The sequence below is a fragment of the Bufo bufo genome, chromosome 5 (genome assembly GCF_905171765.1).
Source record: "Bufo bufo chromosome 5, aBufBuf1.1, whole genome shotgun sequence".
Lineage (NCBI taxonomy): Eukaryota > Metazoa > Chordata > Amphibia > Anura > Bufonidae > Bufo > Bufo bufo.
The window spans coordinates 427421169-427493257 of NC_053393.1; the positions used below are offsets into that span (position 1 = coordinate 427421169).

At 44.2% G+C, this 72089-nt stretch overlaps 1 protein-coding gene across 4 annotated transcripts; it reads right to left on the minus strand.

Moving 5' to 3' along the window:
• Positions 1 to 6446: 6446 nt before the first annotated feature.
• On the minus strand, positions 6447 to 47314 carry ABHD5 (abhydrolase domain containing 5, lysophosphatidic acid acyltransferase). 4 transcript variants are annotated; one of them, XM_040433427.1, is made up of 8 exons: positions 47137 to 47314; positions 22883 to 22906; positions 21989 to 22074; positions 18375 to 18747; positions 17288 to 17442; positions 9702 to 9813; positions 9185 to 9371; positions 6447 to 8023 (listed from the first exon to the last, which is right to left on the minus strand). In XM_040433427.1, exons 1-8 carry the CDS (start codon positions 47220 to 47222, stop codon positions 7934 to 7936), a joined length of 1113 nt encoding a protein of 370 aa, XP_040289361.1. In that variant the 5' UTR covers positions 47223 to 47314; the 3' UTR covers positions 6447 to 7933. The 4 variants fall into 4 exon arrangements, with proteins under 4 accessions (XP_040289361.1, XP_040289359.1, XP_040289362.1 ...); XM_040433425.1 differs by having other exon boundaries at positions 47107 to 47314; XM_040433428.1 differs by lacking the exon at positions 22883 to 22906.
• Positions 47315 to 72089: the final 24775 nt, after the last annotated feature.

Genomic DNA, 72089 nt, shown 5'->3' on the forward strand with positions numbered 1-72089 from the left:
TTGACCATACATTTGTCTAAAGGAGAACACATGTTTTAAATCAAAAAACAGGACACAGATTTACTATAATCAGATATTCTTTATTGCAGTCCAGCAACATTTATGCTCATTATTTAAACCTGAAGGATTTCTTACTATACTTCATGAACTCAAGACAATTTAAATTTGTTGAAGAAATGTGAATTCACAGGATAGATGAGTTAGCATATACATAACTAATCGTACAACTGAAATAAAGTCATCTATACTCTGCTTTAAAATAAAACAAACCAAACATTCTTCACACGCTTCTTTGCATTTACTCGGTTTAAACCTTGGCCTTTATTTTGATCCATTGTATTGAGCATTTGTGACGAATTAAGTAGAATTTCTCAAAGAAGTATTTAAAAAAGGAGCTGTTGGCAGTTTTGAGCCTGAAACCTGCTGACAGCACCAGATGTATTTAAACAGACATTTTATGTACGTTCTTAGTATCAGCATCCCTAAAGGCAATTTTTTATCTGCCACAATGTTATGGTCGGCACACCTATAGAGCCCAACCAAGAGCCCTCTTGGGCACAAGCTGAATAAAACATCTCCTCTTTCATTCTGATACTAAGAACTTAGATGAAGGTAATTTTGCAGGGTGAAAACTGTAGACAGACTCCTAAAGGTAAGATCACTTACAGTAGATCAGTGACAGTAATATGATCTTACACATCAGATGAGCTATAAATCCCAAACTAAATTATTCTTTTTTACAGGCTGGTGAAAAAGTCTAGCAGCTATGGAGGAACCCCCCAAAAAAAAAAAAGGGAATAAAAAACAAACAAAAAAAAAGAAAAAACACCTGTATGAACTAAAAATGGTAAAGGTGAAAGGGCTGTCTGGCAGTGAATAGAAAAAGAAAAGGCACCAAAGAATGCCTTCAAATGCTGCAGATTAGACGCATTGGAAAGGGTGAAATCCGCAAAGAACTCAGCAGTATAAATGGACATGCTTGCAGATTTAAAATCCGCACCACAGGTCAGTTTCTGCTGCAAATTTTTTTATGCCACGTGCGGCCAAGAATTACCGAAAGCTCACTTTGCTGGTACCATAACAAAGCTGTAGACTTGTCACGTGAAAATCCCCAACGGCAAATCTGCAGCTAATCAGTCACGTGAATCCAACCCAACTGAGCTGCAATAAAACCTGTGGACAAGTGTCACAGTTTTTAAAAGAAAGCGTTAAGGAGTTTAATCCTGTACAATTCCTTTAACATATTTAGAATGTCCTTAACTACCTTGGGCTATGGTTACACAAGCAGGTTTTGTCAAGGAAAAAACTAGCAAAAATAAAAACTATTGCATGTTTTATGGTCATGATGCAGTTATTTCACACCACGAACCATCTGTTGTGTTTCTGCAGTTTCAGCACTCTGGAAAAAGGTGGTGATGCTCGTAGCCTGGGTATCAGGCCCATACATCCAAGTAGAAGTGGATCAGCACTCACTTTTTGATGCTAATAAAACTTCACTTTATTGCCATAAGCAGAATACAGGCAGATGTGACACGTTTCAGCTACACAGCCTTTTTCAAACAAGTATATATATATATATATATATATATATATATATATATATATATATATATATATATATATATATATATATCTATCCAATGGGTTGTATACTCCCCACCCCCCCGATTGGTTCTATATCATGCAACTCCCATAGGGGAGAGTCTTTATACTAGGACTCCATCTTGAGTAAGCCTCTTTGCTATACATACACACCATGCTGTATAATGTGTCATGCTGATCCATTTCTACCTCTAAAAGAAAATGCAGTTAAAAAGATGCAAAAACAAAAAAGAACTGCAATCATAGATGCCATTCTTATAACGGCTTCTTTACATAAACATATGGTTTGGTGCTTTTTTTCTTCCCCTTAGTCTTTGCTATGATTTTGCCAAGACTTCCTTGCACATAGCTACCAGCACACGCGAGCAGTCTTAAGCAGGTTAAACTGTGCAATTTGCAAATACTGTATTTACAAGATATGCTGAATATTTCAGTGACTCCACATTTTAATACTGCCATTTAAGTCCAATATTCTGTGAATATAGTAGTCAGAGATCTACACAAACATTGTTTGCCTGCAGCCACCACTAGAGGGAGCTCCCTGCATACTTTATAGACTGAATTAAAATGCTCTGCAAAAAAATAAAAATAAATCTGGGGTACCATGTTACTGCCTGGACTAAGTTTACTGTCTAATTATTAATCATTAGACAGCTTCAGGTAATGTGGCCCAGAGTTCTAAGAAAAGTATTCTAGAGCTGGTATTTCACAGGGAATGCAATGTCAGGACAGTTTACAGGTCCTCTTTAAACAGGGTTGTTTAGCAAAGTCAAGATTTACTCACTAACCCCCCCCCCCCCCAAACTGAAGTGAGAAGGAAGACACACTTTACACTTTTTTTTTTAGGACAACACATACAAAAAAGTCAATCACGCACAGCTGTTGTAACACTACATATATGCTCATTATTTATTGAGCTGGAGTGAAAACTCTAAATCGAAAGCAGAAAAAAAAAAAAAAATGATAATACAGATGCCCATGTACAAGCGTGGCTCATGCACAAACCACTTAATGATAACGCCGAGACTTTTAAAACAGGCACCTGAGCAACAACATAGTGGGTCAAACTGTCACCGCATAACCCTCTACAGCACTAGGTTCACACGGAATAGCTCGGGCAAGGGGGAAAATAAGAACCTGATGCGGAATCCAAATCCGTTATTTTTTTACCGTGGTTTTGGTTGCAGCTTTGGCGAAGATTTTTATTCCTAGCCATTTTTCAATAGAATTCTGGACACTGACTCCATAGTGTGGTTTTTAAAACCACACCGTTTTGGCAAGGTTTTTTGGCGTGGAATCTGCATCAAAATCCCCACCCAAAATACTGTGTGAACTTGGCTTCAGAGAACACAAGACATCTTGCCACATATGCCCGTAACCCCTTTTAATGGCTGTCAATCACAGTAGTAGTCTTATTCCCCATGGCAAACCTCCCCATGGAAGACATAGGTCTGTGATGGCTAACCTCCGCCACTCCAGCGGTGGTAAAACTACAACTCCCAAGATGCACTTGCTCAGCTGTTCTCAGAACTCCATAGAAATAAATGAAGCATGCTGGGAGTCGAAGTCTCATCCCAGCTGGAGTGCCGGAGGCAAGTCATCACTGACATAGGTAGTCCGGTATGTCCTCTGCATTTGCTGTCCAGGTGAATGGCCGTCCATGTGATGGCTCAAGGTCAGAGTGAGACCTCCCGCTAGTTAAGGTGCGCTCCACTCTGGCTCATAGAGAGGGGTCTTAAGCCAGGATCTCCTGCCTATCAAGTCCATATGCTTTAACATGGCAGAGTCATGAACCACCGCCAACTGATTACAGGTTGGAGGTCCAAAGACCATCTTTGACTGCGCCAAAACATAGCCATTATGATCTGAGAATGTGACATGCTCCAAGTTATTTACGAGCACACACGGTACACTTGTGTGCTGCTGAAGCCTAGTCCATACAGACTGATGGGAACATCTCCAATCTGAATGGAAGGCTTAGAATTGGGCAGAATTCAATGTTTATGGCATTTGGGAGTACAGACTAGATTTTTCCAGCCATGGCACTTTTGACGATAATTTAGTGCGTGCAATGAGCCCCACTAACACATTCAGCTTTAAATGGATCTCCGATAAACATGTAGGTGTTAAGGGAGCCTCACTCTAGTCAACTGTCCAAGTTAACAGCTACACAGACTTGAAAGAGGAGACTAGCATGTATGCTATAATGTCCTGTACATCCTGGATCAAGATGTCTGGATCATCAAAAGCAAAATTGTTTTACTTGAAAAAGGGTAGAGAACCTCCAAGAAGCGCCATAAAATGCTGAAATGTGGCACAGTCACCTAGTTTAGATTTGAATCAGAAGAACATAGAAAACCCTCAATCTTCTGCTATTGTTAAGATTCATTTGAGGCTCTCTGTCCTATTAAAGGGGTATTCCATATCATACAATTTCTAATAGACATGCATTTAAATGTCTGTTCACATACCTTTCTAGATCAGTGCAGCTGAACCCTGCCCAGTAGAAGGTCATGATTAGAGATGAGCGGATTTCAGGTTATGAAATTTGTTCACGTTTCGTTTACTGGTAAAAGCAGAATTGCGTTATGGATTCCGTTACCACGAACCATAAAGGAATGCCTTTAGAGGCATTCCATCATAATAGAGGTCTACAGGCTGCAAAACAGATCCATCCCTTAGGACTCTCCTGCATAACGGAAAAGGACCGGATCAGTCTTGCAGCCCATTGACTTCTATGACAGAATGAATAATGGAATGCCTCTAAAGGGATTCAGTTACGCATTCAGTCATAGACTAGCGTTATGGTCCGTGTTAACAGAATCAGTAATGCAATTCACCTTTTACCAGTAAACGAAGCGTCAACGAATTTAAAAATATGAAATTTGCTAATCTCTAGTTATGACCTAAGGACCAGTCAATCCTTTGTTATGCACAGTGGCATCTTGACCACCACACAAACGAAGTTGCATGGGGCCCTGACAGGAGAGTCGGACAGCATCAAATCTTGCCCAGGCAGTGCTGTTGGCTCTTATAGGCCTCAGCCCCTATGAGGAAGTACAACGTGCAAGCTGCCTCGATTAATGCAACCTCCTACACCGACTTAGGCAGCGTGATGAGACACAGGCAACACTTCATAGATGGTGAAATGAAGCAAAGTGAGGAGAGTACTCCAATCACAGTACAGCAGGGAGGGCATAATAAAGGGGGCACTGCCGTGGGACATAATTGTGGTGGAGAAAGATACGGGGGCACTACAGCAGGATAATACTGTTGAGTCACCAGGAAAAGGGGAGAGGGAGAATGATGGAAAAGTGAGGAAACTAAGATGTCTGTGTGACAAACTGCATAGACGAGACTGAAATTAGTCATGGCGGTCTGGTCCGAATGAAGTTAAAGGGGTTACCCGATTCAGTGTGAGGGGCCTGGCATATGCAGGAGCATGCATTAGTCTCAGGATAACCCCTTTAAGGAAAGAGGATATCTACATCGCTGGATGTAAGAGGTATGTAATGTCCACTTTAAGTGTCACTAGCAGTAGGGCTGGGGAGATGGGTTGGATCGAGAATTTGGCACAGGGGTTAGGGCGCCATGTCAGTTTACACCTCAGGCTGCAGAAAAGGTAGAATTAGCCCAGGCCACAGCTTTCAACTGCATCGCCATCCTGATGGCTCCGAACAGTTGTGGACACACAGGGAACCACTGTCAGGAATAGCAATTCCTAGCTGGCTGTCCTGATAAAGGGCCCCCAGACACAACTTTGGTTGGTTGGGGGGGCAGAAATGCCAAGCCCACCTCTGGTTATGCATCTATGGGTTACACCATTCTATTGTGCAGACGTCTATATTTTCACTCTATAAAGAAATACAAAAAAAATATTGGGACTAGCCCTTCAAAGGCTTTTTATTGTACATACACACTACTAAATTCTACTGAAGGACTACACACTGTGCTCTTATTGCAGTGATTGTAGCACCAACAGGTCGTCTCCTATTTGAAGGTAGTGTTTTCAAGCATTACTCAGTTTTCCAGTCTTAAAACAGACACATATTCATTGCACACGCAGGCATACATCCTATGCAGAACTTACACACATGAAAGGAGTATTAAAACATAAAAATAAATACAAATACAATACAAAGTAAATGCGACGTGCATAGACGCTCAGACAGAGCTGGGATAAATCAGTACTTGGAGTAGTTTGGCTCAGTTGGCCTCAATTCCAGTTTACAAGATATAACTGACTAATATACGGTTCTGGAAATATATATCTATTTGTATCACAAATGTCGTATAAATATAAACGCTCTGAATACTTGTTAATGCTGTACACCTTAAATCAGTTCCTAGAAAATAAAAAGAAAAAGGCACATTTCTTGTTCAAGTGTGCAAATGTCTGTAAAGGTGAAAGCGCCAATGAAATAGGAAAATGCTATGTCTTCCATTTGTTTTTGGTTTATATCCCACTACACATTAAAGGGGTTCTCTGGCAATTAAAGAAAATTACTGAAAATACTTATATTTATTATTAAACACATTACTAAATAGCCTTCATTATTTATAATGGCTTGTTTTCTGTTAGGTTATCCCATGAAAAATATTCTACAGTTTCCAAACCAGCACCTGGATCTGAATACTTTTGTAATTGCATGTAATTAAAAATTTAGCATAGCCACTGAGTTATTCAATAAAATGCATCTGTATAGCGCCACCTGCTGTTTGAGCTGTGATAGGGAGAGCATGGACACGCCCCTTAGCTGCCAGCTTAAAGGAGTTGTCTCATTATGGACAATGGGGGCATATCACTAGGATATGCCCCCATTGTCCTAAATGTGCAGGTCCCACACCTATATCGATAACAGGGCCCCACAAGTGAAGGAGGGCGCACTGCGCATGCGCAGCACCCCTCCATTCATTTTCAACGGGGCTGGCAGGGGGAAATAAAAATAAATAAAAAAAACTTGTCCACTTGCTCATGCTGCAGCAGTCCCTTAATTGAGCAGGACCTGCGATGTGACAGATGTTGTCACTGCGCAATCAATGGTTACGTCATCATGCATTGCATATCCCAGGTCCTGCACAATGAAGCGAGAAGAGACTTCTGCAGCGCGAGCAAGTGGGTGAGATGCCTGTTTTTTTGTTAAAGTGTACTCATTCTTAATGGCCGCTAGACGCTGTGCTCCTGTCTAAGCGGCCATTAAAAACGGTCCCATTAAAGTCAATGGGGCCTGCCTGGCCGTCAAAACAGGACATGTCCCATTTTTGGAACGGATGCTATTCACTGGCCATTAAGACTTTCACTGGTGCCAAAAAAAGCCGTGTAACGTCTATTAAACAGCTGTCACACAGCCATTATTTACGCCCTCGTGTGCATGAGGCCTAACAGAGCAATGAATAAGGAGATCTCTGGATCCATGCAAGGTACAGGGCTGGTTCTAGCTTTGTTAGGCTCCATTCACAAGTCCGTAATAATGGGTCCACATCAGTCCCGCAAATTGCTTAACGGGTGCGGACCCATTCATTCTCTAAGGGGCAGGAAGGGATGCGGACAGCACACCATGTGCCGACCGTATCCGCATTTCCGGAGGGTGCCGCCGATCTCCTGGTCCGCGGCTCCGGAAAAAATAAAACAAATAAAATAAAATATAGAACATGTCCTATTCTTGTCTGCAATTGCAGACAGGCAGTTCTACGGGGTGCCGGCCGGGTGTATTGCGGATCCGCAATGCACTACGGACGTGTAAATAGAGCCCTAGAATGAGCTCGTCATGTCCTATACGATGTCCGATTTTCATCATTTGTCATAGGAAACCACTTTAAAGTGGCAATCAGGGGAAATAAAAGCCACTACTCTATTAACACAAAAAAACAACAACATCCTAATCACTCAGGACAGATTACTCTCTGCTGTTATGAAGTACAATCCTACATACCGCTGATCAGATCTTCAGCTATGTGTGCAGGAACAGAGTGACGTGAAGCACACAAGTGCTGCTTCTTACTCACAACCCCCACCTGTCCGTCTCCTCTGCACTTTCACTTTGCTCCTACACACAGCTGAAGTGAAGGATCAGAATCCATGAAGACAGCAAGAGGCGGCTGAGAAAGCTCATTAGCTCAGTGCCCGAAGTAATCTTTCCTGCTGAGTGATTGGGAAGGGTTATGTGCGTGCACCAATAGGGCAACGGCCATTTTATTTCTCGCGAAATCGAGCCATTATAAAATGAGGAAAACTATTAGGAATGTGCTTATAATATATAAGTATTTCCAGTAATTTTATTAACTCCTGGAGAACCCCTTTAAGGAGATTAAGCAGATGGAGCTGTACAGTTCAGTCCACAAAATCACAGATTTCTGTTACTTTCTGATTGAAATCTTCTGGCTGATCAGCAAAGACATAATGGCCAGCACCACGAATTGCCTACAGAACAAAAAAAATAAAAAATTAACCAGAGCAAATGTCAAGATCTCAAAATAAGAGCTCATTCACACAACCGTATCCATTTTTGCAGGCCGCAAACTGTGGATCTGGAAAACACGGATATAGGCTGTATGGTCCGCATTTTGCGAATTGGAAGATCCTTCATGAGAGAAATGCCCATTCTTGTCTGCAAATACAGACAATAAGACATGTGCTCTTCTTTGCTGGGCCATGAAACGGAAAAACAAATAGCACACAGTGCTGTCCGCATCTTTTGCAGCCCCATTGAAATGAATGGGTCCGCATCAGATCCGCAGAACGGATGTTGACAGAAAAATACAGTTGTGTGAATGGGCCCCAAGAGTGAAATACTATGTTTAGCACAAGGCATTTGTCATTAAAGTCAGATAATATGTAGATATTGATTTAGATTATCAGTAAAAAAACAAACAAAAAAAACAAAAAACACACCGAACACAACTTCTAGTCACAGTGGCTATCTGGCTAACGGGAGTGTACAATCCGGCCACGGAGTCGTCTGTTCATGTTTAACCCTCAGCATTTTAGAAGCTATTGTTTATTTTTACACCAACGATGCCTTGTGGGACAATAGGATTAATTTACAGATGCCGGCACCCTCATCCTTCCGGTGTTCTGCAGCAGCTCCATCCACTGTAGGGGACAGTTGATTACTGCAGCGCCGCTTCCATTCACTTGAATGTGAACAGAAATACAGTGGATGGAGCTGTGTAGTTCACAGGTCTGCAGTATCTCCAGCACTGGATCAGTGGGAACCCCTTCAAAAGGTTACGGACACCTGCAGTTTGATTCCATTTTACTATTAAAGTGCCCTGCTATTTTTTTTTATTTTTTTTTTGATACAAGGTCTGTTTTGCAATCTCAAAAACTGAACATTTATAATAGACTAAAAATAATTTTTAGCCCAAAATGTGTGAGATGCCAAATATTTGCCATGAAAGTGTTCATAGCCTTTAAACTTTATATCATTAATTGGCATGTATTATCAAAATCCATGTCAGTAGGTCCTTAGTACTGCAGCGGTTTGCTCAAATCCACAAAGTGAAACAAACATACGATTACTTTAAAGTAATATTTTTTTTTTCACAACGCTACATTAACTGCAGCTCCCAAAGCACTTACAATTGTTTTCACATAGGAGTTTGGCCGCAGAGACTGAATGGTGCTTCCAGAGTTGCCATCGATGCACGACCGCGCCCCATATATGACCGTGATGGGAATGCCTGGGTGCATCTTGTCTATGCGCTGCAGCATTGGCCTTCTAGCCCAGCCATATGGAACTGTCATGTTTCTGAAAGCCGTCTCGCCACTGCAACCAAGAAATCAAGGTTAATACTTTTGTAGGTAAACTTTTTTTTGTTTAGAATGCAAAAGTACACCGTTGTAAAAAATACATTTATAAGCCAAATACACTTCTGTACAAGAGCCCGTCCCCAGCAGGAGCACCAATGCATGTTCTATTCTGGTTAGACACGTTTGTTTAAATCACCAGGACTTGTCAAGTAGCCATGAATTCCTGGGAAAAGATCAGGCAGCCTAGTCCTTGCCAATTATGTCATTTGTAAAAGCAACAAAATGACAAATGAGAGACGGAGAAGACTGGTCATAGATTACATCTTACAAACAGCTAACCACTTACCTTGGAGACTGTGCATTGCAGTGATATATATATTCTGTCACAGTGTCATCCTCAAACATGGACGCATACTTTTTCTTGAAATCTGGTCTCAGCTTTTGAACAAGACTAAGGCCTGTTGGAAATAAATACACATTCTATTTAGAAGACTATTAATGTTAGATAACAGGATTCCCTACAACAGTGATGGCGAGCCTTTTAGAGACCAAGTGCCCAAACCACAACCCACTTATTTGTCGCAAAGTGCCAACATGGCAATTTACCCTGAATACCAATATACAGGGTGGGCCATTTATATGGATACACCTTAATAAAATGGGAATGGTTGGTGATATTAACTTCCTGTTTGTGGCATATTAGTATATGTGAGGGGGGAAACTTTTCAAGATGGGTGGTGACAATTTTGAAGTCGGCCATTTTGAATCCAACTTTTGTTTTTTCAATAGGAAGAGGGTCATGTGACTCAAACTTATTGGGAATTCCACACGAAAAACAATGGTGTGCTTGGTTTTAACGTAACTTTATTCTTTCATGAGTTATTTACAAGTTTTTGTTTACAGCCATTGACATGTCGCTGAGGTTAACACGTGAGGAGCGGATAGAAATTGTGTTGATGTCTGGTGAACGCAGTAACCGGGTCATTGCAGCAGATTTCAATGCAAGACACCCTACGAGACCACCCATCTCCCATGCTACAGTTAGCAAACTGCTTGCTAAGTTCCGTGAAACTGGTTCAGTGTTGGATTTGCCAAAATGTGGACGCATGAAATCTGTCTCTAATGAAGAAACATCAGTGGCTGTCCTAGCTTCATTCAGCAAGAGCCCACAGCGTAGCACTCGCCGCATGTCACTGGAGAGTGGCATTAGTCGAACATCCCTTCGGCGGATATTAGCTACTCACAAATTGCACCCTTACAAACTCCAGCATCTCAACGAGGATGACCCAGATCGGCGCACTGAATTTGCAGAATGGGCAAAACAAAAATTGGAACAGGACCCTCAGTTTACGCAGAAGATTTTGTTCAGTGATGAGGCAAACTTTTATGTGAATGGTGAAGTTAACAAACAAAACCACCGCTATTGGTCTGACACTAATCCACATTGGATAGATCCCTCCAAGACTGTTGGAACAAAAAAATTGATGTTATGGTGTGGTATATGGGGTACAAAGATAGTGGGGCCATTCTTCAGCAATGGAAACATCAAGGCCACTGGATATGCGAAATTGCTACATGATGATGCGTTTCCCTCTTTATGCACTGAAGCTGGCACGTTCCCTGAGTTTTTCCAGCAAGATGGTGCACCACCACATTATGGGTGTCAGGTCCGAGCATTCCTAGATGAACAGTTTCCTGGAAAGTGGATTGGTCGTCGTGGGCCAGTTGAATGGCCCCCAAGGTCTCCCGATCTGACCCCCCTTAAACTTTTATCTTTGAGGTCATCTGAAGGCAATCGTCTATGCTGTGAAGATACGAGATGTGCAGCACCTGAAACTACGGATACTGGAAGCCTGTGCTAGTATTTCTCCTGCGGTGTTGCTATCAGTGTGTGAAGAGTGGGAGAAGAGGGTTGCATTGACAATCCAACACAATGGGCAGCACATTGAACACATTTTATAAGTGGTCAGAAACTTGTAAATAACTCATGAAAGAATAAAGTTATGTTCAAACCTAGCACACCATTGTTTTTCTTGTGAAATTCCCAATAAGTCTGATGTGTCACATGACCCTCTTCCTATTGAAAAAACAAAAGTTGGATTCAAAATGGCCAACTTCAAAATGGCCGCCATGGTCACCACCCATCTTGAAAAGTTTCCCCCCTCACATATACTAATGTGCCACAAACAGGAAGTTAAGATCACCAACCATTCCCATTTTATTAAGGTGTATCCATATAAATGGCCCACCCTGTAGTATGTCTTCCATGTACCTTACTCCATTATAGCTAAATGATGTCTACATTCAATGTACTGCCTGTGCTGTTCTTAATGTGTCCTGCGCTGATGAATGGCAGGAAAAGTCTACGGCATATTGGTATGCCATAGACAATCCAGGGTGCCCACAGAGATGGCTCCGAGTGCCGCTTATTGCACACATTCTATAGGTTCGCATCTACTGCCCTACAATGAGGGAGCTTGCCATAATGTAAAAGCCAGGGGATATGTTAGCGGTGTTTGTTTTTTGAATTCGCATATGGTTTGGAAAAAAAAAAAAAAAAAAAAAAAAAAAACACACTTCCTCCCTTCATCTTCTCTATTCCACTGATTCTATTTGGTCTCATTTCTAGGAGCTATCGGCTGTGTTCCCCTACTCCCTGTCCTCTATAGGGCTATAATACAAGTGGCTGGAGCAGCCGCTGCCCCTTGACTTCAAGCCTGACTCAGAGACAGCGCCAACCAACATTAAAACAGCGTTTTTAACAAGTATGAAGAAACACCAAGAGGAAAGAAAAACATGATTAGCAACACACTGGGGGATACTGTAAGGTACTGTGGTCGGTTTGATATGAGTTTTGCAGGTGATGGGTTCCCTACACTTTAGATATTTGATTTCACTACAGGTATTGCTATGTTTTAGGAGGTGCTTCTAACCCTTTGATTTAAACATTTCACTTAGACAACCCCTCCTGCTGTAAACTAGCTTAAAAGGGGTTGTCCGCGATATAGATCTATCTATCTATCTATCTATCTATCTCATACACACAAATCTGATGGGCAGCAATATACAACTCAGCTAAGCAAGTTTTAGGCAAAATAAAATAAATTTTAAAAAATATTTCCTCATTTCCCTGGTTCTCTTCTGGCCCTTTGTTTACCTGCAACAACAGTCTTTGCAACCTCCCCCGGCTCTGCAAAGGGAGTGACTACAAGTGCTGCCCTGAGTGACCTGTCTGCTGCTAGGATACTCAGCAACATGTTGTATGTGTAGGACTACAAGTCCCAGCTGTACAATGACACTGCTGATACACAGGATCTTCCCCCTACCTGTTCTTGTGCAGTGCTCTGCAGCACTCCTCTAGTCTGTCAGCTCCTGTGCCCAGTGTTTGTCTCCCCACTGCCTGCAGCTACTCCGTAAAGCCTTCAGCCCCGAGTCTGTGCTGCTGAAGGGGTTAAAGTTTATCCTGAAGAATCCAGGGAAAGAGCAGACGGCAGTGCAGGGGGCATGGCCAGCACAGTGATGTCTCGTGTAAAGACACACATCTGCTCTCAGGCTTGTGCACAAAACATCAGAGCAGGGAGAGAGGCTGACATCACAGGTTATGTGACCCTCAGTGGAATCTGAGAAAGCAGCAACTAGAGATGCAGTAAGTGCATGGTAAAGCTGTTCTATTTGATTAGTTAGAAAAATACAAAGAAAAAAATAAAATAACTAACTGACAACCCTTTTAAGGTCCTTTTTATGTGGACAGAAAATTAGGCCAATTATCAGGACTGAGCTGGTTCCTGATAACGGGCCTGTGTAAAGGGCACCGGTGAATACCTTAGCAAAGGTCTTTCGACTGCCATCAAAACTCATTGTTTCTGTGCAACAGACAGTCCTCTGTACCCAGAGATTTAAGGTGCATTTAGATGCACTAATAATCTTCCAGATTATCAAACTGTTGCTCCCGATCATCTGGCCATTTAAACGTGCCGATCACCATATGAAGAGTGAAAGGCTCGTTCAGGCACCACCGATCATGGCTTCTGGGCAGCTGATTGTGTGGTCTAAAATGGTGATCAGCTGCTCAGAAGCCACAATTCTGTAAGGGGACAGGGGATTGCTATAGAGATCCTTCGTCCTCATACTGTGAAGGAGATTGGTGCATGTAAATGCACGTCTCCTTCGAGCACTTCCTTCCCAACAATCGGCCGCTCAGTCAGTCCGTCTAAATCCATCTTCACTGTCCAGAAACAATTTTTTTATATTAACTGCTGTAGCAATTGCTTGTCCCCATACAGTGGAGGTAATTGCATGTAAATGCAGCCCTCATCTCTGCTGACGATCAGGCAGTTTAGTTAGTTATTGGGAACACTTGGTTCGTTCCCAATAATTGCCAGAAACATCAGTCCCTGTGAAAAGGCTGAGACAAGATGGAAGCACTTTATTTTGGTGAAAAGAAACACACCATGTAGAAATTGCGAAATACCAGAGTGACTAAGGGTGCCAAGGGCAAGACAGCAGTGAGCTTGTTTGCTGGGAGAGAACATTAAGATGAGTAATTAGGTCAAAGTCTTTTCATAAAATAGTGATCACCTTGTGGACAAATACATCATTTGCTCAGAAGTCAGGTTACATTATTCCCAGCACTGAACCTTGTCAACACAACAATGATTTCCTTAGAAGGGTGGATTGCAGACCTGCTCCACCTAAGAATTTCTTGAAAATTCCCAGTATATTTCAGCACCGCCTGGTCATTTAACCATAAACTATGCGGCCAGGTGAATAGGATACACAGCAGGTAACTCAGGGCTCCAGATGGCCAAAATGGTCGCCAATGCGACTTAGAATTTACAAATGGCGACAAGACCTGCCGCCGCAGCTCTGCAGTTGACTACAGCGGTGGGGCACAGGAGATGATAGTTCTTCCCCGCCGCCGATGGTCTTCTCAGCAGCGCAGTGGAGAAGGAGTCTCTCCCTCCCCCCTGTGCTGCTGCCTCCGCCAATAGGAAGAGACGGGAGGGGCTGTGGCCACTGCACCACCAATGAAGATAACTGACCTGTTAATACAAATACAGGAGGCGGGTGCTGGAATCTAATAGCCGGCACCCGACCTCTGACAGAGCAGCGATCAGTGGCAGTTAACCCTTCAGGTGTGGTACCTGAGGGGTTAACTGCAGCGGATCGCAGCTCCCCGTCAAAGAGGTCGGGTGCCGGCTATTTGATTCCAGCACCTGCCTCCTGTATTTGTATTAACAGGTCAGTTATCTTCATTGGTGGCGCAGTGTCAATGAGGGTTAAAAAAAAATAAAAAATAATAATAATAATTAACTCACCTCCTCCAATTGATCGCGTAGCTGCCGGTCTCCTGTTCTTTCTTAAGGACCTGTGGTGACATCACTGAGCTCATCACATGGTCTATTACCTTGGTGATGGATCATGTGATTAGCACAGTGATGTCACCACAGTCCCTTTGACAGGTCCTGAAGAAAACAAAAAAACCAAACAGGAGACCGGCAGCTACGCGATCAATTGGAGGAGGAGAGTTCATTTATTCATTCATTTTAACCCTTAATTGACCTTCTAAGAATTCTGTATTAAAGAATGCTATTTTCCCTTATAACCATACGCACTTGCTTGCGATTTTCACGCAGCCCCATTAACTTCTAGGGGGCCTGCGTTGCGTGAAAAAACGCATAGAGCATGCTGCGATTTTCACGCAACGCACAAGTGATGCGTGAAAATCACCGCTCATGTGCACAGCCCCATAGAAGTGAACGGGTCCGGATGCAGTGCGGGTGCAATGCATTCACCTCCCGCATTGCACCCGCGCAGAAATCTCGCCCATGTGAAAGGGGCCTAAGGGTGAATAGGCCAAGGGTTCCAGCCCATAAGAGGGCTAATAGTAAGGGGGGGGGGGGGGAAACAAAGAAAAACACTAAGACTACTTTCACACATACGGCAGTATGATCCGGCACGCAGTTCAGTCGTCGGAACTGCCTGCCGAATCCACCAATCTGGATGTGATTGAAAGCATTTGAGAGACATCCGGATGCGGATCCATCTCACAAATTCATTGCAAGAACGAATCCATCTCTCCGCTTGTCATGCGGACAGACGGATCCATCTTGTATCTTTTTAACTGTATTTTGAATGCCAGATCTGGCACTAATACATATGGGGAAAAATGCCGGATCCGGCATTCAGGCAAGTCTTCAGTTTTTTTCGCCGGAGATAAAACCGTAGCATGCTACGGTTTTCTCTTTTGCCTGATCAGTCAAAACGACTGAACTGAAGACATCCTGAACGGATTACTCTCCATTCAGAATGCATGGGGATATGCCTGATCAGTTCTTTTCCGGTATAGAGCCCCTGTGACGGAACTCTATGCCGGAAATGAAAAAACGCTAGTGTGAAAGTACCCTAAAATATTAAGTTTAAATCCCCCCTTTCCCAATTTTACATATAAAATATATAAACAAAAAATAAACATATTACATAGCGCTGCGTCCGAAAACTCCAAACTATTAAATTATTTAAAAATCTCCCCTATGCGGTGAGCGCCGTAACAGAAAAATAAAACCATGCGATTCGCCATTTTTTGTCACCCCAAAAAAAAATAGGAAAGGACTGTTCCATTATGGGCCGAACGTTTCATAAAATGCAAAATGCACACGGCTTTTTTTTTGGGTGGTATTGAGTATTGCAATACTTTATGGTGACTTAAGAGAATCAAAATTTTGGTATCAAAACAACCCTACGCCGATCTTATCGGCGCAGCGTTGTCACGATACCAAAATTTTGATTCAGTTTCGATTTGGCGACAAAAATTTTTATTTGGCTCCTAAATTTTTTAGTTTAGGAGCCAATGGCTACTAGGCATTTTTTTTTTGTCTGGAGCACTGTAACTGGAATTCCCTTTATCCACAAATGGGTAACAGAAGCACAAAAACATCCAGCACGTTCTAGAGATAGCAACCATGTTCCAGTAATGAGATTGCCCGTGATAGGTTTAATTTGACAATAAATTGAAATTTTCACAGCCAAGAAGCCACCCATAGAGAAAAGCTCACTACCAATCCTACCCTTTGAGGAATGTCAATATGTAAAGCTTTCAGGGGTGGTAAGGGATTATAAGCAATTCCATCCATAGGTATGATTAAAATTTATAACATTGTCAGAGATCGCTCTCTCAGGGGGTCGTACACAGACACCAGGTTTAAGGTCCAAACGGTGCATTTATTGGCAGTCTTCACACACCAGCACAAAGCAAAAGAAACACCTGCCCGTCTAGGCACTAACCAAACAAATATGGTGTCTGACTCAACTATACATCACATTTCACTCACCGTTTCAGGTGCGGCTTTCTCAGCCTAAGGCTACATGCACACAACCGTATGTGTTTTTGCGGTCCGGAAATTGCGGATCAAAAAAACAAAAACACACAGAACGGACACAATCAACATTCCTGTGCATGTAGCCTAATAGCCCAGCTGAGACCACACTCAGCCTCTGCTCCAGGATCACACACACTTCCCCCAGACTGACATACTGGGAGGCGCTTTATGCCGGCCTGATTACAGCAGGCCTCACCTGCGATCACCTCAGGTCAAAAGGTATTACCTGTGCAGGAAGGGTGTGGATTGGCAGATCCCACTGGTAAGCCTGCCTGCCAATCCAATTAAAATCCAGCCCAGAATTAAAAAAACAAAAACTGTCTCAGCAAACTATGCTTTGCAGAGACCACTGCCACTCTGGATTTTAGTTGTCTCACCCATCTGAGGTACCCGAGTGGAACATACACGCCTTCCAGCACTGTTCACATTACCACAATAAGTCATACATCCCCTGACTGAACTACATTGTAGATGAATGAGAGTTAAACAGCTATACCCACATTTAATCCTAAAGTCAATGAGAATTCTATTAATCTACAGAGAACTTGCTCACCCAGTGGTCCAGCCAAGCGGAGTCCTGCCAATGGGTTAAACGGACTTAATAAGGCACCAACTGCTTTAATCCAGACAGGAATTGGCCTTTCTTCATCCATATTGTCAGGTCTATCTGGGAAACCCCATGGCTCTACCAAAATTAGACTTTTTACCCTAAAGTATAAAAAAAAAAAAAAAAAGTCAAAATAACATCTGACCCCAAAAACACATCCTATACAAATTTTAACTTCCATTTGCTTCCATTTAGAAAAGTTTTCCAGGATTCATACAGGACATCAATATCTGACTGGTGAGGGGATCCGACTCCTGGCACCCCTGCCAATCAGCTGTTTGGTGAATGTGACATCCTAGAGCACCATGGCCTCATCCTTGGCCCAGAAGAAGGTCATGGTCACCTGTCAACTGGCCTAGTTGCTACTCAAGTGAACAGGTCCAAGTTGCAATAGCAAGCACAGCCACTATATGATATACGGCTCTTTGCTAGACATCTGATCAGCAGGGGTGCCGTGTTTCGGACCTTCACCAATCAGATATCGATGACCAACCTGTGGCACTACAGCTGTTGTGAAACTACAACTCCCAGCATGCATAATAGCTCTGCTCAGAAATAAATGGAGTACGCTGGGAACTGTAGTTTCACAGCAGCTGAAGTGCCGCAGGTTGCCCACCCCGGCCTATACTGGAGGACAGGTCATCAATATAAGAGTCCTGGAAAACCCCTTTAAAAAACTACAAGCCTTTCCATTCTAGTTTTCCTCTGTACAAGATCTATTTTTGGCTTTGGCTAAAGAGGGGGGGGGGGGTGAATTTAAAACTTTGCTTTTCATTTTCAGTATCCGTATATCCTTTTTAAATAAACTGAACTGGAGCAGGCTCTAAAACACCAAAGACTGCATTTTTCTATTTTGTTTAGGTGACAAGTCTAATGATTTCACTGATTGTAGACTACAGCTTCCTCAAATTGTGAAGGGTGGGTGGAATCCCATCTGAGACTCTATGGACTATACAAATCCCTAGTTTTAGACGGCAGCTCAATTATAACCTGTAAAATATCTTCTCTCAGGACAATTACCACTAACATTTACCTTGTGGGGTATTTCATAGCATAAACGGAAGCTAAAAATGCTCCTAAATTATGTCCCAGTAAAATCATATGATCCAGACCCAAGGCCGTTCGCCACTCTTCTATAGACTGCACAAACTGCATTTCAGCCTTCTCCGCATCATCCTCAAAGTGCGGCCTACTGCTGCGTCCAAACCCCAGGATATCAAAGGCATACACAGTTCTAGGTTGACAAAGGGTTTCAAAGTTGAGAGCCCATAGTCCGACGCCTCCTCCAAAGCCATGCAACAAAACTAATGGGACCTTTGCTGACAGAGGCTGCACAAATGACAGGGTCCAGATCTTGTTTCCACCAGATATCAGGACATGGTCTTTGGAGTAGGAGCTTGTAATACCTACAAATAGAAGAAACACAGACACGTGAAGACAGCATCAGCCATTTATCACAATTCTAGATTTACCTAGCACAAGGTAAAAGGAAAAAGCTTCAAAAAGGTCTTTCAACTGGCAGCAACAAATGAAGATACCATGCAGCCACCAGATTCCCCTGCAGGTCTGTTTGTAGTCTTTAATTCAAGTCAAAAAATAAATAAAAAATTCTGCAGGTTCTCCATCAAAAGAGCAATGCACTAAACCCCAATGCCTGAGAGCAGAAAGCAGCTTTTAACCTCTTCAAGACCAGGTGACACTTTTTTGCATTTTTTACTCCCAGTCTCCCCAGAGCCATAACTTATTTTTCTATTCACATAACTGTATGAAGGACAAGTACTTTTCATTGGCACCATTTATGGTTGCATACATTGTAGTTGGGGAAGGGGGGGGGGGAATACAAATAAAAAATAATAACTTTTACAAGTTTTGCTTTTACGGCGTTTCCTATGTTGTAAAAAACTGAACTGTTACCTTCATTCCTTAGGTCATTACAATTATGAATGCATCCGTTCAGAATGGATCCGTTTGTAATCTCTTTAACATAGCCAAGACGGATCAGTCTTGAACACCATTGAAAGTCAATGAGGACGGATCCATTTTCTATTGTGCCAGTGAAAACGGATCAGTCCCCATTGACTTACATTAGGTGCCAGGACGGATCCGTTTGGCTCCGCTTCGTCAGACGGACACCAAAACGATGCAGGCAGCGTTTGTGTCCGCCTCCAGAGTGGATTGGAGACTTATCGGAGGCAAACTGATGCATTCTGAATGGAAAAGGATCCGCTCAGAATGCATTAGGGCAAAACTGATCCGTTTTGGACCGCTTTTAAGAGCCCATGACTGATCTCAGAAACGGAAAGCCAAAACGCCAGTGTGAAAGTAGCCCAAGTCTTACGTGTACAGAGCTGCGTGAGGTCTCTTTTTTGCAGGGCAATCTGTTCTTTTCATTGATCACTTTTTGTGGGAGGTGAAACAAAAAAAACTGAATTTGCCATTTTTGTTATGTGGGATAAATGTTTTTATATTTAATAGTATTGTGTTTTCACACACAGCAATACTCTTGCTAGTGGGAGCAGATGCTCCAGATTTTTGGCCTCCCAGATATTGGTCACATTTGACCACGGCATCTGAGGGGTTAAGTGTGTGCAATCTACATCATCAATTGCATACATTAGCCCCAGGTGCCTGCTGTTTAAAACAGCAGGCACCCGATGGCTATGGCACCCCCTGCGCTGGTAAGTGGGCGGCATTTTTACCCAACTGCTGACGCAAGTCTACACAAGATAGGTGGGAAGGGGTTTTCAGAGCCCAAAAAATAAAAATTCTCAGGTAAAAAGAGGGACGGTTATAAGATTACAAACGAAGCCGTAGTCTCCTGTCCAATACCTTGCTGTCAATCCAGTGCTCTGCCAGTCTTTTGACCACGGCAGCGATGACATGCCCTACCTACCCCAATCATTGGCCGGAGAGGTTATGTAAGGCAGTCAGGGCCAGAAACAGACTGACGGCAAGGACCAGAAAGGTGGCGCCAAAATGGTAGGAAACTGGACAAGTGATCAAGGTTTGGTTATGATTTTCACCTAGAATATTTGGGGGTCTCAGGAAAACCCATTTAAACTGCTACCATGCCATTCAGACGGAGGAATACAGGCCTAGTTCTTAATTGGTGGAGGCCCCAAGCAGTCAGACCCCCCTCTGGTGTGGAAGATAACGCATCTGCGAGGTCAACTAGAGTTCTTCTTTACTTTTGGCATTCATTTCTAGGCCGCCGCCAGAACCCAACAGAAGTGGCACAAAAAATATAAAAACATCTGGAGATGATCATGCAATAGATCCTCAGAACGGAGCCACTGGTCCAGGTAAATCAGGGGCAGGGAGATCGCACCGGGATCTGGATGAACTCCGTTTTGTTAGATCCTCTTTAAACTTGACACTGGGAGGCTTTGCTGTGTGTAACTGCCTTAAGTGAATCAACCAAATAACAGATTTGGTACAGTAACGCGTACAGATCATCTCCATTTAGAAATAAAAATACAACAGATCAAGCGTAACACTTAGCACAGTTCACACAAGAGCATTAGTAAGTGCAACTAAACAGCTCAGCTAAAAGCCGTATATAAATCATGACTCCACAGCAGTAGAGGAAAAAAAAACAAAAAAGGCATTGGTCTGATGTCTTAGGGAGAGTTCACATCGCTGTTTATTTTTCAAGTCTCCTGACCGGAAAAAATAAAAATATCTAAAGACCCCCCCCCCCCCCCCCTTTTTAAAAAAAAATAACAGATCTTAGGTGGAAATGGCTCAAACTGATGCCGAATGCTGTTCCCGTTCCCGTTTTATTTACCAGTTACCCAGAAAGCATATGGTGGAGTACAGCTATAGGTGTTAGATTTAGGCTACTTTCACACTTGCATTCGGGGTTCCGCTTGTGAGCTCCGTTTGAAGGCTCACAAGCGGCCCCAATGCATTCTGAGTGGATGCATCAGTTTGGCTCCGTTTGGCCTCCGTTCCGCTCAACAGGCGGACACCCGAACGCAGCTTGCAGAGTTTGTGTCCGCCTGGCCGTGCGGAGCCAAACGGATCTGTCCAGACTTACAAGTTAAGTCAATGGGGATGGATCCGTTTGAAGTTGACACAATATGGTGCAATTTCAAACGGATCCGTCCCCCATTGACTTTCAATGCAAAGTCTGGATGGATCCGTCTGACTAACTTTCACACTTAGTGTTTTTTTTTGTGAAATATAATGCAGACTGATCCGTTCTGAGCGGATACCATGGTTTACATTATAGGAGCGGATCCGTCTGTGCAGACACCAGACGGATCCGCCCAGAACGCAAGTGTGAAAGTAGCCTTAGGAGCATTACATGTACACCATTAAATGACAATTCTTAAAAGGGGCCGTTCACGTTTCCCCATCTCTTTCAGAGAAGTGGACGGGCTATGCATGTAAATGTATGGATGCACAGGTTCAGAAGGACTCTGAGCTCCAGCTATTAACTCCGAATACCCTACAAATCAATTATGTGGTCTTCTAAACCAAAATCCCTATAGAAATAATAGAACCCATGTAAACTAAGGACATTTGAAAGATTATTTTCTACATCAATTCTCAACAAAGAACTGCTGCGGCTTTCAGGTGCTACTCCGCTTTAAGGAAGCAGTTCAAGTTCGATCTAGAAAAAGCTGAATAATTAAAACCTACAGGACAGCATTTTCTCTTCAGCCTCCTTTAGATGGTCCACAGATGTGGGGCACCAGGCAGGTAGCCAGTTGGAAAACCATCCTGATCTATAACAGAAAGATAACAGTAGGTTATATTTAATAAATCCGTTCTACAGTAACATGTAACAGGTAATGCCCTCAGAGGGCAGCATAAGGTAGCGTAGTCATTGTTATAAGTGCCAGACGTAGTCTTACAGGTGTACACTATATGGCCTCATGCACATGAATGGGGTCCGCAATCCACACCGCAGAAAAGTAGTGCATGTACTACTTTTTTGCGGTGTGGAGGCAGGGACAGAAAACCCACAGAAGCCCCCCCCATTGTGCTTCTGATCCGTACCTCCGTTCCGCATCTTCCAGATTGTGGACCTGTTCAAGTGAATGTGTCCTAATCTGTGATACGCTGTGTACACAGCCGGTGTCCGTATATTGCGGGCCTGTAGTTTGCAAGCTGCAATACGGGCAAGGCCCTTTTACTGTGAAGTGCATGAGACCTTAAAAAGAACCTCTCACTGGTCCTGACATTACAATATTAGTACCTGGTAGTATAGGCCATGATCAGTAAATGTCAGTGAGTTACACCCACCCCCCTCCCCGATCAGCTACTCTGTTCCCCCATTCTCTTTTGCCACCCTGTAGGCTAATCAATAGCATTGGTACAGGGAGGAGGAGACAGCCCCCAAAAGCTGAACTCACACTTAAACGGGAACGTATCAATTTCATGATGTCACTGTTGAAATTGGTTTAAAAAAAACTAAATTAGTGACAACACACTGCTTGCAGCGATGTGTCACTCATGAGCTACCAAGAACCAGCATAATATTGCAGCCCAGGCCTGGAAAAGTGTCACGGTTATTCATGAGCTCCTGCTCACCTGCTGATGATTTGCAGTTCTTCCCTAGGGAGAAAAAGTAAGGAGAAGACTGTCAATCAACAGGTGGAAGACATGACCAGAGAGAACCATGTAAGGCTACTTTCACACTGGCGCTTCTGGGTCCGCTTGTGAGATCCGTATCAGGGATCTCACAAGCGGCCAAAATGGATCAGTTCAGCCCCAATGCATTCCGAATGGATAAGGATCCGTTCAGAATGCATCAATTTGGCTGCGTTTGGTCTCAGTTACGCTTTTAGAGGCGGACACTAAAACGCAGCTTGCAGCGTTTGGTGTCCGCCTGACGATGCAGAGCCAAACAGATCATTTTTGACTGACAATATGGTGCAATTGAAAACGGATCCGTCGCCCATTGACTTTCCGTTTTGACTTTTTAATAAATAATGCGAATGGATCAGTTATGAATGGATACAAGCGTTTACATTATCGGTGCGGATCCGTCTGTGCAGATACAAGACGGATCTGCACCTAACGCAGGTGTGAAAGTAGCCTAAGCGGTTACTTTTTCTAGGCCATCAATGCAATGATTATGATGCAGGTTCTCAATAACCACTTATGCTCAAGGAGGGTAGCATAAAGTTGGCGACAGGTTGCCTTTAAGAAGGTTAGTTTTTCACTGTAGCAACGTATAAGTGTACTTTTAACTACGTGTACATCAGAAGTGCGAAGTACAGACCACAAATGCATACTACTTTAAGTATTTAGCAATTTAGATATTCTGATATCTGCATGAAACACAAAAGCCAATTTAAACATTAAAGAAGTATTCCAGAGGTTTAACATCCCTAGGACAGACCATTATTAGACTGGGGGATTTAGGGTGTCAGACCCCCTACCAATGAGCCGTTTCAGACTAGACCCTCAACCCACTGTAAATGGACAGCACTGGTAACTGCAGTACTGCTCCCAATAAAGTGAATGGGAGCAATGCTGCAGTTAGCAGCTCCATCCAATGCAGGGCTGAGAAGCTGTGGTGCAGGAGCTACTCTGAAATGGTTGATCAGCTGTAATGCCCCATAACAATACTTTCAATAAATGGACTGGATGAGCACAACTTCTCTACATTTTATTTCATTTTAGAGAAAGTTAATCACAAAATACATACACAAGAACTACACATTATATACAGTGGACCCTCTGAGACAACCACTCAAAACTGTGGTCCTCTAGGGGCTGGTCTCCTCAAACCGTACACAATTGAGCTACAATCATGCTATTTTAGAACCAATGTCTATACGGCTATTTGCTTGGCTTCCCCCCCCCCCCCTCCCCTCCCCTTCATGTGACATGATGCTGGGAGCGTCAGGTCCTTCCAGTTCCCTGTAGTGGAGAGCATACGTTAGCACGCTCAAGTGGATGAGAGTCTTCTCCCAGCAAAATAGACGCCGCTATGTGGGGTATTTAAACTAGGGGAACACTATTGCGGTATTTTATAGGCATGTCTATACTGGGGCTACTAGGAAGGAATACTGCAGTGGTTGGGATGCAAAAAAATTAATTAAAAAAAATTCATCAGTTTTAAAAGCGATCCAAAAGAACCATTAAAAAACAAAAGCCTAAATGGTGGAACAGTAAATCTGTTTAAAGGGAGTCTGTAAATGAGGAGTAAAGTGAAAAGAAGGCAGAGCAGCCTGGGCACCTACACACTGACACCACCCCTGGGTACTTGCGAGTTTCCATTTGCATATGAATTAAACTTTGTTTTTCCTGCTTGTGCAAGTCTAAAGAAAAGAACAAAGGTACCGTTACAATCCTGTATAGGTGTGCTACAGAGCCATGTAAGCGCTGTATATGGCCATATGGAGGTGACAGACTCCCTTTAATAAAAGGGTAGGGGCATCTCAAAAAGGTGGCCTTTTGGAGAAGTGTCATTATAGTTGAAAACACAATCAAATTAAAAGGCTAGGTATACCTTCGGAGACAAGTTTTTTTGGGGCTAAAATTAATTGTTTCAGTTGGTCTTTATTAAAAATATTGAGCCATTCTGTCAAAGGTTTAACTTCATGCCGGTTAAAACGATAGCTACAGACAAGTCAATGGTTTTATTCATATGCAAATTAGAATTTCAAGCAACAAAAGGCAGGGCTGAAATCTTTGAGCACCACTTTGTAACACCCCCAGTTCTCTGCACACTTCATCCTCCCCTTGATTGACAGGGCTAGACAGCAGGCTGAGGGCCAGTGGCGGATTACAATAGGGACGTTCGGGTCGGCAGCCCCGGGCCCAGGACCGCGCCCCCCCCCCCCCCCCCCCCCCCCCCAACACCGACCCGAACGCCCACATACTGCGGTGGGGCACGGGAGCGCATAGCTCCCTGACCCGTCGCCGATCACTGCCATAGGCTTCAGGCCTTTTATGCCTGGGGGCTATGCAGTAGTGAAATCCCGGCGCGATGATGTCATCGCGCGGCTGTGCCGGGACGCAGCACTGTGACGTGTGCATGCCTGCCTCATCCCGCCTTCCTCTGCGAGCAAGCGCCTGGCCCTGGACATAGGCTAGTATTAAGCTTTAAAAATTTTTTTATTTCATGTGCCTACTTTGGGGGGGGGGGGGGGGGGAACGAACATATTAGTGAAGAGACAGTACATCGGGGGGATGGGAATGTGGAGGCTGTGTGGGGCCAAATTATTATGGGAGGGACTACTATGTGGGGGCAGTGTGGGAGAAATTACCATGTAGGGGAAATTACTATGGGGGGGGATTACTATGTGGGGGCAGTGTGGTGGAAACTACTATATGGGGGTGCTGCTATTGGGGAGGCACTGTAGGGGCAATTATATAATTTTTGGGGACACTATACAGGGATTATTGCCTGGAGCACAATAGAGGGCGTTATTACTCGGGGCACTCTAGGGGACATTATAGCTGCTGTGGACACTATAGGAACATTTGGAGTAATTTATAAAACTGGTGTAAAGCAGAACTGGCTTAGTTGCCCATAGCAGCCAATCAGGTTCCACCATTCATTTTTGACAGCTCTTTTGGAAATACAGTTCTACTTTACACCAGTTTGATAAATGACTCCAATTATGTCAATTAGGCCTCTTTCACACTACCGTTTTGTTTTTTTCAGTTTTACGGGCCGTTTTTTGCGTTCCGTATACAGAACAATTCATTTCAATGGTTCCGCAAAAAAAGCGGAATGTACTCCGTATGCATTCCGTTTCGTTGAAAGATAGAACATGTCCTATTATTGCCTGCAAATCACGTTCCGTGGCTCCATTCAAGTCAATTGGTCCGCAAAAAAAAGGGAACACATACGGAAATGCATCCGTATGTCTTCCGTATCCATTTTTGCGGAACCATCTATTGAAAATGTTATGCCCAGCCCAATTTTTTCAATGTAATTACTGTATATGCCAAACGGAAGAACAAACAAAAAACGGAATGGATCCGTGAAAAACGGACCGCAAAACACTGGTCGTGTGAAAGAGGCCTTAGGGGGTCACTTTTCAGTAGTATAGTACCTGGGGCATTAGGGAGCACAACATGCACAGTATTCGGAGTGGCAGCAGGATGACACTGGGGACACCAGGATGGGGAGGTTGATGGAAAAATTTAGAAATCTAAACGTGTCTGTTACAAACTGTAGAGATGAGATGTGGCTGAAAGAATTTGCCATGGTGGTCTGGGTCAAATGGAGGAGAAGAGGAAAGAGAAGGTCTATGTGACAGGAGATGTCACTGGATGTAAGAGGTATGTGGTGCTGTATTCTCCTCCATGTCTTTTATTATAATTATATGCATTTTAAATTTGGCGACCAAATTTTTCAGTTTAGGACCCAATTTGGGGTATTTTTTTTTTTATAGTCTGAAGATGTCATATGGCCTAAGAAGAGACTGCCGCTCATGATGCACCGCAGCCTCTTCATACAAAAAAAAACAAAAACCCTAAACTAAAATGGAGGGAGGGGCCTAAGTTGGGTAGACAGCCCCGGGCCCATCATGCACTTAATCCGCCCCTGCTGAGGGCCCATCCGCCTGGTTTAATAGGGTTGATCCTGGGATCCTCAATAAGCTGATTTACTTGAATTGCAGTATTCTTTCAAGCTTTGCAGCCATTTGTCTTTTAAACTGGAGGGGGATTATCAGATCAGTTACCGGTATTTACGTCGGTCTAGGATATCCTTTGTGCTGCTGGAGGATGCGCCTAACTTGCGGCAAAGCACAGGCCTCGTTATACTGTATATAAAGTGCATCCTCCAGACCAAGATCTACAGCAGCTGCAAGATGCCATAGATTAGACTCCATTAATGAGCGAAAAAAAATTGGCAAATTTAGATAAATGTGCTGGCACGGTGGACTCAACACCCCCTCCCAAGCATTGTCCCATGTGGCATGGGAGGTGTACATATGCTAGCTGTGACGATATTTTGTCACAGTGGCATTTAAAAAAAAGTCAGGAACGCAGGCCGTCTGCCCCAATAGAAAACTACATCTTATAGACCATCCTGGAAGCTTATAACATAAGACCTCACACACATTAGGCCACGTTCAGACCCTCATTTGTGTCCTTGGTAAGGTTTCAGCTACATCACTAGCTGACAGCACAGTACATACTGTTTCAGAGCACAGGGCTGTCACATAGAACCAGGTCTGAACAGACCTTAGGACATTCAGCATCCACAAGATTCCTTCTAGTTATTTTTGGGAAACAAGCCATATATTTAAAGAGGGCCAAGCAGTTCTCCTGAAAGATCTTAGTAAGGGCTCATGCACACAACCGTATGCATTTTGATGTCCGCAAAAAAAATACGGATGACGCCTGTGTATTCCATATTTCGCGGAATGAACAGCTTGCCTCCAATAGAATAGTACTATCATTGTCCGTAATGCAGACAATAATGGGACATTTAAAAAAATAATAATTTGTGGAACGGAAATGGAATGCACACAGTAACTTCCTTTTTTTTGGTGGACCCATTGTAATGAATGGTTCTGCATATGGTCCGCAAAATAAAAAAATAAAATGGCAACAAAAACAAAATAAGTTTGTGTGCATGAGCCCTAACTTGTAGGGATGAGCGAACCCAAACTTTACAGGTTCAGGTGGTGTAGGAATATCTGAATCCAAAACGGAAGCCGTTAAAAGGCATTCGTTTCGCATTCCATCATAGAAGTCTATGGGAATCATAACAGATCCGTCTGGTTTCCATTATGCAGGACGGAAAACAAAGTCCTGCATAACGGAAACCAGACGGATCTATTATGCCATAGACTTCTATTATGACGGATCAAAACAGAATGCCTCTTAAAAGCTTCCATTTTGCATTCAGTCTACGAACTCTGTTATAACGGAATTTCTACACCACGCGAACCTGTAAAGTTCGGGTTTGCTCATCCCTAGTAAACTTGCATTCCCCATCAATTCTGGGCTCTGGAGCATTTTTTCCTATAACCCAGCATTGTGCTGTCCCTGTTATTCCTCTTGAACATTTATGAATTGCCACTCTACACGGAAGCTTGTGCAACTTTATAAAACCATTGTACTTGCAGCTGTATTGTGTATAATGGTCCAGATCTACATTCACAACTATGCCGATTGTCACTGGAAACAAACAAGCTTGTTATGGCATACAGCACTGGACTCCTATATTGTATTTGGAGATTCAGGCCCCGATTTATCAAACCAGTCTTATCAATATTTGAGTAAAATGCGACTAATTTCATGGTAACGCACATGTACTCAATAGATCTGGCAGAGGCCACTTATTTTTTGCTCCTGCCAAGTCAACTTCAGAAATCCAGAAGTTTGAGCGTTCCTATGGAGCCCATTAGTTTTTGGCCTTATGATTATAATAGCTGCACTTCACTCCTGACCTGCTGTGGTAGGGACAAAGGTGTGACCGTTTCCCCTTTATGCTCCCTTTATAAAAATGGTGCGCAGGCCGTTACCTTTACTCAACTACACAAATGTTAAGGTAATCTTCAGATTGCGCCATGTTGATAAGTCAGGGTCTTAAAGGCTATGAACACCTTCGGGGCAAAAAAATTTTTTTCATGCGTTTTAATTATTTGGGGATAAAAAAAATAAAAATTCTCTTCAATGGGTCTTTATCATAAATATTGAGCCATTCTGTCACAAAGGGTTAACTTTTTCTAGCCCTGCGCATCCTCTCACTTTCAGCTGGTCAACTAATAACCCATACTTCTAATTTACTAAGAGGTCATAAACACTTATTTAAAGTCCCATTCTTATCAGTAAGATAAGGATTGAGCTTTGAGTGTTTTGAAGGTCTGAGAGCAGAGATAAGGAGCCAATCAGCTAGGCGTCTTAGGCCTCCTTCACATGGGCGAGAATTCCACGCGGGTGCAATGCGGGAGGTGAACGCATTGCACCCGCACTGAATCCGGACCCATTCACTTCAATGGGGCTGTGCAGATAAGCGGTGATTTTCATGCATCACTTTTGCGTTGCGTGAAAAAAAAAAAAAAAAAAAAAAAAAAAAAAAGCAGGTTCTATATTCTGCGTTTTTCACGCAACGCAGGCCCCATAGAAATGAATGGGTCTACGTGAAAATTGCAAGCAAGTGCTGATGCAGTACGATTTTCACGCATGGTAGCTAGGAGATTATCGGGATGAGCAACCCCATTAAAGTGTAATCACTGTATTAATTACCCTTCTAACATGGTTATAAAGTTAAAATATCATTCTTAATACAGAATACTTACAAAAATGTTGCTTGAGGGGGTTAAAAAAAATAAAAATAAACCCCTCAAGCAACATTTTAGTTACATTCTTAATACAGTATGCCATTTTCCTTTATAAACCATGTGAAGGGAAAATAAAATGAATGCAACACCCAACCCAAACGTCAGTAAAGAAGTCCAGGTTCTGGTCTGGGTAGCCCATTCAGTTTGTTCAGGCGCAAAACGCATTGCACTCCTGCAGAGAAAAAAAACAAAAAAAAAAAAAAAAAAACTGAACATTGGAACGCAATCCTAGTCAAAACTGACTGCAATTGCATGCCTACTCGCGTGGTTTTCCCGCAATGCACGCGCGATGCATCCGGAGCAAATCCAGGACACCAGTGTGAAAAAGGCCTTAGGATTGTCATGATGCCAAAATTTGGATTAGATTTCGATACCAGAAAAGTATTGTGATACTCGATACCAGGCGGGGGGGGGAGGGGGGATATCACGCATTTCTTTTTTTTCTGTTACAGCGTTCACCACATAGATCTATTGGGGTGAATAGTATCTTACACCGTCCCTGCTGCCCTGTGCACACAGCCGCAGGGAGATTACCATGGCCAGCTTTAGTAGCGTCCTGGCTGCTATGGTAACATGATTATAGTTTAAAATACTGGGGTTGGGGTGGGGTACTGCGCCACCAATGAAGATAAACTTTTAATACAAATACAGGTGGCGGGTGCTGGTGGTAGTATCCCATACCCCGCCTCTGACAAGATGCTGTGATCCCCGTCAGTTAACCCCTTACGTCCGCCTATATTTGTATTAAAAGGTTAGGCATCTTCATTGGTGGCGCAGTGGCCACAGCGACACAGCGGGGGAGGAAGGGACTGCCTCCTTCTCTATGGTTGCTGAAGAGAACATGGCGCGAGCTCAGAGCAGCACGCCCCATGTTCCTGATACTAGGCTGCACAGTATCGGTAAATGGCAAATCCTGGTATCGAATCGATATGGGTACAAAAGTATAGATTGGGTATTGATAATGTGATACCCAGTGCAACCCTAATTCTGCTAGTAGAGCATCTCAGCCCTGTACAGAGAAAAGTACTCCATATTGTTAAAGACCAAAAAATAAATAGTCCCCAAAAGGTGTACATAGCCTTTGAGGTACTATTACACCAGCAGATGTCATACAGATCATGATAAATAATCGAAGATTTAGCGACTTGCTCATTATACACTTAGATAACCGTTCATACTTGCGACTGTTAGGCTACTTTCACACTCTCGTTTTGTGCGGATCCGTTCAGATAATGCAACCGTCTGCATCCGTTCAGAACAGATCAGTTTGTATCATCTGTAACATTGTCAAGACGAATCCGTCTTGAACACCATTGACATTCAATGGAGGACGGATCCGTTTTCTATTGTGTCAGTGAAACGGATCTGTCTCCATTGACTTACATTGTGTGCCAGGACTGATCCGTTTGGCTCAGTTTCGTCAGACGGACAGAGACTGCAAGCAGCGTTTTGGTGTCCGCCTCCAAAGCAGAATGGAGCCAAACTGATGCATTGTGAGCAGATCCTTATCCATTCAGAATGCATTAAGGGCAGAACTGATCCGTTTAGGACCGCTTGTGAGCCCCGAACGGATCTCACAAATGGAAATCAAACGACAGTGTGAAAGTAGTTCACTTACTTGTGCACTTATTTTAAATTGTTTCTCGTTATAAGGGTCCATTCACACGTCCGTAATTTAGGTCCACATTCGTTCCGCAATTTGCGGACCCATTCACTTTCAATGTGGCTAGAACGGCTGCAAATCCACATTTCCTGGATCCGCAATTTAGTTCCTGGAAAAAAATAGAACATGTCCTATTCTTGTCCGCAATTTGCGGACCAGAAAAGGCATTTTCTATTATAGTGTCTGATGTGCGGATCGCACATTGCAGGTGTCAGTGTTTTGCGGATCCGCAAAACCCTTACGGACGTGTGAATGGACCCTTACATGTAGAGATGGTGGACAGATGCTTTGTCAAGAGGGTGGCATGAGATAGTGAGTAGATGACTCCATATTACACGAACGGATCTATTAATGGAGCGTTTAGCATGCTGAAAGATCACGAGGGATGAGAAACAAGCAATTTGTTGTTCATCTTTTCAAAGATGATACCGATTAGATCACACAATTCTTGTTCATTTTCGCTCGCATGCACGAGAATCTGTACAATAATTCTCTCCGTGCAACAGGGCCTTTATTAAGACGGATGCAGAAAGCCACTGCACAGGCAGATCCTCTGGCAGGCCACTTTGCTGGTGCAGGGAGAGGACAGATGTCCTCCTTCACGTTCTCTGCACAATGCAAGTCACCAAAGCCAACACAGTGGACTGAGCTTCTCCAAAAGGCTTGGCCTTATATTACATGGCTACTTATTCAACTGAATGGACACCATGTAATATTACATATCTCCTAACAGATCATCATTACTGGATGGTGAAGACGATCTACAAGCATCAGCTGACCGTCCAGGTGGTTTCAAATCTAAGGAAGGGTTGGAGAACCCTTTGAAGCATTGCTACGCAATGGCAGAGTTTTTTTGGGGTAGAATTTCTTTAAATGGCATCTGAACGGGGCAACATTTTTGACAGCGATTACATGTTGATACAGGATAATAAAACACTTGGACTAGTTATGTCACACAATGCTGTACTTCTGTGCTCCGTAGTAGAAAATACCAGACCTTTGACCACATTGTATGAATGGCATGTTTTATCTTGCGTGTAGTGTGACAACGTACACTGTATAACTATTTCTAATAGATAAAATAATGCAGGAATCTCATTGCCTAAAAGGTCAAGGACACAACTAATAAGGAGAGATTTATCAACACTGGTGTAAAAGACAGGCTTAGTTGCCCATAGCAACCGGTTAGATTCATTTTACAGAGCTCCTTTGGAAAATGGAAAGGTGGAATCTTGTTGCTGTGGGCAAGTAAGCTTTCCTTTACACTACCTTTGATAATTCTCCCCCAAAATCTTTAAGACATTGGCAGCCATCTCTATATGAATTACGGACCCCCTTTATGACATCCATATACCCCATTACCAAATGGGAAGAACTACCAACATGGAGCAGCTCTTCCACTGTCAGACCCAGGTAGTCCATGTATTTAGACAGTAGGCAATTCAAGTGTTGTTACAAAGCAGTGCTCCAAGGATTCAGCCTCGTCCCCTGGTGCTCCAACTTGCACATGAATAAAAATGCATACATCTCTACAGCAGTTTAGCATACAGACAGAAAAAAAAAAAAAAAAAGTGCATATGTTTGAGTGCATCACAAGTCAAAGTTCTAACCAAAAGGCAAGTTATCCAAAAGTAGCCTCTGAGAGCCTTTGTACAGCGCAGCAGGGGAAGTGCTTTTACTCCATCTTGTGGCAAGACCCAGCTTCTAATCTAGACCACACCTGTAATCAACAATCCAACATTTCTAGTCAGGTGTTTTTTTGTTGACGAGTGTACATAAAAGAAGGACGGGGCAATGGGGGGGTATGCAGGACATGAGACTGGTCTTTACACTGCTGGACACTCTGAACTTAAAGGGCTTCTGCACCTTGTTTTAACTGATGATCTATCCTCTGGATAGATCATCAGCTTCTGATCGGCGGGGGTTGACACCCAGGACCCCAGCTGATCAGCTGTTTGAGAAGGCAGCGGCGCTCCCGTAGGGCCGCGGCCTTCTCACTGTTTACCGCCGGCCCACTGACGTCATGACTAGTATCAACTAGCATGGGCAGGGCCAAGCCCTGTTCACTTGAATGGAGCTTAGCCCCGCCCACGCTAGTTGATACTAGTCGTGACGTCACTGGGCCTGCGGTAAACAGTGAGAAGGCCGCGGTGCTGCTGGAGCGTCGCTGCCTTCTCAAACAGCTGATCAGCGGGGATCCCGGGTGTTGGACCCTCGCCGATCAGAAGCTGATGATCTATCCAGAGGATAGATCAGTTAAATGAAAGTGCAGAACCCCTTTAAAGGGCCTCTGTCAGCAGATCTGTACCTATAAAACTGGTTGACCTGTTACATGTGCACTTGGCAGCTGAAGGCATCAGTGTTGGTCCCATGTTCATGTGTGCGCGCGCATTACCGAGAATTTTTTTAAAATATATGCAAATGAGCCTCTAGGGGCAACAAGGGCGTTTCACTATCTGGCCCCCGCCAAAGTGCATAAGGTGCGGCAGTTGCAGATTGAGCAGAGCTTCTAGGTGCAACGGTAAAGCGCCCCCGTTGCTCCTAGAGGCTCATTTGCATATAATAAACCATAATTTTTCTCTGCAATATGGGCACATATGAACATGGGACCATCACAGATGTCTCCAGTTCCCAAGCGCACACGCAACAGGTCAGCCAGTTTCATAGGTGCAAATCTGCTGACAGATTCCTTTAGCCGCTTTCCTCACCTACCTTTAAGCCTCTTTCACACGGGTGTCCCGGATGAGTCGCGTGTGCATTGCGGGAAACCCGCGCGAGTTTTGACTGAGATTGCACTCCAATGTTCATTTTTTTTCCGTGCGAGTGTAATGCGTTTTGCATGCACGTGAGGGAAGAAAAAAAAAAAAAAAAACTGAATGTGGTACCCAGACCTGAACTCTGACTTCTTCACTGAAGTTCAGGTGTTCTATACATTTTATAACATGGTTATAAAGGAAAATAACAAACATTCTTAATACAGAATGCTAACTAAAATGTGGCTTGAGGGGTTTATAAATAAAATAAATAAAAAATTAACTCGCCTCATACACTTGTTCGCACAGCCGGCATGGTCTTCTTTCGGGACCTGCAAAAGGACCTTTGATTACGTAATCGCGCTCAACACGTGGTAACATCAGCGCAGGTTCTGCTAAATTAAGATTACAAAGGTCCTTTTGCAGGTCCTGAAAGAAGACGATGCCGGCTGCATGAACAAGTGGATGGGAAGAGTTTATTTTTTCTTTTATTTAACCCCTCAAGCAACATTTTAGTAAGCATTCTGTATTAAGAATGCCATTATGTTCCCTTATAACCATGTTATAAGGGAAACTAATACAGTGATTAGACTTTAATGGGGTTGATCGTCCCCCATCATCTCCTAGCTACCATGCGTGAAAATTGCACTGCATCCGCACTTGCGATTTTCACGCAGACCCATTCATTTCTATGGGACCTGTGTTACGCACAACTGATGCGTGAAAAATCACCGCTCATCTGCACAGCCCCATTGAAATGAATGGGTCCGGATTCAGTGCGGGTGCAATGCGTTCACCTCACGCATTGCACCCGCGCGGAATTCTCGCCCGTGTGAAAGGGCCTTAGTGTAAGCAAATCTTAAAACCGCAATTGAGAAATAGACTACCAGCTCTGGGGGCTTTATACTGGCTTTGCTCTTGGGAAATGAAAGAACCTTTGTTTCCCATTAAGGAGAGGATATTCAGAGGGCTGCTCAGCTATGTTTACGTGTACACATGACCATTGGCAGCTTCAGCAGATTTCGTCACAGAGCCCGAGTATAAGCAAGGACAGTTTGTACAAGGTTAGATTCCCAGAGACTCTTTCGAAGAACTTCTGGCAGTCGAGCACTTCCAAGAACTGCACACATGCACCAACAGTGTGGATTTATTTGCATTGCACTTGCATAATCTGAAACCCATGTTCTAGTTTTAACCAATTAGTATTGGGGAAGGGGGGGGGGGGGGGGGGGGGAACACACACCCTTTTAAAACTTGGACAAAGTTCTCACATGAATAAAAGCAGTTTCCTAAATCAGTTTCCCCTCTCTCCATCCCCTGCAATTCTCCTCTTGATCTAAAAAGATGTCCCAGAAAGCTGATTGTGGTTTAACCCCTTTCCAATATCACTCGTACCATTACGGTGCAGCGGGACGTTACTTCGCACAAACAACCGTAATACTATGGCGCGCCAATCAGGTGGGTACAGGAGCCATACAATTCCAATGAGGGGCCCGGCTGTTACTGGGGATTAACCCATTAAATGCCACAGTCAAAGCTGACTAACATCTATGTGGTTTGCAGAGGGAGAGGGCTCCCTCTCACCCCATCTGGTCCCTGCGCTGTGATACAAAAAGTACTATGTACTGGTACCAATGAAAAGGTCAACTGATCCCGCAAAAGGGCTGGACGATCAGCAGAAGAATTTACCAGAAAATGGCGACAGTTTTCTTTTTTGTTTTAAGTATGCATTGTGTAAAAGTGCTAAAATTTAAAAAAAAAAATTTTTATATATATATATATATATATATATATATAGTACTGACTAGCAGAATAACGATAACATGTCATTTTTCACACATTATGTTCACAAACAAAACCCCAAGGCCTCTTTCACACGAGCGTGACGGGCTGGCTCCGGATATGTTCAGGGAAACTCGCACCATTTTGCAAGCGAGTTCAGTCAGTTTGGTCTGCGATTGCGTTCAGTTTTTCCGCGCGGGTGCAATGCATTTTCCACGTGCGTAATAAAAAAACTGAAGGTTTACGAACCTCTCCTAGCAACAATCAGTGAAAAACGCATTGCATCCGCTCTTGCTTCCCGATGCAATGTGTTTTTCACTGAAGCCCCGTTCACTTCTATGGGGCTAGGGCTGCATGAAAGACGCAGGATGTAGAACATGGGGGGGGGGGGGGGGGGGCAGAGGGTGTTCAATAGCGACATGGCGCCCGCAAACCAAGCTGTCAAAATGGGAGCTGCAAAAGCCAAAAAGGTGGTCTTTCCCTTCTGAACCCTGCAGCAGATCCAAACAGCGGTTGACAAGCACATTTATGGCACTTAAATACCCAGAAGAACACACCTCAGAATTAAAGCATGTGGTATGAGTCTAAGATGGCACAAGTTGGGCACTGAAATGCTACATCTTTAGGGGGGGGAATAGAAAATCTGCAGGTGAAAGTTTGACGTTTCACCTCCATTTTCCTTTAATTCTTGGAAAACCATTTATGGGTGGCTTCTTCTACATTAGCCCCATAAAGTGATTTCATAACTAAAATGTTCCTTAAAAAGTGGGTTTCAGATTATTATTTTTTTTTATTGCATTTAAAATCCGCTAAATCGGAAAGCTGTAGATGAGGGGGGGGCGAGTTCGTGTTTTGGTCCCCAATGACACTTTAGATTATTTGGGGGTTAAGATTGGCCTCCCCATAAATAGGTTTTACGATCTTAATCTGGCCCCGGTTCTGAATAAAGTCAGGGACAAAATCTGCGCTTGGCGGAAGCTGATGCTGGCACAGACGGATCGAATAGCTCTGATTAAAATGATTATCCTCCCGATAGTTTTATTTCCGTTGTGTGCCTCCCCTATCTGGATAGATGATATTTTCTTCCATAGGTTAGAGGCTATGATCAATGATTTAATTTGGGGAAGGAAGAGGGTTCGCATAAAGCAGAGATATCTATGGTTGTCGGAGGCAGATGGTGGGCTGTCATTACCCTTTTTTCAAGGTTATTATTTGTGTGCACAGATTCAGCGTTGTTGCTGTTCTAAGGAGAGTTTACTTTCACGATATTTGGCAAAACTTTGATAAACCAGTGGATAATATTTTTGCACGTTTGGAGACTGGGTTTTTGGGAATGAGGAGGTCCCTGCTGATCCCCTGCTCACTGCAGAGGGTTTGGAACAGACTGAAGAAGATCCTTAAATCTTCCGGCCCGTTTGTTTTCACCCCTCTGTGGGAGAACAGGGGGCTGGAGGAGTTCTTCAAAATTACAGATTTTGGTTATTGGGTACGTAATGGTATCAATAGGGTGTCTGACCTTTTTTATATGGGTCGGTTTAAATCACTTTTGGAATTTGGTTTTATTGATAGCTCACCATTAGATTTATTTATGTATTCACGTTTGAAACATATTTGAAGCCTCTAGGAATAGAGGCCCCTTTTTTCCACGAGAGAATATATTTTTTGATTTTTGTGACGCTCAGAAGTATGAAAAAGTGAAGTTATCCAGACTTTATGCAAAACTCCGAATTGCACTGGCAACTGTAACACCTTTCAAAAGCACAAATAAGTGGGAGCAAGAGCTGAATTGCCCCCACTACAGTGGTCTACTATTTATAGGAATGTGAGAGAGGCGACAGTTTCCAGTGCGCACAGGTTAATCCAATTTAAGATCCTCCATAGACTTTACTATACGCCTAAAATCCAGGGAAAATTTCCCCAAAATAAAGATCGGGATTGCTGCTGCTCCAAATGTGGATATATTAATGCGGACTATGTCCACTTGCTTTGGAGCTGCAGCAAAATAAGAAGCTATTGGGATGAGGTTTTCGCTACCCTACAAAGGGAGAGCTAAATGAATTATAACCCGGGGGTTTTGATAGTGCTTTTTGGAGAATGTGGGTTAGAAGGGGAAGTTCCGGCCCAGGTCAGACGGATTTGGATGCGGGGATTGATGGTCGCTAAAGCTATATTGATAAAGTATTGGGGCTCTGTCTCCCCGCCCTCAACAAGGGAGTGGGGGTCATATCTTCAAAAAATTAGAGTTTATGAGGACATTGAAAGGAAACGGAGAATTGCACGCAGAACTACATAGCCATAATTAATATTATTTTATATATTGATGAATGGAGTGGACGGCAGCCAATGGGGGGGGAGGGGGGGAGTGGATATAGTTATTACTGTATATTGTCGTGAGGGTGTTCTTAGGATGTTGTATGGAATTTTTCTTCTTGTAAGGATGTCTATAATTGCCATGCTAGGCATACCGTTGTGATTATTACTGTTTTATGTACTAATATCATAATGTGGAAAATAAAAATATATATTTATCAAAAAAAATTAAAAATCCAAAGCCTTCTAACGTCCAGAATATTTGCAGTGTCAGGAATGTGTTAAATCTAGCCTTAGGGCCCATTCACATGACCATATTTTTCTTTCTGCATTTTTGCGGATCAGATGCCGACCCCATTCGCTTCTATGGAAACAAAATGCACGGATAGCACACCATGTGCAACACTGAGGCTGGTCACGTCAGGTGCCGCTATTGGCTGTTCCCTCCAACACCACCCCCCCCCCCCCTCCCCCTCTGCCCCCAGATGTTTTGATCCGCCTGACTGGGTGATTTATACTATTGCAGTGATGGCCAACCTCCAGCTGTGGAGAAACTACAACTCCCAGCATGCTCCATTCATTTCTATGGAGCTCTGAGAACAGCCAAGCAAGTGTGCATCTTGGGAGTCGTAGCTTTACCCTGGCTGGCGTGCTCTTAGAGAATCCCTTTAATGCCCTGTCATCTTTCAACCTTTATTTAAATCCCTTTCTTTTTTTTGCAGAGCCGCAAAATACGATATACATGCCGATATTTTGCCGAAATGGATCAAGAGATACTTGCAGACCGCAAATAACATACGGACGTCTGAATGAGCCCTTAGAGGAAGAAAAATTAAAAAAAATAAAAATAACCACTCACTATAGTATCCTCCTTTCCCTTGATTTAGAGTTGAAAATGTTGTCACGTCATTTTGTGACAATTTGCAACAGCCTCCATCACATCAGGCTCCACATCATGGCCGACATAACATGTGCACCAGAAAACGTTACATCTGAAATCTACGCCAGCTCCTGGTGCACAGACAGGAGAGGGGAAGACACAAGACACCTCTCACTCCAGCACAGGGCAAATAAGGAGCAGCGCACACAACGCCGGTCTTAAGTCTCCTCGGCAGGGTCATACAAGGCAGAACTAATCTACAAACATGACCAACTATAAAAAGGGGTTGTGTCACTTCAGCAAATTACGTCATATACAGAAAGTGAATACAAGGCACCTACTAATGTATTGTGATCATCCATATTGCTTCCTAGACTCATCTTCCATCACATTATACACTGCTCGTTTCCATGGTTATGACCACCCTGTAATCCAGCAGCAGTGGTCATGCTTGCACACTATTGGGGGGGGGGGGGGGTAACCGCCCTCTGTTAGCTTGGACAGCGGGAGTGCGCATACTCCAGCACTTTTTTCTATAGTGCACGACCACCGCTGATTGATTGCAGGGTGGTCGTAACCCCTGGAAACGAGCAGTGTATAACGCAATTTAAAAATGAAGCCAGCAAAGGAGGTAATATATGGACAATCACAATACATTAGTACCTTTATTACGGCCGATGTATCAGCATCCGGTCAGCAGGGGTCTGACACCTGGGACTCAGATCAGCTGCTGGTGACTTGCAGTAGCAGCGCGGCCTTCTCACCGTTTCCTGCAGGCCTAGTGACGCCACGACTTATCACCGGCTGGGGCGTCGCTCAGCCCCATTGACTGCAATTGTAAGAGGTATGTGCGGTCTACTGTACTGTCCTACGCAGCTGAAGAGTGCAGTATACTGAAGACTTCTATACAATCGGGACAGCGGCAAAGAGGGCACTTCCCTGGGGTCTACAGTGTGAATGGGCCCTGTGTACGAGATCCACTGGAAGCTTTTCCCAGCGTATAGGTCAAACGTAGGTCTCGGTCTTCAGTCTTACATAATGTTATCCACTGGAACGTCAGCTTCCCTCACACCATGTAGCAGTTAATCTTTAGTCACAAACATGAAGGTCCCAAGACCCAGCTGTGACCGATATAAGTCTGCACTTTCCCCTCATTTCTCTTTTTAGCCTTTAGTCACGTTTCAAGGTTTAGGTGTGTAAATACACGTACGGAGGCGTCACTTTACCTCAGCAACTCTTGAAGAAATGTAATGCAATCCTCCATCGCTCCAACAACCTGAACCATTATGAAAAAAAATTTGAAGTTTAGTGTTGTCAATCTAGGGAAAGGAGGGGGGGAATGTAGTCAGCACCAGGGGCATCGCTGGAGCAGTGCTCAAACTGCTGAAACACTCCTCCTGGTGCTCCAATACCTAATTTTTATAGGAATACAGGAATAAAAAAGTACAAGTTTCTCCAGATCGTCGGCACCTACAAAAAGGATAGACCGGTATAGTGTTACACAGCAAGGTCACCCCTACCAGGCTATATGCCTGGTTAATAGGGGTGATCTTGGTGACAGAGCCTCTTTACAGGGGTTATCCAGGCTTTTTCATATTGATGACCTATCCCTTAAATTAGTTCATCAATATCAGACACCCCTGCTGATCAGCTGTACAAGGAAGGGGGGGGGGGAATAGTTTGCGCAAGTGTTGTCTACCTGTCTGCTGCGGTATGTCTATGGACAGCAGCAGCGGACAGGAGGAGAGAAGGGAGACAGCACATGTGCACTGCGTCTCCCTGCACAGCTGATCGGCAGGGGTGCCGGGTGGAGTGTTGGACCCCCGCCGATCTGATATTGATGACCTATTCTAAGGATAGGTCATCAATATGAAAAATATAATATGAGACTGGCACTCCCACGTGGGAATAATAGTGGTACAATCTGGGGCACATACAATCAAAATTACATAAAATCTAAATTAATTGCTGCAGCAAATGTGTAATAAAATCTATAGGATAAAAAAATATCAAAAATGGATATCCAACATGAGTGTCCCTGGGAGGGGAGGGGGGGGAAATAGGTCCCCGATTAGAAAATAAAGTGCACAGGCATATGTCAGGCTCGTTCCTTTGATATAAATGGCAAGTGTCCGATAATACTTAAGTATAAATATGGAGGAGAAAAGTCCGGTTTCTACTTGGTGTCCTCGCACCGTCCCTGGTTTGTATGTTCGGCGCCATACACCCGGCCTCATACAAACCAATTGACGCCGGTCCGGCCAGATGGATGCCACCCGCACCTAGGCCTACTATGTACCTGGACTCTGCCATACGCACTCTAGTTACAGTAACCACGTTACTTATCAATTAGTGGTTAGAGGTAGCCAGCACCTCCCTCCCAATTGCCCAACATAAGCATAGTCTCTTATGTGGCTATGAGGTCTCTCTTAGTGTAAATAGACTAAGCCTTTCCAGTCTGCCCATGTCCACCTAGGTTCAGTAGTACATCACTGACACTAAGTAGTCTAGGAGGCAGCTACTAGTACTCACCCCCGTCCCCTGATGATTCTAGGGGTTGCCTGTAGTGCTATATATTTTCCGTGTATGTTCTATTTGAAGAAACGCGTAGGGACATATGAACATACCCTTCTTTTATCCACGGTTCCATCATTTATTCTAGTCTCACTAGATTAGGTGCTCTACACACCACCCTGGCAGGGTCTCATAAGGACCTTATACCAGGGTCAGGTTCCAGACGGGACCACCCCTTCCAGGGCACGGATCCCGTGTTAGGGCATTAGGGTCATAGTAGGCCAAGCAGGGTACAACAGGGACAGTTCACTCTCCCTGCGGACCCCGACTAGGAATGACCTAATCTATGAAGAATCCCTCCCCCGCATTTTGAACACCTTATCTACGTGCTGAGAAAAGATCCATTGTCCGGGTGTCTCCTGTGTCCGCTGGACACATGCATGGTCTGACCTCACACCGGTAAGATCTACCCTTATTTTAACCTGACTGGGCATTACCTGTTCCCAATTGGGGTTCAGGACGCCCACGCTGGGGTGTTTCTCAGCACCTTCTGTGGCTCCTCTTGACCCTTGGGGTCCACACAGCCCTATTAAGGGCCCGACCTAGGGACTCAGTGTACCGCGACCCGCATTCCTGCGGCTCTATAGTACCCAGGTCCTGACTGTCTGTTTGTAAGGGGGAATTATATATATATATATATATATATATCTCAATAAATACCATGTTTTAAATGTTACTGCCCCTTTGATTTTCCTAGTATGTTCGGCGTCTCACCTTGTTTGTACGCTGCTTCTCGGTCGATGCGCCGTGAACAAAGTTCAGATCACGTGACCTTAGCTAATGCTCGCGAGAGGTGGACTGACGCTCACCGATTCCAGGTAATCAATCTTGCAGACTTTATTTCTCCTGGAGCGCTCCAATTTTTGTATCGCAATATTAGCACATGGGCTTCCAGTAAGGATATCCTGTTGGGAATCTGCTAGATAGAACCAAACGCGTTTCAGGGATCTTTCCCCTTCCTCAGTGGTTAATTCCCAACCACTTGACCACCGAGGAAGGGGAAAGAGATCCCCAAAAACGCATTTGGTTCTATCTAGCAGATTCCCAACAGGATATCCTTACTGGAAGCCCATGTGCTAATATTGCGATACAAAAATTGGAGCGCTCCAGGAGAAATAAAGTCTGCAAGATTGATTACCTGGAATCGGTGAGCGTCAGTCCACCTCTCGCGAGCATTAGCTAAGGTCACGTGATCTGAACTTAGTTCACGGCGCATCGACCGAGAAGCAGCGGCAGCGTACAAACAAGGTGAGACGCCGAACATACAAACCAGGGACGGTGCGAGGACACCAAGTAGAAACCAGACTTTTGTCCTCCATATTTATACTTAAGTATTATCGGACACTTGCCATTTATATCAAAGGAACGAGCCTGACATATAGTCAAGAGTTTGATACAGACGCAAGCACCAAACAGATTGGAAACATGGTATCATAGCGTGGGTGGATCTGCTCAGGACTGTGCACTTTATTTTCTAATCGGGGACCTATCCCCCCTGGTACACATGTTGGATATTCATTTTTGATATTTTTTATTGGAGATTTTATTACAGATTTGCTGCAGCAATTAATTTAGATTTTATGTCATTTTGATTGTATGTGATATTAAATATTGTACCACTATTATTATTCCCACGTGGGAGTGCCAGTCTCATATTATATTTTGTATACTTGCTTTGTTTGAGTGAATCAGCTGAGACTAGAGCACCCATTCCAGCTATTTCTCTACAACACCATCAATATGATAAAGCCTAGAAAATCTTAACATCTCAGATGCCATAATCAATGACCACAAGTGTTTAAAAAAAATGCTAGTGCTAAACAAAAAAAAAATGTATACCACTGACAGCTAAATCTGACAATGCAAACCACCTCACAAAAGCATGAAAGAAATAACAGCCAACACATGAGTCGACACTGCACAATGCGGCACACTCAGCCATTACATAAGCTGAACACAATGGGGACTTTGTTGTTATGCCAGTAATGCTACTAATGTGTCACGTTGTGACCAGAGGCATGTATCCGAATGGCTTACTCAGCATTCATCAGGGTGAGAAACACTGACAGGAGCCCAGCGACCTCACATGACAAGCAACCCAAAATCCAGAGCTGCAGAAGTACCCGTGCTCACCAGAAGAACATCAGCGGAGTATACACTCCCATAAAATAATACCGCCCGGCCATGTTAGACTGCAGTCACACTTGCCTCGTGGTTTCTGCTTATATCGGAAACCATGATGAATTTATAGATACAACGTACAAAGGAGAACAGCGCCCTCCTGACGGGTCCATCAGGTTGTCATCTTCACCAAGTCTGATGACCCACGTGACAAAGTTCAGCCAGGGCTTCTGGAGGCCGGAGAGAGACCTGCAAACCTCACATTAATCCATCGAGGACGTCCCAGAGCCATAACTATTATTCCATTCAGAGCCACACGAGGGCTTGTTTTTTGGCAGAATAAGTTGCACCATCTAATATTGTACACAATGCAGAGTGAAGCCGGTTTAAAAAACGGGACGGAACTCATCTTTATATTTAGGTCTACGGAGCTGTGCAAGGGTTTTTTGGCAAGGCGTTCTGTAGTTCACAAGGTTGCCATCTAGGTTCCCCTCATCCTCCCAATTCCTCACACACTTCAGTGTTTATTTTAATTACAGGGGAAGGGGGCGAGTTGAAGGTTTCCATTTTTAAAACCTTACATTAAAGAGGGATTTTCTAAAACCGATACCTTCATCTGTCGCCCTCCAGCCGTACATTTCCCCCCCCCCCCCCCCCCCCCCCAGACTAGCCCCTTCGTTTCACCACTAGGTTCTGGCGCCTAATGTGTATCAAAGGTACAGGGAGGAGGACCTCCTCAGGGGGCATCTTTCTCCCGAGCTGTGACACTAATCATTGCAGACCACTTCGCAGCCAGGGACAAGACGAGCCGCTCTCGCGAGATTTGGTAAACCTCATGAGGACCGAGCTATGTAAGTGAACACGGTACTCGCTGTACTCACCGCCTGCTCTCGTGACATTTACCAAACTGTGCGAGAACAGCTCGTCTCCTGAGGTCCACAGCGTCAGACAGGGAGAAGACCTGATGAGTTGAGGACTCCCTGTACCTTTGCTATCCATTAGCATATTAGGTGCAGAACAGAGCAGGGGCATAGCAGTGCCACGGAGGAACCAATCGGGGGGCGGGGGTGATGGCATTTGCTGGAGGCTGAAGAATAACTAGACTTGAACATGTGATTGGTTCAACATTCCTGCAGTATGGAGCTCCACAGGAACTTATCGCTGCGGTGGCCTTCAGCCTTGCTAAAGCTCAAGACCACCACACAGAACGAAGAGCATCCCTAATTGCCACACAGCACAGCGCTCCTGAGGAAAGCTGTGGTCACAGTTGACCACGCCATCTTCAGAGCCAAGTGTCTGCGATTGGCGTTATCGACAATCACAGACATTTACACAGTAGACATCTGGAGGCAAACAGCAGAAACCTGTCAGCCATGCCATACACTCCATTCCTGAGGGGAGGGACACCATCCTTAATCTGGAGTACATGCACAGCAGATGTCCTCAAGGGGGTCCAAGGGCGCCTTCACACGCAGAAGATTTTGTTGCAAGAAATTTCAGCGACTGCAACTTCAACTAAATGGGGTTGTTTTGGTGGAAGACACAGATTTCTGCAAGTCTTAGGCTACCTTCACACCTATGGCTGTTCCAGCAGACAAGCGGAGAATCGGGCAGACACAAACAGCAGCATGCAGTACTTTGTGTCCAGCCAGTTCTCTGCCAGAATGCGTACGAATCTCCACCGGACCCCCACTATACGTAATGGGGCCAGCGGACATTCTGTCTGAATGGGCAGTACCAGAACTGGTGAATTCTGTCAGGCTGTTCTCTGCCAGAATGCAACCCAGAGGTGTGAATGTAGCCTTATTTAGATGAATGTAGAAGTCGAAGAAATGTCTATAACAAAATCTGTTGTGTGTGAAGGCGCCCTAAAAAAGGTTTAAGTGGGTGCTGGGAAAAGACTAGCACCAGCTGCCGGCACTATCCCAGACCAGATCTCCACAGGTTGTGGACAGTCTGCATTCTGCTTATTGTCCAATCTTTATATACCTGGTACCAAAAGTTCTGGGGAATTCTCTTCTTCTCTGAAGCACAGATCACAAGGCTTTTTTTGGCATCTGCACAATACTATGAATGGACCTTCACCATACTCCATAGTGACACATCATAGATGCCAGATCAGACAGTATATTCCCTGCACTTAGCTCTCAGAGGATAGAAGACAGGGACCATAAACGTCCCACCAGAATGCCAGGCATGTTACCAGACGAAGTCATCTGGGGAGGGGGTTGTCCGATTGCTAGACCGGGATCGGCGGTGCTAGCGCCTTAAAGTTTTTATACAGTCCTTTTGATTTTAATAGAAACCCAGAAGGTCTTCAAACCAAGGGGGCAAAGCTAGACACCAGTGGACGCCCCAACTCAAGGATCGCCCACCACCGACATGCGAGACGTCTGGGGCTGAACCTTCACCTCAAAGGCTCTGGTAACAAGTCACACGGAGCAGGTATTTCTAGGACAGTCCTACTGCTCCGAATGAGATCCATGTTCACACTGCACAAATAGATCTAGGAAGGAGTTCAGTCCACCACAACTGCTGCGTGTGAACTTTGCCAAGATTTTCTGCAGCAAAAAATAAAAAATACAATTCCTATACTCACCTGTTTCTCCCCAGCGCAGCTCCTCTTATACAAGGCTGCGGCGGTGACAGTGGTGTACAGCATGTGACCGCTGCAGCCAGTCACTGTCCTCAGAGGTATATGTAACCACCACAGCCTTGTATACGAACAGCAGTAGGAGCAGTGCTGCGGAGAGACCGGCGAGGACTCCACAGCACCGCTCCTCTTGCTGTGTGCATACAAGGTTGCGTTAGTGACAGAGGTATACTGTGCCGTATACTTCTGAGGACAGTGACTGGCTGCAGCGGTCACAAGCTGAGGACTTCCATCACTGCCACAGCCTTGTATACGAACAGGGGAGAAACAGGAAAGTATAGGAATAATATGGACAATCACAATACATTAGTAAGTGGCTTGTAATAACTTCCTCCACATGATAAATGCGAAGGCACAACCCCTTTAAGGAAACGTGGAGAACCCCTTTAACAAGATGACATGAAAACAAAGCATCCGCTGGGTTCTGTCAGCCACCATAGACTTCTGATCAGTCCCATATAGGACTTATCAGTGGTCACTCCTGTACAGGCATCTCCTCCCCCTCACATCATCTACAGCCAGTATATGTCATCACTACCGCCAAGTGACGTCACAGGGCAGATATGACAGAACCCAGTAAATGAATGGGGCCACATGAAGACCTCCCCTCTAGCCTACAGTAACCAGGGCGCAGTACAAGGCTCCTGCTGAGACTTGTAGTCCCCGGTCAGCTGGAGCCGCCCCATATCGCGACATAGGTCACACACTGGAAGGACCATCCCGCTAGACAAGGCTCCCCGGGGACGCGGGCACTCACTCTCGGTCTAGCTGCCTCGCTGGTACGTACACAAGAGACCAGACGGCCGCCCTCAGGCTGCTGATCAGTCCTCTGTCCGCCGAGGAAGCCACCGACAGTTCAGCGTCTTCGGCCATGACAGGGCTTCTCCGTCCGTCCGGCAGCTCACTGTAATGCCCGCCGCCACCGGCTCAGCTGTGTTGCTGTGAGGAGAACGTCGAAATCCCCTTTTCGCGTCACCTCTCTCAGACGCGCTAAACGGGGCGGGGACAGCGAGTCAGGTGATCTGGTTTACAGCTGCCGCGTCGCCATGTTTGATGTGGGCAAGTTGTTTACGTGAGGAGTCACTGGGTGAGTGTCAATGGGGCACAGGTTGTGCAGTGAGGGGGCGGGCAGCTGACAGTCACCCGGTGTCACGGAATACTAAATCACAGACCTCCCAAGTGGCCCTCTTTTGGAGGGACAGCCCCTATTTTACTCAAGTCCCTCTTTGCTCCTTAAAATGGCCCTCCTTTTGATCTGAGGAATAGATTTGCATAGTAAGGGCTCATGCATACGAACTTATTTCATGTCCGTGTCCATTCCATTTATTTATAAATTTTTCAGACCGTATGCGGAACCATCGACTTCTACAGGTCCGCAAAAAAAGGAAGTTACTTTGTGTGCAAAAAATAAATAGAACATGTCCTATTATTGTCTGCATTACGGACAAGGATAGGACTGTTCTATTAGGGGCCAGCTGTTCCGTTCCGCAAAATACGGAATGCACACGGATGTCATCCGTTTTTTGCGGACCGCAAAATACATACGGTCGTGTGCATGAGCCCTTACATTGAATATTTATCCAGAAAGGGTTTCTCTGGTTCCTCACTGTATATTCAAGCCCGTCTTGTATATTATCTCATTATTTGATGCAATTGGGATTTTAGAAAAATTCGGATTATTTTTGTGCTGTTTTATAAGAGAAAACTATAGAAGTGTATAGATATTCTCTTCACGGATTGATCGGTATAGATAGGTGATGCCTCTTAGAAAAACTAATCTTTAAGAAATGCAAAAGAAATAAAACAAAATTTGGGGCGATCTGGACCCTCCAGAAAGAAAACCTATGGTGAAACCATATAACCCAGAACACAGGACTTAAAGGGTTTCTGTCACCTGAAAAATGGGTATTAATGCCATCTAGCAGCCCATGTCCTCAGCTCTATACACAAAATCCCGGTGACAGGTTCCCTTTAAGCTGGCTGACGTTAGCGATGTGCTGTCAGCTGAACAGAACTATATTACTGCCATCTCACTGCCTGAAGCCTTTATTGAAACAAACAAACTTCTATAATATGCTAATTAGCCTCTAGGAGCAGGTGGGGGGGGGGGGGGGTCTCCGTTTGCCCACTGCTTTTCACGCCCCTCTCTTGATTGACAGGGCCAGGCAGAAATCTCACGCCGTCCCGTTCAGTATTCAGCGCAGGCAGGGAAGGACGCTTGGTGGCTGCTGGCTTCCTCACTGCGCCTGCGCTGAATAAGCCAGTGAGGAAGCCGGCTGCCTGAGAACATCCTTCCCTCACTGCGCCTAATACTAAACGGGACGGCGCACGCACGATATTTTCTTAGTAGACACAGCCGGCGGGAGGAGAGCAGCGCTGCCTGGCCCTGTCAATCAAGAGAGGGGCGTGAAAAGCAGTGGGCAAACGGAGACCCCCCCCCCCCCCCCCCCCGCTCCTAGAGGCCAATTAGCATATTATAGAAGTTTTTGTTTCAATAAAGGCTTCAGGCAGTGAGATGGCAGTAATATAGTTCTGTTCTGCTGACATCAGCACATCGCTAATCTCAGCCAGCTTAATGCCCATTTTTCAGGTGACAGAAGCCCTTTAAACATAGGGTATGTGCGTCCAAAATAGGGTGGGCACGCTCAGTGTGTACACCCGAGCCCCACTAGACCAGTTATCACTAAGGTTTGTTACCAAACATTGGTTTTATTTCTTATACATTTAAAGGGAACCTGTCGCCTGGAAAAGACAATTTACACTAATCACAGTACCTCTCATAGTGTGCCCAAAGATGTATTCATATCTTCTTTCTGCGTTGTGCTCTCTCATAAAATCAACTTGTAAAACTGTGTTTGGCACCTTTTTAAAGTCGTGCTGAAGTCACGGGGGCAGCGGCCTCCTCGACTCAACCGTCGGATAAGCCCGCCCCTATGCCGCTCCTCCGCATATTGATGGACATTTTTCCCTGTAGCCGTGACCGCGCTCTTCTCACGCCGTGCACGTCCTGCCGCAGCGCGATCCCGGCTACAGCTCCCTCCCTGGCATCTGCATGTTCACTGCGCTGCAGTGCAAGCAGACAGTGATCGCGCTCACGCCGCAGGGGAGAAACGATGGGCGCGAGCGCGCTGTATAGGAACGGCGCTGTGAACAAGATGATGCCAGGGAGGGAGCCGGGATCGCGCTGCGGCAGGACGCGCACAGCGCATGCGCGAGAAGAGCGCGGTCACGGCTACAGGGAAAAAGGTCCATCAATATGTGGAGGAGCGGCATAGGGGCGGGCTTTCCCGACGGTTGAGTCGAGGAGGCCGCTGCCCCCGTGACTTCAGCACGACTTTAAAAAGGTGCCAAACACAGTTGATTTTATGAGACAGCACAACGCAGAAAGATGATATGAATACATCTTTGGGCACACTATGAGAGATACTGTGATTAGTGTAAATTGTCTTTTCCAGGTGACAGGTTCCCTTTAATAAAGATTAGTTTTCTTTTAGCGCCTCACTCCTCTGACAGAAGTGTGGAGATATGCAGGAAAACCGTGATCTTTCGCACAATGAGCCTCGTGTCCCTCTTTGGGAGGTATGCGGTCACACTGTCATGCCTTCATCTATTGCTCCTCAGCACATCAGGGTAGCCTTTGATTAGTGATTTGCCACAACCCCAAAAAGGAGGACATTGCATCGGGGACAGCGGCGGACAACGCTTCAATATTACAGCATGCGCGATACTACAGCAGACAGAACACATACTTGTAATTACACTAGTCCACGGGCAGCGCAATGACCAGGAAGCGGCGCTCACATGGAGCGTCGCCTCCTCTCCAAACAGCTGATCTGTGGCGATTAGATAAATGGCAGGACAACCCCTTTAACTACCCCTGGAGCTCTGGGAGAAAGACACCTCATACCAAAAGTTGACATGCTGTGCATTTCTAAATCCACATGTCAGGTTAATTTCTGCATAATAAAAAACACACACAAGATAAGGCTACTTTCACACTAGCGCTTTTGCTGGATCCGGCAGCGTCTATTATATCAGAAAACGGATCCATCCCCACTGACTTTCATTGTGGGTCATAACGGATCCATCTTGCTCCGCTAACCGTGGCATGCTGCACTTTGCTTTCCGGTATGGGAACGGAATGCATTTTGGAGCACTTCGTTCAGGTTTGTTTTGTCCCCATTGACAATGAATGGGCACAAAATGTAAGTGTTTTTTTTTTCCGGTATTGAGACCTTATGACAGATCTCAATACCGAAAAATAGAAATGCTAGTGTGAAAGTAGCCTAAAACGTGAGACGCTGTGAAGGTAATCAGCTGCGGATTATATACAGGAGATGCCTAGGTTATACCAGCATGCTCCATATCACTATATACAAGAAGATGTATAACTTACACCAGCTGTACATATCAGGGGTCAAACACCCGGGACCCCCGCCGATCAGCTGTTTGAGAAGGCAGCGGTGCTCCTGTGAACACCTCGGCCTCCTCTCAGGAAACAAAGCACAGCGTAGCGCACTGTATAGTGGCCGTTAGGGATGAGCGAATAGACTTTAGATGAAACATCAGAAGTCGATTTGCATAAAACTTCCTTTCAATATTGTACGGAGCGAGCACCCTGTACAGTATTATAATGTATGGGCTCCAATGAGCCAAAGTTATTACTTTGGGAAGTCTCAGGAGATTTTGCATAATAAATTCATAAATGGATTACAAAAAAAAAAAAAAAAGGGGGGGGGGGAAATGGACAAAACACAGGTGGTATCTGGTGTGTCCATGATTTACATGAACCCATAGTCTACAATGGGCATGCTTGGTCCACATGTGGACGAGGCCTAACTCGCTGAAAACATATATACACACACACTATATAAATTAGACATAAAACTGATACCATTCATATTGATAAGTTAGGGCAGGTGCAGCAGAGTACCTGGTGGGGCCCTGGGCTGTGCAGACCCCCTCAATTCTGCACAGGCAAGGCAAGCAACTCAGGCAGAGGACAACTGACACAGGCACCCAATATTGCAGCGCGTAGCTCCTGCGCTCCAGACCCCATTTCACCTTACACAGACACAGAGCTGGATCATGACGTGGAGACATCCTGCGAACCGCACAGACATGCTCCCTGGCCCATTCATTTATCCCCATCATAGTGGATCAATGACCTGCACTGGAATTAAAGACCGAGCACGGGATACATAAAGGGACCCTGTACTGCAGCCACTAAAAAGGATGACTTCTGGCTGTCTGTCCTGGCACTGTCCGTACCAAAACCATACATCTGGCCACCCTACCCCTACTGTAAATTGGCACAGCGTCACATGGCAAACAACGGCCACCATAACAGCACCCACAGTCAGTGAGACACAGCAGCCAAACAAGACCAAATCTCAGCAGCTTACCCCTCCATGTGGCCTCAGACTCCAGACTGAGACTGAGGAGGAGTTTATTAACCCTTTGGCAGTCTCCTGCTAATGAACAACACCTGGGTGGAATGGGAGGAGTGCTGATACCATAAGAATGAGGGGACAGACTGTAGAGAAAAAGACATGAGGCCTGGTTTATTATAGCGCGGCGTACACGGCTCTATGACAACCCCGCGTGCTGCCAGAAGGTTTTACCTAATTTTAGGTGAGGTGTACCTCTGCAGCCTGTGCGCCTGAACTGTGGCTGGGGTAGATTTCAGTCTTCTACACCTGAAAACTGGCATAAAAGAAAATAAATGTGGCGGGGCTGCTGGCCCTACCCCTGCCTCACCACATCCCCTTTTTGGCGAAGGTGGCGTATAAATGCCACATGTGCACAAATTTTGATGCAAGTGGTGTTGAAGTTCTAAAACTATGATAAATTAAGCTCATCCGTGCCTGCACTGCAGCCTACAAACAGCGGCTCCACAATAAACGGGCACTGGCCGTGTGCACACCGTATCATGGATGCGGACCTATTGACTTGAATGGGTTCTCAATCCGGAAGATACTGTGCGGAACAGACGGGAAGCCTACGGAAGCAGTACGTGGGTTTTCTGTCCGTGCCTCCGCACCGCAAAAAAGAAGTGTAAATACATTTTGTCCTTTTTATTTTAGTATTTTTGGGTTTTTATTTTTTATAAAAAGGTAAAATGTAAAAACAGGGGAAAACAGTCTGTTTTGTATATTTTTAACTTTTATTTTTGTTAATAGCACAATGTGCAACTAAAATATTTTATATTTCCCCTTTCCATAATGGTGGTTTTGATATATGAGATGTATGGGTTCTGGTGGACAGGGATCGTGCTAGAAGCCATGTGGTGGCGTTTTTTGTTTTTTTCCAATTTGTTTTTTTCATTTTACATTATTTGCCACCCCATAAGGTCAACTACTTATTAACTTACATTGTGTACCTCTTTATAATGTGTGCCAGTGCAAAAAATACCCCCTTATAATATGTGCCAGTATAAAAACATCCCCTTAGGGCTCATGCACACAACCGTTGGGTGTTCTGCGATCCGCAAATTGCGGATTGCGGATCCCCAAAACACTGATACTAGCAAGGCAATTTGCGGAATGGAACGGCTGGCCCCTAATAGAACCTAAGGCCTATCCTTGTCTGTAATGGGGACAATAATAGGACATGTTCCGTTTTTTTTTTGTGGAACAGCCATGTTGACATATGGACACAGAATGCACATGAAGTAATTTCCGTTTTTTTACGGCCCTATTGAAGTGAATGGTTTCACATACTGGCCGCAAAAAAAACGGAACAGACATGGACAAAAGATACGCTTGTGTGCATGAGCCCTAAAGGTGCATTCACATGACCGTATGTACTTTGTGGTCTGCAGAATGCGGATCTGTAAAAAATATGGATGACATCCGTGTGATGTCCGTGTTGCATCCATTTTTTTGCGGATCCGTTGTAACAATACCTATTCTTGTTCGCAAAATGGACAAGAATGCGACATGTTCTATCTTTTTGCAGAACGTACATACGGATGCTGACAGTCCATGGTGCGCTGTCCGTATTTCTTTGCAGCCCCATTGAAGTGAATCTGTCCACATCTGATCTGTAAAACATGCGAATCGGATGCAGAGCCAATATACGGTTGTGTGAATGGGGCCTAATAACGTGTGCTGGTACAAAAATACCTCCATATAGTGACTCTTTCACAAAAGCCATACAGATTGTGTCATTATCTGTTCAGGAAAAAAAACTGATGGTTCTACACCCTTGTTTAATCAGTGTTGTCTGCGATTAAGTTCAGTGTTTCCGTTTTTCCGCACATATGCCATCAGTTTTGATGTGTTTTTAACATGCCTGAAGAATGACAATCTACATTTCCTGGCGACCGTCAGTGAAAAACGCCTCTCGTTTTTTCCTGCAAGCCCCATTCGCTGCGTGAAAAACCGCACAATATAGAACATGATGCATTACAAGATGATGTGTGAAAAACGATGCTCATTTGCACAGATCCATTGAAATGAATAGGCAGGTTCAATCCGGATGCTCTGCGTTCACAACATGCAACACATCCGTTGGAGCCAAAATTTGTGAAAAAGCTAGAGAACCTCTGCACACATAGCGAAAATACATGCGGTTTTTCCGTGCAGATTCCCATGCAGAAAAACCGCAGCATATTACAGTACCAGCAAAGTGTATGCAATTGTTGTTGCGTCTTTTTTGTGCGGATGTCACCATTTACAATGGAAGAATAGGATCTGCGGGAAATCCGAACCAATAAAAAACGCATAAAAAAACGCAATACACGGGTACCGTTTTGTTGTCATTCCGCATCATTTCAATGGGTCCGCAAATCCAGAGATGTGGAACAGAAGCACGGAACGGAACACTACGGAAGCACTACGGAGTGCTTCCTAGGGTTCCGTTCTGAGCCTCCACACCGCAAAAAGATAGAACATGCTCTATCTTTTTGCGGAACGGAGGGATCCCCATGCGCCCGCCCCACAGAAGGTGCCCGTGCGTTGCAGACCGCAATTTGCGGTTCACAGCACAGGCACGGGACACCAACTGTCGTGTGAACGAGCCCTAAGGCCTAGTTCACACGTCAGTGTTCAGTCAGTGATTTCCATCAGTGATTGTGAGCCAAAACCAGGATTGGAGCCTCTACAGACATAAGGTTTAAGGGAAAGATCTGCACCTGTTCTGTGTTTAGAGCCACACCTGGTTTTGGCTCACAATAACTGATGGAAATCACTGACTGAACACTGACGTGTGAATGAGGCTTAAGGGCTGATGCACACGGCCGTGGCCGTATTGCAGCCCGCATACGGCAAGTCCACAATACACGGGCACCGGCCGTGTGCATCACGGATCGTGGACCCATTCACTTGAATGGGTCCGCAATCCGGGAGATGCGGAACGGAGAAATGCATCGGAAGCACTACTTTTTTGCGATGTGGACCATCAGATGTGGATCGTGGACCCCATTCAAGTGAATGGGTCCGCGATCCGCATGCGGCTGCCCCACGGTCGATGCCCGTGCATTGCGGATATCAATTTGCTGTCCACAGCACGGGCTCGGCCAGCACGGTCGTGTGCATGAGCCCTAACTGTGATAAATAGTACAGATTTAGGTTTGGTTTTTGTGCACACAATGCACACAAATCTTCACCTTCTACAAGCACCCATAGGCTGAGTTCATAAGTGACGTATCGCAAGTATACGTTTTTTGCTGAGGAAAACCATAATATTTCACCCTTTTCATTAAGAAGGGTGAAATCCGCAAAGGAAATCTTCTGTATAAACGGACATGCTGCAGATTTTCTGCTGCATTTTTAGTCCGTAGTAATTCAGAAATTCGAACCCACTTTGCTGGTACTGTACAAGCCGGTGGATTTGCCGTATGAAAATCTACAACGGCAAATCTGCAGCTGCTGTACATTCGGCATGTGATCCTGGCTCGGTTACAACCTGCAATGTACGTGAGTTGCGCCTACGAAGTCAGACATCCTCGGGTGCCGTGAGCAGTCAGTGCCTGAGGCTATCTGACTACTCAGGCGATACCCTTAGCAAAATGCTGGGTCACTCACCTGCATTAACCCAGCCATTATGCTAAAATCTGTATAGAGCAATGGTGGAACTGTTCAATACACAGCTTGCACCCATGAGTCCCCGGGGAAGGAAGGGGGGTGGCGGGAAGAGCCAAGACCTTATAAATAACAGGACTCAATGGCGCACAATGGGGAAGATATACTAAGACTCAGTATAAGGCCTCATGCACACGACCGTTGTTTTGGTCCGCATCCGAGCTGCAGTTTTTGCGGCTCGGATGCGGACCCATTCACTTCAATGGGGCCGCAAGAGATGCGGACAGCACTCCGTGTGCTGTCCGCATCCGTTGCTCCGTTCCGTGGCCCCGCAAAAAAAATATAACATGTCTCCGGGCAGTTCCTGCACCAGATATCTAGCTGGCCATCAGTTTCTGGTGTAAATGATAGTAACTTTGTCGGGCCTTGGTAAGTCATTTGCCAGCTAAGCCCCCCCCCCCCCCCCCCCCCTCCAGCTTTCCAAAGTCTCAAATTATGGCACAAATATGGCATGAAACGTAACTTGTGACTTTTTGGATTTATGTCTCTCGCTGTCCAGGGCTGGAGCTGTTCAATATATTGACTTTAGCAAAATGCCTGGGTCAATTAAAGGAAATGTCCGGGGCGTTTTGCTAAGAGGATGTGACACCAGTTTCTGCTGCCCTTAGTTAGGACACCATAAAAATGGTCGCAAATTCCCTTTAGGCTACATGCACACGACCGTATGCGTTTTGAGGTCCGCAAATTGCGGATCTGCAAAAAAAAAGTATGCTATCCGTTGTTTTTTGCGGATCCATTGTAACAATGCCTAAAACGGACAAGAATAGGACATGCTCTTATTTTTTATTTTTTGCGGGGCTACGGTAAGGACATACTGATGCAGACAGCACACTGTCCGCATTTTTTGCGGCCCCATTCAAATGAATGGGTCCGCATCCTATCCGCAAAAAAAAAAAAAAAACGGACTCGGAAACAAGCAACGTTCGTGTGCATGTAGCCTTAGGCCTAGTTCACACGAACGTGTGTGATCCGTGGCCGCAATACACGGCCACAGTTCGTGTGCATTCCGCATCACGGATGCGGACCTATTCACTTCAATGGGTCCGCAAATCCGGGAGATGCGGAACGGAGGAATGGAGTGCTTCCGTGGGGTTGCGTCCCGTACTTCCATTCGGCAAAAAGATAGAAAATGCACCACAGCCAGATGTTAGTGGTAAGTGTACGGCTACATGCTGACGAGTGTCACGCGACAAAAATTTGGCTGCAACTTGCTGTCACGTGACTATTTTAGGCCGGGTTCACATTACCGTTTATTTTTCCGATCTTTTAATCCGTCAGAAGAGCAGAAAAATAAAGACAAAAAACAGATCCTGTATTTTAAGCCTCCGTTATGCTCATTTATTCACATTTGGCATCTGTTTTCGCCATTCCCGCCTGAGATCCATTATTTTAGGGTGCTTTCACACTTGCAGCAGAGGATTCTGGCAGGCAGTTCCGTCGCGGATCCGTCTGACAAATGTATTGAAATACCGCATCCGTCTCTCCAGTGTTATTCAGAAAAACGCATCCGGTATTTATTTATTTTTTGCATTTTTAAGGCTACTTTCACACTAGCGTTCTTTTAATCCGGCGTTCAATTCCGACACCGGAACTGCCCGCCGGATCCGGAAAAAGTGTGAAAACGGATTACATTTGAATCCTGATCAGGATTTTGATCACAATTAAAAAATGCATTGGAAAAAACGGATCCGCCATTTATGGACTTTAACTTTTTTTTCACATTTTTCGGGTTTAACATGCAAAAGTCGGATCCGTTTTGACTGAACACACAGCGCCGGATCCGGCGTTAATGCAAGTCAATGGGAAAAAGGCCTGATCCGGCGTTCAGTCAAAGTGTTCAGGCTTTTTGGCCGGAGGTAAAAATACTGCATGCTACGTTTTTCTGAAAAGCCTGATCAGTCAAAAAGACTGAACTGAAGACGTCCTGATGCATCCTGAAGGACTGACTCTCCATTCAGAATGCATGGGGATAAAACTGATCAGTTCTTTTCCGGATTTGAGCCCCTAGGACGGAACTCAGCGCCGGAAAAGAAAACCGCTAGTGTGAAAGTACCCTAAAAGGTCTGCACATGCGCAGACCGGAAAACCAGATCCGGCACTAATACATTTCAATGGAAATTAATGCCGGATCCGGCAAGTGTTCAGGATTTTTGGCCGGAGAGAAAACTGCTGCATGCTGCATTATTTTCTCCGGCCAAAAAACGTAAGAGGGACTGAACTGTTGCATACTGAAAGGATTGCTCTCCATTTAGAATGCATGGGGATAAAACTGATCAGTTTTTTTCCGATATTGAGCCCCTGTGACGGAACTCAACACTGGAAAAGAAAACGCTAGTGTGAAAGTACCCTTAGACGGAAAGAAATCTATAGTCTAAAATAACGGATCTCACACAGAAATGGCTAAAAACGGATCCCAAATGTGCATAAATGAGCATAACGGATGCTTATAATACAAGATCAGTTTTTTTCTTTATTTTTCTGTTCTTCTGACGGATGAGAAGAATGGAAAAATAAACGGTGATATGAACCCGGCCTTAGAACTGTGATTTGGCTGTGAAAATACAGGCGAGTTGTGTGTGGCATTGCGACACAATTGACAAACCTTACATGAAGTCATTAGGAAATTATGAAAGGCGCTATAAACAATACGATTTGTGGTGTTTTTCTTCACGTGCATTTTTTTGGGATCCATGTAATTTTTTTTCAAAATGTAGCATGCTCTGGGTATGAAAACAAATGCTGGTAAAACGCAAGGATTTCATGTCAATTTTTATAAGCTCACAAAACTGTCAACCCCCCGCCCCCACCCCCCATGTTACAAGAGTGTTATGTCTTAGGAGTAATGCTGGATTCTGGAACCATCCGCTCATTAGGTGTATCTTCCAGAGGTAGTCAGTGAAGCGAATCAGCTTGAGAAAACATGGCCAGCCTCTCTACAATGCTCCTCAGATCCCTCACAGATCTGTCACTGTAGGTCAGAACCCAGTCAACTGGAAGCCCAGTCTGTTCTTCACAAGGTAGGAAATCCACACAGCTGCAGGCGTACCGAAATCCACACGTCAAGCAGATTATCTGGACTTGGTGATACTGCTCAGTGAACTCCCCTTTCTTACATGGGTCAGAACACACAAAAACACAGTATTACTAAGACTAGTTCCACACCTGCTCTAAGGCTGGGTTCACACTTGAGCGTTTTACAGCGCGTTCAAACGCGCTGTAAAACGCTCAACACATGAAAACCAATGCTTCCCTATGGCCCTGGTTCTCACTTGAGCGTTTTACAGTGCGTTCGAACGCGCTGAAAAACGCCCTACGCTCAAACAAGTTCTTGAGCTTCTTTGGGGCGTTTTGACGCGCGTTTGTGGCCATAGAACACTGCAGTCAATCAAACAAACGCGCGTCAAACGCGCGTTTACTATTGCAAAAAACGCGCATAAAAACGCGCGACAAAAACGCGCGTTAAACGCGCATATCAAATACGCTCAGGTCTGAACCCAGCCTAAAGCTATCCGGCAGGCTGTCCTGGCAGACGAATAGCCTGCTGGAGTTCACCGTATCTGGCCTAGGCGGATACTGCCCTTCACCGCCAGACCCCATTGACTATAAAGGGACCCGGCGCGGTTCTGGGATCTGGCGAGACAAAAACTGGAGCCGACAGTATAAATGCTAATCTACAACAGTTCACATGCATACTCTGTTTATTCAGGTGGCGAATTGGTCATAGACCCTACAGGGAACTTTCCAGGAGCCCCGATGCCCGGGATTGGGGGGGGGGGGGGCACCTGAGCCCTCCTCACGGCTGCTGGCTAAGTACATAACAATGTGGTGCTCTCAGCATTAATTACTGTTAGGTGCACCAGTTACTGACCAGTGGCTGCAGGTGCCCTCCTGAATTCAACTGTATCGCCATCCTCAGGACGGTAATACAGTTAAATTACTTCAGTGGGGAGAGCAGTATTTTGTGCTACACTGTGGTATTTGGTTTTGGTGGGGAGGTAAGAAGCATCATTGAAATGAATAGGAAGTATTAAAAAATACTTCCATGTAATTCCATGCATTTTGTGTGCAGTTTGTGGCTCAGCTCTGCATCAAAAACGTCAAGCTGAAAATGCAGCTTTGTATGGAAGTGAATACCCCTTGGTTAAAAAAACAGGTATGTAAACAAACTGCATAAAAAAAACGTTATTTTGCGCTGAAAAAAAAAAAAACTACTGTCACTTCTGAGAAGGGATACATAATTTCATGTAAACAGCTGTCACTAGAATTTAACCCATAGAGGACCCACGCCGTACATGTATACGGCGCAGATGGACGTGACTTAGCACAAGGTCCGCCGGGTTCTGGCAGAGGATCGCGGGGAGATCGGGGCGGGGTGGCTGCTCTTACCGGCAGGCATCCATGCCAGCTAAGGGCAGCATGATGTATTTCTGCCCCCCTGCAGCTCCAAGTGCTGCGATTGGCCGGGCAATGAAGACTGGCACATCGCAGTGCCAGAAGCAGTATGGAGCTGCAGGAGGGGCCGAGGGGGGGTCATGTGGAGGTGACCAGTGCTGAACTAGTCAGCACCTGTCTCCCCCGTGGTCAGGCAGGGGACTCCAGTGCTTGGCGTCCACTGCCAGCGCTGCGATTGGCTGGAACAACGCTCCAGCCAATGGCAGCGCTACAGCAGCAGAGGAAACAGGAAGAATCCCTCTGCATGCAGCCGTTCTAGCTGGAGACTGCATGCAGAGTGGACCTGTGCCCCTCGGTGTAAATCTGCTCTGTACTTCACTGATCAGCACCTGGGCTCATTTTTTTTTGTGCAGTTATTTTTTTTTTTTTAAGTTATTAATAGTTAGAAGCTTATATAAATAAAAATATATTTAGTGTTACGTAGAAATACATTTTAGGTAGTGTTAGTGTAGATTTTTGCACGCACACAATATCTCTGTGCGTGCGTGCATCCTGCACCTGCTGAGCGCTGATCAGAAACATCCATTTTTCTGACCGGTCTGCTCAGTTTAGATATATATCTCCCTATACATATATATATAGAAATCAATTTTAGTTAGGTAGTGTTAGTGTAGATTTTTGTACCCACGCAACATCTTTGTGCGTGCGTGCATTCTGCACCTGTATTTTTTTTTTATACTTTTTTTTATACTCCTTTTCTCTGTATTTCCAATTTATTACAAGCCCCTTCACGTGTGAAAACACAACATACACACCCCTGACAATAAATAAAGGGTTACACATTTCACACATCACACCCCAATAAAATAGAATCGGCCCGTCCGTCCCAAGGAGTATACTGAGCTGAAAAGGCATACGCCATCCTTGCCTCTGATACTGAATCTGCTAGTGAGGGAGAAGAGGATGCCACATTCCTCTACCCCCTCATCATCATCATCCGATGATGAGGGACCCTCTAGAAGGTGCCCTAGGGTAGCAGCGGAGGCAGCCCCCCAGAGTGCACCCTTATTGACTCTACTCCCAGAGGATTATACACCCCAAATTCCAGATTTTGAGCGAGCTCCGGAATACAGATAACTACCCGACGTTTGACCGTCTGTTCAAGGTTAGGTCCGTCCTCGACCTCTTTAACACCAAGTTTGCTGAGGTGTACAACACTGATAAAAATGTCTGTGTAGATAAGTTCCTATTACTTTTCAGGAAGGATTAGATTCCGCCAGTACCTGCCTAGCAAATGGGCAAGGTATGGCATGAAGATTTACAAACTTTGTGAGAGTAGCTCCGGGTACACCCACAAGCTCCGCATTTAAGAAAGAAAAAATTCCCAGATAGAACCCCCAGTATCCCCCCCCCCCCCCCCCCCATCCTCGGAATTAGTGGGAAGATAGTGTGGGACTTACTGCACCCACTGCTGGATAAGGGTTACCACCTCTATGTGGATAACTATTATACCAGCATACCCCTATTCATGTCCCTAACTGCCAGAGGTACTGTGGCTTGCGGCACAGTGCGCAAAAGTCAGAGAGGCCTCCCTAGATCCCTGGTAGGGCAACCACTGAGAATGGGAGAACATGCTGGCAGTTAAGTACAAGAACAAGAGGGATGTCCTTTAATAAACACCATTCACACTAACACCAGCTCCTCTGCTGCTGTACGAGGTACCACTACCACTGTCCCCAAACCAGTTTGCATCCTTGTGTTGGGACATGGGAAGGGTTGATCTTTCAGATCAAGTTCTGAAGCCCTACAGTGCCACACGAAAAACGAAAGTGTGGTACAAAAGGCTGGCCGTGCACCTCGTACAGACGGCAATGTACAATCCGTATGTGCTATTTCAATTTGCAGGCCACACAGGAACTTTTCCTTAGTACCAAAAGGTGGTTATCAAGGACCTAATTTTTCAAAGCCAGGCCGGGGAGGGTCCCAGTACTTCAGGAAGTCATGGTGCCCGTGTTGTACCAGGGCAACATTTTCCAGGTTAAGTCCCCCAGACAGCAAGGAAGGGAAGGACCCAAAAAAGATGCAGGGTGTGTTCCAAAAGGGGAAAGGAAAGACACCATTTACCACTGCGAAACCTGCCCTGAAAAACCTGGGCTGTGCATGCAGGAGTGTTTCAAAATCGACCACTCATCCATGGAGTATTAATTTAATTTCATCCATGATGCATCCTGTAGTTTTACCACCTTATATCTCTGATTTAGTCCGCATAGCTTACAGATCCACTTTTCACCAACCACTACATATTCATTTCTGTGAAACACCTGTTAGGTCAAAAGTGCCCTTTTCACCCCTTAAAATGTTTGTACGGGGGTGCCCTTTTCAAAATGGGGTCACTTCTTGGGGTTTTTAATTTCTGGGGACCTCAGGAATCTTTTAAATGTGACATGGCAGCTAAAATCAATGTCTGCCTGCAAAATCCATATATCAGTTTTTGAGCACATATGGGGTGTTGCTGTATTCAGGGGAAAATTGGGAACAAAATGTGGGGTGCATTTTGTCCTGATACCCTTTTGGAAAGTGAAAAATGTGGGTGTAAACAACTTTTTCTTGAAAAATTGCAATTTTTTTATTTTCACTGCCAAGTGTTTCCTAATTCTAGGAAACAACTTTGAGGTCAAAGTGCTCACTACACACCTTGAAAGACTCCTTGAGGGGTGTAATTTCCAAAATTGGGTCAACTTTTGGGGGTTTCCACTGCAGTGCCACCTCTGGGTGTCTTCATATGTGACAGCTCCCAATTACTATTCCAGCTACAGTAAATACGCTCTCCAAAAGCCATATGGTGCTCCTTCCATTCTGAACCCTGCTGTGCGGCCATACATCGGTTTTTGAGCACATATGGGGTGATTCTGTAAACTACAGAATCAGGGTAATAAATATTGAGTTTTTTTTGGCTGTTAACCCTTGATGTGTTGCAGGAAAAATGGATAAAAATGGAAAATCTGCAAAAAAAAAATATGAAATTTCATCCCCATTTTCCTTTAATTCTTGTGGGACACCTAAAGGGTTAACTAAGTTTGTAAAATCAGTATTTAATAGCTTGAGGGGTGTAGTTACTAAAATGGGGTTATTTATGGGTGGTTTCTAATATGTAAGCCCTACAAAGTGACTTCATAACTGGACTGGTCCTTAAAAAATTGGGTTTTGGAACTTTTCTTAAAAATTTTAAGATTTGCTTCTAAACTTCTAAGCCTTTTAACGTCCCAAAAAAAAGAAAATGTAATTTACAAAATGATCCAAACATGAAGTCGACATATGGGGAATGTAAGGTAATAACTATTTTAGGAGGTATTAATATCTATTTAAAAAGTAGAGAAATTGAAGTATGGAATGTTGCTCATGTTTCAACTTTTTTGGTAAATTTAGTATTTCTTTTATAAATAAAAATGAAATATTTTGACTCAAATTTACCACTGTCATGAAGTACAATATGTGACGACAAAACAGTCTTAGAATGGCCTGGATAAGTAAAAGCGTTTTAAAGTTATCACCACATTAAGTGACACATGTCAGATATGCAAAAAATGGCCTGGTCCTTAAGGGGTTAAGAACATTATGTATCACACAATAGGAAGCTGGGTGACTGTATAATAATTTGTGGTGATTGCTTGGAACACAAAGGACACATTGTGAAACTATACAGGAAGGCATTAGCTAACCATGACATACGATGTACAGTAGGCTTCCAAGAATGAGGTACGATCAGTCCATTACAGGAAGTGGCTGCTGTCATTATTATTTGTCCAACCAGTGGGTCAGATGTTATCCCAGTCCTGTTTTGTGGCAGAATAGTATTTAAGTAAAAGCATCCATAGCCAGTGTTCTCATAATGTTTAAATACTTTTCAGCCTCCAATGTGTTATCAAACCATGTTTGAATCCATATACAGTACTGTGCAAAAGGTTTAGGTAGTTTTTGGAAAACATGCTGCTGAGTAAGGCTATCTTCACATCAGCTTTTCTCCTTTCTGGTATTGAGATCTGTCAAAGGACCTCAATACTGGAGGAAAGCGCTTCTGTTTTGTCCCCATTTATTCTCAATTCTGACAAAACTGAACAGAAGGGAACGGAGTGCACCAGAATGCATTCCGCTCTGTTTGTTTGCAAGCAGCGTTTTTCTGTCCAGCATGGGTTGCGAAGCAAGACGGATCCGGCATGAAACACAATGTAGGTCAAAGGTGTCGGATCCGTTTTCTCGGACACAAAAGAAAACAGATCCGTCACCCAATGACTTACTGTGGTTTTAGTGCCGGATCCGTCATGGCTATTTTACAGATGATACAACCGGATCCGTTCCTAACGGATTCTGTCGGTTGTATTATCCAGATAGAAGATTTTGCTGAATCCCGCCGAATACAGCAAAAAATGTAGACGTGAAAGTAGCTTTAGAACGCTTTCAAAAATAGAAGTGTTTAGAGTTTATTTCATCAACTAACAAAATTAAAAATAAATGAACAAAAGAGAAATCGAAATCAGATCAATATGTAGTGTGAACACCCTTTGCTTTCAAAACAGCAACACTTCTTCTAGGTACACTTGCACATAATGTTTGAAGGAACTCAGCAGTAGGTTGTTGTCATGGATAGAGATGGCCTTGCGGTTCGCCCGGCGGCCGTTTTGCGGCGAACTTTGCCCCTTCTCGGTTCGACGAACCTGGCGAACATATGGCGATTAGTGATGGACGAACATCTGCCGGGACGGTTCGCGAACGCGATCAAATGTTCGCAAACCGAAAGTTGGCGGCTGGTCCCATTCATTTTAATGGCAGGCAAACCTGAAAAACCAAGAAATAATTACTAGAAGTGCAGAAATAGTCCCACAACATGGACAGTGACATACCAGATGTATTAGAATTTGGGATCTCCATTCATTATTTTTTTCTATGTGAAATATCGGCAATATAATTTTCGCGTCTGCGCATGCGCAAATGCACTATTCAGTACCCAAATGTACTATAAAGAAAGTATATTGGTATATAACACGCCGCTTCAATGAGTTTTTTTTGGGGGGGGACTGGTATATCACACCAGTAGAAATTATTTGTTCCAATAACGCTTGTCCCTCTATATAGCTGCAGTATGGCAGCAGAACCGCACACAACTGTCACACAATACAAATGCACTATAATATACTTTCTAACATAGGAAGTATATTATAACATTGTACAAGGAAGGCAATCCATTAGAATATACATGAAGATAAAACGTAACCTTTAATAATGTCACTATGAGGGTCCATTCACACGTCCGTAAGTGTTTTGCGGATCCGCAAAACACGGACACCGGCATGTGCATTCCGCAATTTACGGGCCGCACATCACCGGCACTATAATAGAAAATGCCTAATTTTGTCTGCAATTGCGGAGAAGAATAGGACATGTTCTATTTTTCGGCGGAAACGGAAGCACGGATGCGGAAGTGCGGATCCGCAAATGCGGATGCGGACAGCACATTTCGGCCCCATTAAAAATGAATGGGTCTGCACCCTTTCCGCAAAATTGCGGAACGGATGCGGACCCATTTTGCGGACGTGTGAACGGAAAAAATATCCCTCAAAATGAAAATAAATTAAATTATTAAGGTTAAGCAAAAAGCATAGATGTGGTAGGCAATAACAAGTGCTCGGCGGCACCAAATCAGAAACCATATGTCTTACCACAATCCGGAGGGTTTCAGTGCACATCCATGAATCCCGGAGGGAAAGCAAAAAACATCTATACCTGGGCTAGAGGATCATGTGGTATTGAAGGACAGGGTGGGCAAAGAACTGTCCCTGATATTGCCCTACAGGGGGGAGCTATTCTGGCCCTGATAGCCTATCCACAGACCACCCGCCCTGATAAGAGCGACCCCGTCCGGAACCTTACCTTATATAAAAATGGCCCTAGTAAGCCCCTAGCCCCTAGGCCCCTGACTTCCAGGTGATCACTATATAGATCTATGTGTTTTTGACTCATTATAAAAGTATATTATAAGTATATTACACCCCTCTGTGTATCACACATATAGAAAGCACACCTATACTAGTGCTTAAAAGGACTTTTATGGCCCTATCAGCTAGAGTTTGGTGTCCCTAACAGCCTGTCCCTGCTCCACACAGCAACATCTCCCTACACTGGCAAAACACTGAATGTAAAATGGCGGCCAGATCAGGTTTATTTATAAGGTAGGGGGTATGTCCATGTGCTGAAATGTCTCAATTGGCTGTCCTGTACCACCTGATGGATGTGTCATGGGTCAAAGTTCTTCACAATGTAAAAGAATATGGCAGGCGCGAATATTTCCATATGTTCGGCGAACGCGCAAAGTTCGCCGCGAAACGAACGCCGGGCGAACCGCAAGGCCATCTCTAATGGCGATGTCTACCGGCGCCATATTTTTTTACATTGGGAAGAACTTTGACCAATGACACATCCATCAGGTGGTACAGGACAGCCAATTGAGACGTTTCAGCACATGGACATACTCCCTACCTTATAAATAAACCCGATCTGGCCGCCATTTTATATTCAGTCTTTTGCCAGTGTAGGGAGAGGTTGCTGTGTGGAGCAAGGACAGACTGTTAGAGACACCAAACGCTAGCTAATTGGGCCACAAAAGTCCTTTTAAGGACTGGTATAGGTGTGCTATCGATAGGTGTGACATACTGAGGGGTGTAATATACTTATAATATACTTTCTAACATAGAAAGTATATTATAGTACAATTGTATTGTGCAGCAGTTGTGTGCGTTTCTGCTAGCAGCTACACAGACTGACAAACGCTATTGGAACAAATTATTTCTACTGGTATGATATACCAGTTTCCCCCCCCAAAAAAGTTATTGTAGCAGGGATGTGATATACCTTCTTCCACAAATACTGCTCTTCTATAGGGACTTTTGTCACAGGGTCATTTAGAAAATGACAGGCAGAGGAAGAAATACCAGTGACAGGTGAACCTAGTCTGGAGGCTCCAAATATACCAAATGGATCCAACCGGACGTGATTCAAAAACAGAAAACACTACAAAAGGCGCCACTCCCAAGGTTGTGGAGAAGATAAGTGTGGTGGATAGTACCCCCTTAAGCCGGAGGATGATATATGATGATAAATAGTGAATACATAAAAAATGTAGAATACTCTCCTAAGGGGAGATTCCTGTTGATGAGAATTGGAATACTCACTTCACAGGGGGGGTAGTCACAGGATAAAGCTCAAGACACCTGTGACCAACTGCCCCCCTAGCCGGGATCTCATGTCAGATGATATCAATTGATGGCAGCCAACGACAAGGATTCTGATCAGTGCAGTTTTTTATTTTATTTTTATTGTATTTTTGTCCGTTGTGACCGCATAATGTACCTCGAGCTACATAATCAGAATTTATTTTATGTCAGGTGAATGCCTAATTTCTAAGGCCCGTACTCCCGTGGCCTAAAATATTATTTTTCTAGGCTCCGACCAGGCACATTTCAGAGAATTTCCCTTTAAGAGGCATAAAAAATGTCCCCTGATTAATATACATATTTTTTGTTGGAATTTTTGTCATTGATCCCCCTCTAGTATGTTACTGTCCATGTTGTGGGACTATTTGTGCACTTCTACTAAGTATTTGGTGTCTGCAAATATGAGCTAAGGGTTTTTCAGGTTCGCCTGCCATTAAAGTGAATGGAGCCCGCCACGAACTTGCGGTTCGCAAACATTTGATCGCGTTCGTGAACCGTCCCGGCCGATGTTTGTCCATCACTAGTCATGGACGTACCGAAACATACGGATGTCCCCGTGACATTGGGTGACAGAAGATCTGTGAGACTGGCAACACGAGCTTTGATCTGACAGGTTTCCTTGTGGATCAATAGGCGTCTGTGTTGTTTCTGATACTGGCCACACCTCTAACCTCCAGGTGTTGCTATTGTGGTCATTTAACTTTCCTTATTTATAGTTGCTTCTCCCACAATGTTGTGCGGTTTATAGCTTCAGTGGTATCTGTGGTCTGCTGGTGTTTAGTTATCAGCTATGTTCCTGTTGCAGCCATAGCTACTGGAAAGTTAAGTGTTTCCTTTCCCATTTTGTTTTGGTTTATCTGTGTGTTGTTTTTTCCCTGCCTTTTGTTGTAGGCCTGAGGGAGACTCCTGTTTGTTCTTCCTTTCTGAAGGAACAGGTAGTCTCAGTCCTGTCACTATCACCAGGGTCTTATAGGGTGAGTTAGGACGCTAGGTACTCCTGAGTATAAGCTCACCTACCTTTGGGGTCTGTTCATACTGATAGCCAGTCAGGACTGTGACTAGGGATTTGACTAGGAGGTCTCCTGCTTTCTTCCCTAGCTTTCAGGTCTTGTTCCTTGTTCCCTCTCCTTCTTTGTCCGTTGTGGTGTCTCCCTCCCACACACGGGCATGACAGTTGTTCCATACATCTTGGAGAATTAACCACAAATCTTCTGTGGATGTAGATTTGCTAAAATCCTTCTATCTCTTCATGTAATCTCAAATAGACTTAATGATGTTGTGATCAGTGCTCTGTGGGGGCCTTATCATCACTTTCAGGACTCCATGTTGTTCTTTACTCTGAAGATAGTTCTTAATGATATTGACTGCATGTTTGAGGTCGTTGTCCTATTTCAGAATAAATTTGGAGCCAATCAGACGCCTCTCTGATGGTATTGTATGATGGATAAGTATTTGCCTGTATTTCTCAACATTAAGGACACCATTAAATCCGATCACCGACTGCAAGGAATCTCCACATGCTTCATTGTTGCCTGCAAACAGTCATTATTGTACCGCTCTCCAGCCCTTTGGAGAACAATCTGCCTTCTTTTACAGACAAATATTTCATATTTTGGCTAATCAGCACCTGCTGCCATTTTTTGTACCTCACTATCTATGTTTTCATGCATAGTCGCTCGGCCTAGTTTCAATGTCAAAGGTATGGCTTTTTGGCTGCAATTCTTCCATATAGACCACTTCTGGCCAGACTTCTCCAAACAGTAGATGGGTGTACCTGTCCGACGTTTCTGACAGTTCTGAGCTAATGGCACTGCTAAGTATATTCTGATTTCGAAGGGAAGTAAACAAAATGTGTTTTTCTGTTACAATGACAGCCGTGCCTGATGCAGCCCCGCACCTCTGAGCGGGGAATGGTGCTGCGTCTCTTATCCCACTCTCCATTTCTGCCCAACTGCAGCGGGTCTGACCGCTGGCATCTGATGTGGTCGCCTCTGTTGCAGGCCACGGCCTGTGCTCTTCTGTTAGGTCTTCCTGCTCGAGAGCGCACATGCACTCCCCAGCTCTTAAAGGGCGAGCATGCACATCCTCGCATACTTTGTTAGGGTCCTTCCTGCTACTACTGAAGCCTGACGACTGTTCTACATGTCTGGACTCTGATTCCACTCTCCAACTCAAAAGAACCATGCTACATTCTATAGACCTTCTACTGCAGCCCCACTCCCAGCATGTAGCAGATTTGCACAACCAATGCAACAACTAGTAATTTGCCCAATTATATTCCCACAAATGTCCGGATCCCATTCGGAGTGGCGGTACCAAATACCAGGTGCGGACTGTGAATTTAAAGTGGCCCTGGAAAAAAAATGAAAGTGGCCCCATGTTGTATGTGGGGCCAGCACAAGTATGAGATAAACTCCAGTAAGCAGGGCCAGAAAATCCATAGAAGGGCAGTATATTGTACTACACTTTGGTATGTGGTTCTGCAGCAGAACCAGATAGGAAAATGCAGCACAATGGCCAATAAGGGTATTCATTTGTAAACAGGTAATAAACGGTTCCGGCGCTGTGCTTTTCATAAGAACTTTCTCTTTATTCATGTAACAAATATCCAAGTGTAGACAAATCTATACAGCAAGCGATAGTTTACGCATTTTGGACAACAATGTCCTTATTCGTAACAATGATGCCTGCTGGACAGGGGAATTTAATGCTCCATGTGGATATTTGTTACATGAATAAAGAGGAAGTTCTTACGAAAAGCACAGTGCTGGAACCTTTTTTTCCCTGTTTACTTATCACGTCAAGGACATGCTTGTGGATTCCGAGCACATGGGGCAGATTTGATAAAAGGTGAGCTGGAAATGCAATTTTAAGGGTATTCATTTTCCCAAATCTCACTTCTGACACCAAGTGGTTTAATTCACTGATTTAAGAATAAATAGGCTTAAGCAGGCTAAGTGATAAAAATATTTAGTAGTGTGATTAAATATAAGGTAAAACAGACAAATCACATACAGAATAAATAATAATCGATCATTTTTCAGAGCTTCTCTTGAAAATAAAATGTGGGATCTGACTAATTGCTATGGGCAGCTTTACCAATTTTCCTTTAAACCAGTTTTGATAAATCTCCCCTTATGTGTCTAAATGAGTAGAATCTACTCAAAACAAGCTTTTATAAAGTTGGTATAACCAGCATTTGAATATCATTACGTGACTGAATTCCAGATATTCGTATTTGATTGATATAAAACTTGTTCCTGTCTAAGCTAATGCATTTTATATAGCAGTGTGGAAACAAGCACCTATTCTGACAGCTGTAATTTCACTTAACAACTATATGATCCAGGAAAAGAGAGATTTCTGTACAAGAAATAAATGTAAAATATGTCCGCTTTTTAAAAAAAATTATTAACAATAACTGACATTCTTCAAAGTTTTGTTCTGAAAAAAATATATTTTTATGAAAAAGTTTTTATAGCACCTGCTCAGAGGTAAATGTCATTAAAATCTATTATGGTACAAAAGGCCAAGTTACGAAATTGCTGTAATGTCAGTAGGTGGGGCACACACGGACAGTGAGCCCTAACTAGAACCACACCCACTTTCCCTGCCTACTTGCAGTGCAAGCTCTAAGTAGCAAGTCCACAACTGGTCAATGTTCCCTACTCTTCTAGGGTGCGAGACAATTGACACCAAGGGACAAAAACAAGGCACAAAGACAGAGTTGTACAGAAATGGGTCAGAACCAGGAGGACAACTAAGTACCAAATTGAGAGACAAAGAGTAGTCAAAAAGCCAAGCTGAAATCAGAACCAGACAAGAAGCTCAGTATCAATACGTAAGACAGAGAGTGGTCAAAAGGACAAGCCGAAGTCAAAACACAAGTAATCCAAAAGTACACAAACTGCAACCAGGAACACAGCTAGTGAGTCAGATTATCAATGGCAACTGTGTATGGACAGGAGGGAATTTAACCCCTTGAAGGACTCAGCCCTATTTCACCTTAAGGACTTGGCCATTTTTTGCAAATCTGACCAGTGTCACTTTAAGTGCTGATAACTTTAAAACGCTTTGACTTATCCAGGCCATTCTGAGATTGTTTTTTTGTCACATAGTGTACTTCATGACACTGGTAAAATGAAGTAAAAAAAAAATCATTTTTATTTATAAAAAAAATACCAAATTTACCCCAAATTTGTAAAAAATTGCAAATTTCCAAGTTTCAATTTCTCTACTTCTATAATACATAGTAATACCTCAATAGTTATTACTTTACATTCCCCATGTGTCTACTTCATGTTTGGATCATTTTGGGAATGATTTTTTTTTTTTTGGGGATGTTACAAGGCTTAGAAGTTTAGAAGCAAATCTTGAAATTTTTCTGAAATTTTCTAAAACCCCATTTTTAGGGACCAGTTCAGGTCTGAAGTCACTTTGCGAGGCTTACATAATAGAAACCACCCAAAAATGACCCCATTCTATAAACTACACCCCTCAAGGTATTCAAAACTGATTTTACAAACTTTGTTAACCCTTTAGGTGTTCCACAAGAGTTAATGGCAAATGGTGTTAAAACTTCAGAATTTAGATTTTTTGGCAAATTTTCCATTTTAATCCATTTTTTCCAGTAACAAAGCAAGGGTTAACAGCCAAACAAAATGCTATATTTATTGCCCCAATTCTGAAGTTTGCAGAAACACCCCATATGTGGCCGTAAACTACTGTACGAGCACACAGTAGGGCGTAGAGGGAAATGTGCGCCGTATGGTTTTTGGAAGGCAGATTTTGCTGGACTGTTTTTTTTTTATACCATGTCCCATTTGAAGCCCCCCTGATGCACCCCTAGAGTAGAAACTCCATAAAAGTGACCCCATCTAAGAAGCTACACCCCTCAAGGTATTCAAAACTGATTTTACAAACTTTGTTAACCCTTTAGGTGTTGCACAAGATTTAATGGGAAATAGAGATACCATTTCAAAATTTCACTTTTTGGG

Coding starts and splice junctions, on each gene's coding strand:
- ABHD5 (XM_040433425.1), bottom strand. CDS start 47,222: ATGGCCGAAGACGCTGAACTGTCGGTGGCTTCCTCGGCGGACAGAGGA. Junction 22,907..47,106: donor GCGAGGCAGCTAGACCGAGA/GTGAGTGCCCGC, acceptor TTTTCTCCCTAG/GGAAGAACTGCAAATCATCA. Junction 9,372..9,701: donor TGCAATGCACAGTCTCCAAG/GTAAGTGGTTAG, acceptor TCTTGGTTGCAG/TGGCGAGACGGCTTTCAGAA.